The following is a 72,089-nucleotide window of genomic DNA, read 5'->3' as shown; positions in this document are numbered from 1 at the left end:
CAGAAAGAAGGGAAAAAAGGATTATAGGTAGTTTTTTTTGCACTTTTTGAGACCAGATAAATAAAAAACACGCATATGTTTTAATCATTTTATACATTTTAATGGAAATATTTACTGACAACTATTAAATAAGTCTTCTTGCCACTCCTACAGAGGTGAGAAGGATCACTGTACAGTAAGCTTTTCACAGTATTTCTTACAGTATTTACATCCTCCATCTTGGCTGGCCTTACACATTGACACAGCGTCTCCTTCATCAGTGGATGAGTACATTTACAAAGTCACATCTGCAGGTCGAAGCATTTACAAAAAAGTAAATATCGGCATACAAAGGAGAAAAAAAAATTATCAGTTATATCTGTACAGTGTCTTTTAAAATTAAGTCGTTAGTACATTCACACACAAAAATAGTTAATCTCAAGTGAACTGCAATGCACACTCTCTGAAGCTAACCATTTTGGTACGATTAGAAGACGAAGAAAGAAAAAGGTGTGAAATGCGAAGTTAGATTCACTCAATAAATAAACCCTGTTTTAAAGACTGCCTTTAAACCTAACAGAAAAACAAAGAAAACAAAAAAGACTGAAATCTTTGACGGCCAGCATGGAAGAGGAAATTCAGACAGATAAAATGTATGTATTGGTCTTTAAATAGGGGACGTTTTGAGTCACTTCATTGAATGTCCACACCTATCAATTGTTTGGTTTCTTTACCACCTTACCCAGTGTGTGCTTTGAATTCAATTGTCAACAAAGTCATCTTTGTGTCTAATAAAGTGAACAATAAGAAATATCAATTATTCAAAGTGTAAAACTACTTTAAACCTATTTTTATTCAATGGACTGCAGATCAAAAAATATAAAACTTCTTTATCAGCGCAGTCAACAGTGCAAAAACTGTAATTGTGGTGATTAGTTAGTGTCCGAAATCTCTATTTGCTGCTCATTATTGAGTGTTTATTATATAGGAGTAGTGAAAGAGTGAATAAGGGAGTGATTTTGGACACAGCCAATAAGTTAAAAAAAGTTTGCCTGTTGATACTTCAAGTGCCCAAGGTATATCCACATACTGGAGGTTTCATTACTGATGTACAAGAAAAAAGACCTATTAAAAACCACAAGACATAATTTGTAGCTTTAGCATTGAGTTCATTCTTGCCTTGGAAACAGCAGTTAACAAAACAAGCGTAACTCAAGGTCCACTTACTACCTTTTTTCTAGACAATAGCTGTCTCCATCAAAACAAACGCCATCTAGTGACAGAGACTGTGTAATGCATCTGAAAGCTCCTAAAAAAGCTAGCAGCCAGACCTTGAGTTGCAATCGTTTTGTTAAATGAGTGCCACATTTATTCATGTATTTAAAGAGCAACTGCAAACCTTATCTTTGCTGCCCCCTGCTAGTTTAACTTCATATCTTGCTGTAGTAAATGTAAATGTACTCCAGGGTGTGTTAGTACACTGTGATATCACTGCTGGCTCATGTTACAGCTGTGAGTTGGTACAAAAGACTTCAGACTTTCAACTAGTGACAAGCAGCTTCTCAGCCTGGTGTTAAGTTACTCTTTAAAAGGCTTGGTAATCATTTTGGAAGCGACGGTAGGTTCCAGGCTTATGTTTTGGTGTTTGATGATGAGGGCCCACATTTAATAGCAGGCCTTTAATGCACTGTAGGATTATATGTGTCAGTGTTTCTTTCAGAGTAGGGTAACTTTCCCTAACATAGTGCAATAAGTAGAGTACTTCAGTGGTTTGTAGAAGTAGAGTGTGAAGCTTGGTGAAACCTTTAGAACACACACTACTTTGGTAACACATAGATGACTTTGGTGCTAAACAACAACTTTTTGGTGCCAAACAACACAGTGGGCAAGGTGACTTCTGGGCCAAATGGCTGCTACAATATTAATGCTCTCCTGAATGAGTGCAATTTTTTTTTTTTTTTTTTAAAGGACAATCTCAGTTTTGTGTGGAATGTGTTTTCAAGCTTATCGACCCTACATTTAACTCTGGCCTTTACCGTCAGTGTCTGCCAGGCTGTTGTAACTTTTTCTCTTGGAAACTGTGTCAACAGATGAGGTCCACTCGGGCTCAGTGTCCTCTGTTTAAGTGAATGGAGAAATTCATTCAGTGCTCATGGAGTGCAAATGCCCGTTTTCTGTTTTTTGTTTTTTTTTATCCAGGCTGAATTCCTACCACGGTATTAGGATTGTGCGTTCAAGCAGCAAGCTCACTAATTTGGCCTTTGTCCGCAAAATCTACTATAAGCAGATTATTCCACTATTAGGTCCCTAAAATAAGGTCCCTCTTGATTATTCTCAAATTAAAAAATGCGCTACTGTTGCAGATGATTTGAGCTTTTTCCCCCAAGACAATTTCACTGATAGGTTTTTGCTCCAAATATGTATTTTTGGCCATTATATAATTACATCGTTCAGTAAGTAACTCTTAAACCCGTTTAGCCTCACACAGCCCTAAAAATGAGTTTGGAGTCACATTTAGAAGGCTCTGATCATCACTTTTAAGGATAAGCATCACTGACACATTTCAAATATGCTATACACGCATAACATGTGTCATCTCTCACTAACGACCATTAATATCTATTAACATGTGTCTGTTCTCAAGAACTGCTGCTCATCTGGTAAATTATTAAGACTATCAGTTATATGACACCCATAGTGCAGGACAAAGGTCAGAGCTCAGTGTCTCCCCCTGCTGGGTCAATGAGGGGCTTTCCTTTCCTTTCCTTTCCTTTCTTTTCTTTCCTTCCTTCCTTCCTTCCTTTCCTGGACCTTGGTATGAATGAACAGCTTCTGATATGATCTGGAGCTCAGATTCATTCATGAATGTGTTGCATTTGTCAAACCAGTCTAACCAGATCAGTGATTGCGTCAGTGATGGGGAAGGAGTGAATTCGGTGCAGAAGCCAGTGTTTGTGTATTGGTTGATTTTTTCTTTGCATGTTCAGTATCAGTATATCTGCAGGTACCCTTTTATAAACTGTAATTTAAGGCCAGTTGAATAAAAGAAGGGCCGATATCTGATTTAATTTAAGACGATTATAAAGGTTCTTAAATTATTAATGTCCAGAATGAGAAAAAGAACAGCTGGAATGAGTAAAGTCCAACTACGCTCATTAAGACAGACAAGATGTGTAATTTACTATTAAACCTGTAGAATATTAACTGAGTGCAAATAATCCTGGTAATGCTTTATAAGGCATGTAGCATTTTTGCTTTCAGATCTCAAGGATCTCGTGTGTGTCTTCTGGGTGTTTCTTAAGTTTTTTTTTTCTACTGAAGTGATCTCATGACAGCAGCACAGCCCCCAGATGACCCAATCCTGTCTTTTTTTAATGAAATCTAGACTTGTGATTGCGTAACGAAATTGGGCTCTGAATCTAGGATGGGGATGGATTAGGGGCGCAGGTCTGAAAGCAGCGGTCTCTGATGGATGCTGCGTGGCAACAGGTGTTACTGCTTCAATCTCAACAGATGTGAAACAAAAGTGGGGCGAGATCAAAGATAGTAACATGAGGACACAGGAGGGCATAAAGTGGGTGGAGGAAGGGGGGCAGGGGGGGCTGAGGTTGTGATTTTCCGAGAGGTCCGGAAAGTTCAAGTGGAAAGTTTAATGGAGCGATTCGCCGTCACCATAAAAGTCGAGAAGGTGGAAAGAACGTACACAGAGTTTAGAGTGACATTTACGTAAATCCCCCTCTTACTTTTTTTTTTCCTCCTCCCCCTCCTCCTTCAGCATCGCTTCCCAATTCAACGCAGAGCAGCACTCACTAACGCAACCCAAACTTGACGAGTCGTTTCACCTGAGATGTTAAATAATCCGCAATGTCATCACATAAATAAATAAATGCACATTTAGCTACTCTCTATCACTGATTGCTATAACACAATAGTGATTCAACCTATAGCCGGTCCATGAAAAGCTTTCCCCATTCGCTGTTCCACACACACTCTGTGTCTGACAGGTCCTTCATAGGGGGGGGCAAAAACTCCACTCGCACACAGATAAGTTATATTTCACATTTCTAGCAGCAGCGGCAGCAGCCAGTTGCTTGGAACAACTAGAAGAGGAAGTGACAGTCGGCTCGAACGGCACCAGTGTTTGACGAGCTCTCGGAGAAACGCTGCAGCTACGAGCACTTAGCACCGAAGATGGAGAAAAATATTTAAAATTGAAGTGTTAAAAACGAAGAGGACACACCACGTGCAGAACCTGAGGAATCCCAGGTGAAACGGGTCTGGAGTCTACAGTAACTATAGCTGCTGCGGAGGCAATAAGTCATAAAAAGGAGGCTGCAGCACTGAGCCACAGACACAGTGCACATAGAACAAGATCAAACTCATCAGTCAATGGCAGCACCAAACCCTCCCTGACCTTCGTTACCAGCGTTATGGAATATTTTGGCGCCAGTGTAACAGACAGTGAAGCAGGTTTTTTCTTTAGTCACTGAGCTCTACCCTCAACTCAGACTGCTGTGCCCACTACGCCCCTTACAGGGAAAGCAAGATGTCAAGTGTATCGAGATTAATGAAGAACACACACACACACACACACACACACACACACACACACACACACACACACACACACACACACACACACACACACACACACACACACACACACACACAGAACTCTGGAAGATTTGTAATTTTTGAGCTGGAGCTGTGAGAGATAGATAGAGATGTGGAGCTTGGAGGAATGAAAAGAGTAATTGCGCTTGTTGCAGAAAAAGAATGCCAGGTAGAGGAAGCAGGTGGCCCATCAGCACCTGGCTTTGCAGAGAAGAGTTCCCACCCTATAGGAAGTCCTGGGATAAAACCCGGACTGCCCCCATTTCAATCCTCTCTCCTCTTCTCAGTCTGTCTTCCCCCCCTTCCATCTCCTCTCATTCTGGGATCTGCAGGGCCATCACTGCAGGTTTGGTCTTGAAGTACTGGTTGAAACGTAGCACGGCGTACCTGCAAGAAGAAAAAAGAAGAGCGAGGAGGTGTTACATTTAACCACATAGGAGGACTCATCGTGACCAAAGTTTGAAAGTGGAAGTTTAGTAAGCAAGTTAGGATAGATAACTCATGTCAGCACTGCTATTTCAACACCTGATGAGTCATGGGCAGTTCCTGTTGTCTAGATAAGATTAGTCGTCTCTCTTTCATTGGTTCAGTTGCAGTGACAGCTAGTGACCAGCAGTCCTGTAATGTTACCTGGTTATTTAAATCACGATGCATGGTAACTAACATATAGAATGCTGAAATCACACATGACCAGTACCAGCACTGTCAATCATAAGGATGGGTTCAATAACATTATCTTGAATGTAAATCCAGTATCTAATCCAGTTATGAACACTGAATAATTTTGAATCTTGATGTGTTTACCTTCCAACATTTTCAAGTCACTAAAGGTTAAAATAACTACAACTGCAACATGTCTCATCATATGTTTCCCATTGATCTGTGCTAATATAAGCATAAGGACAGATAAAATGTTCCATAAATATTTGTTTGCATTGGAGCTTAATGGTTTTCATGTGTTTTGCTGACCAGGGACTAGATCCGATATGACCCTACCATCAGAAACCATCTTAGTCAGTCGAATCCGAACATTCACTGAAGAACATTGACATTTCTTTCATCCCAAAAACAGTCCACAACCCAAAGACATTCAGTTCACTGTCACAGAAACCTCAAAAGAGTCACATATAAGAAGCTGGAACTAGCTTCGTTTTTCTTAAAAAATGACTCAAAACCGTTGGCAACCGATCAGTTAATCATCTACTAATTTCAGCTCTAATTTGTACCAAATTGTTCCACACTTTCTATAAAATGTCCTAAAAAATTACTTAAAAACCTGCAAATGACTCAGAGAATTTAGTATAAAATGAAAGGACCTTCTCTCAGCAAGGTGGGAGTGATTGGGTTGCGGTTCATGAACCTCCTTAGGTCTCCCTCCTCTGTGTGAACCCACTAGGGGAGGCAAACCCGTTGTGTGTGTGTTCCAGGTGTGTGGTCAGGGAGTGTTAAGTGCTATGGACGCTCACAAAAGAAATGAGAGACACGTTTGGCTTTTGAGGTTTTTGGTTTCACTCTTTCATAATGTACCGTTTAACCCACACTGACAGATTCTTTTTGAGACGCGTGGTCCCACCTATCACTGTAATATCCCACACGGGTGGTCACCACACACAGATGCTTACCCGAGGAAGTCAAAGTCGATAGTTGAGTATTTGGCCTGGATGAGCGCCCAGAAGCCCCAAAAGAAGTGAGAAGCCTTAAAAGAGACAAATCGGGTATTAGATGCGGTCGAGTAATGTGAGACACTGTAGGTGTGTGTGTGTAAGAGATAGTGTGATAGTGTGTGTGTGTGTGTGTTTTCCTCCTCACCAGTGCAAACTTGTTGACCTGTACATAGAGCGTCTCCAGCTCTCTCTGGCTGACTTCTTCGGTTTTCTTGGTGAAGAGTTTGTACGCCTGTAGATACACCTTGAGCCACTCCATCTGCATCTCCCGACTGGGGTACAGCCCGAAGTCTGGCTCAGACATGCCTAAGCACACACACATGCACACAGAATAAGCCATACTGGATGAATTTAACATAAACTCTAATGGTCAAAACTGACTGTGGTTCCACAAACCTGCAAATTCATTGAAGTGGTTGCCGATGTCGAAGGCCTGGTAGTTGTAACTGGAGTACTCATAGTCTATGAAGCGGACATGACCTGAAAGACAACAAGAGATTTTCAAGAGATGTCATGATAACTACTTTTATTGGACGATATATTGTCTCAGAAATAATTGCGATATACAATATTATCATCATTTGATCATTTTATACCTGATATAATGTTAATATAATAGAATAATAATACAAGGGGGCAGGGAGTGGGATTAATTATCAGCATCAACATGATGATGTTGAGAATTACATTATTGTAAGATAAGTCAATAATGTAATTATTGTGACAGGTCTAGCTAGGTCAGAGTAGGGCTAAGCAATATAAGAAATGTATTTGATCAATTTGAAGTTTTGTTTTTGCACAATATGAAACGTGTCTCAAGTTATTACAACATAACTTGGACAAAAAGGTTATTTTCAGCCAAAAAGTAACATAGCAGGCAGCTGTCTTGAATCACGACAGTCCTGTAAACTGTGACATTATTAGTTAGACTTCACGCTCCAGGTGGCTCGCTATTTCTGAGTATCTCACAGTGAAAGTAAGGGTCACAACTATTAGAGGAACAGACTGAAAATGACTCTGCACACTGATCTGCACTCTCACTTTCTGTTTGTTGACAAAGTATCATCTCTGGTTATGATCAGGTGACCCTGCAAACTAGGCTCATATAACTTATAGCTACTGTTAGGAGGGAATTGGAGCCGGTGTCAACCTCTGAATGGCAAATGACCCTCACTTCATCATTGTAGCTGCCCTTTAACAGTGTAAGTGATGGTGTATGGGATCTACTTTTTTTTTCATTGCTGAGGAAGGAGGGGTTGATGTCTGGTTTTGATGGGCAGCTTGACAGATGTCGAGTAAGGTGTACATTTCCCATTTTTTCGATTCTGTGCTTTTTTAAGACTTTTCAACACCTGATATCCTGTTTCAACTGACACAAATTTATCTTCTGGATCTAATCATAGCCTAACTTTAAAAAGTAGCCAAAATTATATTTACAGCTATGTCAACATGTGCTTTTCCTTCTCTGGATAAAGGCTACCTACCCTCTTTGCTGTTGTGAATGATGTTCTTGCAGAGCAGGTCATTGTGGCAGAGCACCACGGGGGAGCCCAGTGTGGAGAGATGCTCCTTCATCCACACCATCTCCTGCTCCAGCACCGCCTTGCTGGGCACCTCCTGCTGGATTCTGGACCGGGACCACCAAGGAGATGCAGGGAGAGGAGCGTGAGACAGAGAAAGAGATGGAGAACGGTCAACTTTTTGCACACTCTGACCTGATTTCAGCTTCTTTTAATACTATTATAAACACTTGCTGAATATCTGCAGTAAAACAGTTGCAGTAAATAGTGTAGACTTAGTTGTTACTGACGAAACAAAACAGCCTGTTCTTGTTCTGGTTATGTCTCAAAGAGGGAATATATGTAACGTGAAAACAGCTGAGACCAACATGTACGGGCAGCACACGGGCTCAGTGGGGCTGAGCTGCTCCTGGGATCCCAGTTACAGAGAAACAAGCAATCAGTGGACAAATCATAATGCTGCAGCGTGCTCCCTAATCACTATGGCTGCTCCACTATGTCTCCTGTGAAGAAGCCGTGTTCAACTGAGGTTTATATGGCTCCAACTTACCTCTTCAGACCATTGGCAGAAGCTGAAAGTGATATTATTGGCTAGTGGAGAAAGGGTTAAGTCGCTGAGTTGGTGTCCTAGCCAACCAGACTGGTGTGTGTGTGCTGAGCAGAGACCCCTGTGCTAACTGTAATGGGCTTAAGGGGCTTAACCCACAGTCAGCTTGATAGCAGGAGAGGGAGGTTGGGTAAAACACTCTGAGGGAATTCACACACACACACCCTCTCCTTGGAGATTTCTACCTGGCTCTCTAGCTCGCTGCCTCTGCTGCTGCTTTACCTGCTGCCTCTTTTAACTCCCTCACTGACTGCTGACTACTTACGTTGAATATTTGCATCTCAGTGAATATCTGCCTGCTCTTTTTTGCTCGACGCTGCTGTGCAACAAGTGTCTGCCGTCCAGGAGCGGGACACTTTAGCTGTCTGCGTTACCAAGGAAGAGGGTAAAGTGATCTGATACACCGAGCTGAGCAAACATCTGCTGGCCCCGCCGCATGCCTCAGACTCCCTAATCCAGTCGGCTATTATTGTTACAGTTATATAAACCACATGCTGGAGTTAATCTAATAGCCATCAGAACAAAAAAGATATCAGCTGTGACTGGGCAGCTGGCCAGATTATGAAACTGCCCACCTTTGTCAGGTCTAAAGGTCTAAGAGCTGAGATGCAAAGCTGACCGTCTTCAACCTAAAACTCTTGGGAATGTTTTTCTTTCCTCGTTCCCAGAAATAAAAATACTAGTTCGTATAATGCCTCTGTCAGTATCAAATGCCACACCGTCAGAATATGTGTGTGTGTGTGTGTGTGTGTGTGTGTGTGTGTGTGTGTGTGTGTGTGTGTGTGTGTGTGTGTGTGTGTGTGTGTGTGTGTGTCAGCTCAGGAGTCAAAAGTTTAGTGAGTTTGTTCAGAGCCTGAGTCTGAGTTATATATCACAACATCTGTTATAATCTTAGGCATTAGACATTAGTTTGCCTGCAACATCTGGAAGTAGTGTCATATTTTATATATGTTTTTGGTTATAACTGCATAAACACTACAGGCTGTATAGATTTCCTGCATGTTAGAGTGGCCTCCACACTGCCCCACTCTTTTATTATTAATTTTATTCATTGGCTTTTAACTCAGTATGAGAGTTGTCTTTTGTCTGTTACACTAGTCTTTGTATTTGTATTTGTGCTGTGTTGCGTTTATGTTTTTGATTGTTCGGCACTCTGGTCACCTGCTGTTGCTTTTAGATGCTTCATAAATAAATTTGACTTGACTTGTTTTAAATAATAATACATATCACCTCTGAACATGTTAATGCTGAAATAACATGTCTACAGCCATGCTAGCGGCTCTGTGAGGCTGCACTTGTGCAATTGATGCTTATTAGGTTTATCATGGTGGTCACCATTTGAATTTAGCATGTTAACATTTGCTTATCAGCACAACTGAGAATGATGGCAATTTCATTACTTTTGTTCAGATTGTTATGTATTTGATCACAAAACAAAGTATTAGACAATTTAATTTAACCTCTGCATAAGACTATAGGACTACAGACTACATCTATTCTGTATGTAACCTACATTATGTTCTAAATCAAGAAGCTCTGGTAGAAAATTAGACAAGACAACTTGTTTTTTCCCGATGCTAAAATATTTAACTCTTAGAATATATTAGGGCCAGGGGTTAGATTGCCTCTGCCCTCATAACTAGCCTAATGTAATAGGCAAATCCAGCTGTGTCTCATGAGCTATTAGCATTAAGATCACAGCGTGTGCGGTGTCACAAGAGGAGGGTCGATTTCTTAGAAGCAGCTGAGATCTCACCTGACGTTGGAAGCTTGCTCGGTGAACTCTGTAGCAACCAGGGAGAAGTATTTTCTCATCTTGATCCAGAGGTTGGGTTTGGGGATGCAACCGTTGTGTGCGTGGATGGCGTGGATTCGAGCCATCTCCCTGGCTATCAGTCTGAGAGGATACACACACACACCCATGAAATAAATAAGGTTATCATAAAGGCTAGATTTCAACATGCACACACTACTTAGCATTGACTTTGCTGTATTAGTGTAGCTTTAAAGAAATGACACAGTCCAATGCCACACTGCCCTGCAACAGGATTATGATAGTTTTATCTGCCAGGTTAGATGAGGATGAGTATCTCTTGCAGTGTTCCTGGTAAGAGTCTTAATGAAAACTGACTGACGTAGATAATGGGCGAGTGAAACAATGCCAAGGACTGTTATGAGTGCTTTACAGTAATTTCTGTACAATGATATCTTCTGCTCAAAAGCAGTAGTCGGCTTTTTGGCAGTATGGTTCCACCAACTACAATTTGCATGTAACTCGAATGCGTTTCCTTCATTTGCCTCTTCCCTGTGTCGTGTCTGCATTGTGTAAGTCGAGGTTTTTTCATGGACTGTAGAAAGCTAGGATTGTGAGTGTAATATGACACTGCTACCTAGCACTGTGGTAGAATTGTACCACCTCTGAGCTAGGTCAGTAAGTCCTGAACAGTCTCATGATGCTCTCATGTCCTGACCTGAGTAGGGTAGGATCTCTGACATCCTGTGTCCCGAGAGCGTCCCCCTGCATGAACTCATAGCAGATACCGTTCTGAAAGGTGCAGTAGAGGCGGGGGGCGCAACCATTAGCGTGCAGCACCTAGAGGAGAGATGCAAACACATATAACACATATGAAATAGGTGGAGAAACAATTCGGAAGCAGCTATTGATTTACTGAGGCAAACTCAGAGGAGAGCATGAACTCATTTGACTCTACCTGAAAGCTTTTGAGCTCATTGTCTCTGTCCACAATCAGCTCTGTCTTGTTCCCGTATACTCGGACCAGGACTACATCGTCTGGACTATCGTCCACGTAGCAGCCCACCAGCTTGTTGGTGGTCCCGTCAGTGAAGAGCTGGAAGAGGGAGGTAGAAAAGAAAACTCATAAATTCATACATTATGTCTGCCGATGTCTGAACATTGCCTACAAGATGATGCCCTCAACCTCAGAGTCAGGATCACCATGCAGCTCTGACATACATGAGATAAATGTAGTAAGTAATGGAACTCCAGATGTTTCAAACATTCAATCGTATCAAAAGTTATACCATATGTGATTGACATTGATAATAAAATTCCAATAACATTAATAAACTGTATTGCTTATTTCAAACCGAGAAAGACACATTGCATCAGGCTGCAACTTGAGAACTATTCAAATATGTATCTCCAATGATATTTTTCATTATCTGAGGCTGTATTCAGACCAGTTTTTTTCACTTCTTCAGTCTGCGGTTATAATTACATGGTTTAGTAACCATACAACAGCCTGAAATGAAATGGTCTACTCTTCCACTGCTTAATCTTTCCTCTATTGAATGCCTTGCTCTAAAATGTAAACCTCCATGCACCATGAAAATGGTTTTCATCTTCTGGCTCCCCAAACCAAACTCATCTGTCCTCCCTGAGATACACAACCTCCCCGTGTCAGCCTGCTCCATGTCAATCAACACTGCCATTGTTGGTGACGTGAATGTACATGTCGACAAAGCCTCCTGTCATTTTGCAGTGGAGTTCCTGAGTCTGACCATATGTTGTGGCTAGAAGCACCATGCTGATGTCCCTACTCACACCAGGAGGTCCACACTTCACTTGGTCATCTGACTCCAACTCCATAAATAACCTACAGGTCTATGATCTGGGTGTGTCCAACCACAAGGTGGTCACAATGGCTTTGACAGTCCTGTCGCCCCCCTACTAAACATCAGATGTTTTCCTAGACCTAGAAAAGCATTGACCCAGCCATAATGACTGTGGACCTCCAGCATATATCACCTGCCAAGCTTCTGTATCAGTGGAGCTCTACAATACATCTCTGAGCAGTGTCTTTGATCTTCAAGCCCCTGTCACAAAGCGTGAGGTCAATGTTTCATGCTCTTATCTCTGGTTCACTGACGAACTGTAGAAAATAAAAATAGCTGGGCATGCCCTGGAATGATGCTTCAGACGCTCTGGGCTCACCACCTATAAACTGGCCTTCCATGAACATCAAAAGGACTTCATTGCAGTCACTCCTGACAACCCTAAGCATCTTTTCCCCACCATAAATCATCTCCTGAAGCCGCAATCATCAGCTACAGAGGAGCAATGTAACAACTTCACTGACTTTTTCAGAACCAAGGTCAACAACATCCGGTCTCCGGTGTCCAGCTCTTTCCTCTTTGCCTCTATCTGTCATCGACACTGTGGGATCTCACCATTTGTACTCTAATTTATTGGCAGAGCCACCGTGAGGAAATCCTCAGGAAGAGTACTTGTGCCCTGGACCCTATTCCCACAACCCTGCTCAAATCATACATCCCCATTCTCAGACCCCCATCAAAACTGTCAACCTCTCCCTTCAAATGTTACCGTTCCACAGTCATCCACCCCCTCCTCAAGACGCCCTTGCCAGTTAAAGACCTATCTCCAACCTCCCTTTTCTGTGCAAGGCATTGGAGAAGATGATTGCTACCACCTTAAGCACAACAGCCTATTTGAAAATTTCAGTCAGATTTTCATTCAACACTAAAACATCTTTGCTCAGGGTTGTGAATAACCTGCTGATGGCAGCTGATGCAGGGTCCCCCTCTCTCCTCATTCTCCTTGATCTGAACGCTACGGATTATACTATACTCTTAGAGTGCCTCCACACCACCATTCAACTTTTAGACTCTGCACATTATTGGTTTCATCCCTACATTTCCAGTAGGACTGAGTATGTCTCACTGGGACGATGCAGGTCTAGATTGCTGCCTGTTACCTGTTGTGTTCAGCAAAGGTTAGTTGTCAGTCACCTCTGGTTTACCGTCGACATACTACCCCTTGCAACCGTCATCAGCAGACATGGGATGTCTTTTCATTGCCATGCTAATGATGAACATCGACGCATTTCACTTTTGACAGCCAAGACATAGGGCATCCCCATTTCCTCCTCAGTCACTAATCTAGGTGTTAGGTTTTATAAGTCAGCTCTATGCTGAATTATTGCACTTCTAGTCTTCTGAGTGCTTGTATCTATCCCTTTGGATCTTTTTTGTTTGTTTGTTTTTTCTAATGTTCCCAGATCTCTTAATAATTACTGTATAAGCTGCAGTAAACCTGTTTTCCTTTAATGTCTGATCAAATCTTAGACAATTTTATTTTGGCAAAGTTCGTACATGACTACTTTTAACAGTTGAAATGGTGACATCCTTTATTAAAGATTCCATCTATTTTTTATCCCATCCGGACATTCTTTTATAGCATATGTTGTTATTATCATTATTATGTACTTAAGGTGAGCACAGAAAAGCAGATGAACGTGAAAACATTGTTCCAATGTCAAAAGTCTGCATCATTCTTTACAGCGGAGCTCAAACATTCAAGTGAAGAAACAAGAAGGAAAACACTTCAGTTGAGAGGGACCTGAGAAAAATAATCATTTATATTCCTCAAATTAAGGTATTTTAAAAAAGTCATTTATCAATACTGAAACCCACAGCAGATGGTGTTTGTGTAACACCTTTGTGACAGTAAGCAGTTGAATCAATTAACACCTCTTCTAATATGAAATGTAAGCAAAAAGCACTCTATGCCTGAAGCAAGGTGTTATGCTGAGATCAGATTTAACAATATTTTTGTCTTTCATGTCAGATTAGGTAATCATAGTCTCATAAATTCTTGCCATGTCTTGGCCAGCAGACTGGTAAAGATTACAAGTATGACCTGACCAATCATAATTCAAGACTTTTTGCAAGTTCATAGGTCGATGGGGAGGAGGGTCAACTATTGGCAATCACGTCAACAGAAGTACTTTGTACAATATTGGTAGTCTTGTTTTCTGAAAAGTCAGAGAAGAAAGAAGAAGTGATTGTAGACCTGTTTCTGAGTTTCACAAGGAGGACAGTATGTGCTGTCTCTCCTTCAAAAAAAAGGTACCTAGGTACCAGGTTCTCTGGATGTAAACAGAAGGTCTTGTGGAGAAAAAATGAGACCAACTGGTCAACATCAAGGAACATGTTGGACTTGTCAAACCTAAAAAATCCTGACATGTTAGACTTTTCATTGGGGAGTCGTGGAGCATCCCAGACGCCACATCGCTGTTCTTCGATTAAGTCACACTACAAGGGGTGAAAACGCTTATTCGTCATTCCTGATGCTCATATCATATCAAAATCTGTCTGAATTCACATAGTCAGATCCCAGCATAAAAGCATCATCCCTCCAGTGGGAATCCGTGACCGGTCCGTCCCACCGCAGTGAACACAATAACAACATACACACGGCCTGCATCTCCCCCGGCCCAGACGCTCACTCACACATATCTGGCATTCCACGCGTGACTGACCACAAAGATGGGCGCGCAGGCATCCCTGTTATGACCGTACATACACAAGCATACATGCCTTTGCTATCACATGACTGATCCTGTCTACCCGCCACACAATACGCCGCTAAGACCGGCAATCAATACATCGACAGACAGCGATAAGCTTGGACCCAGACAGAGCCATACACTGCCTGTACGGGACAATGATGGTGGCGCTGTTTTATTTCCTATTTTTCAATCAAAGGGTCTATGATCAGTGGTGTGACTGCGCCGCCTGAGGCGGCCTTTCTTTGGCAGAGATGAATCACTCTGTCTTCAGTACAAGGAGGCCGTTGCTCTGTTGCTATTGGCACTCTCTTCTGTTCAGGACCTCTCTGTGTGTGTGTACAGTGTTTGCAAATTGACAATGTGTATTTACAGTAAAAGTCTTCCTGTCCAGGTGGCTTGGCTAATCAGGTGTTTCTGTCAACAGCACTGCCCTGCTGTTCTTCACCACATTTAGGGCTTCCTGCTCCCACCAAAACAACAGTCCCACTGCTCAAGAACATCCTCTCCGATTCGTCCCAATAACACTTTTTTTCTCCCCCCCTTTAAACCTCTCACTTTCCCTCACTGGGAGTACCAGCTGTGACCTGGTTCAGTCGTGCAGCTGTACATACGAGGTCTGTCAGACAAAAGCATCCACAGCTTGTTTGGGTGGTGGTCATTGAGAAAAGCTCTGCCGCTCTGGCCGTGTAGAGATGGAGAGGTAAACACTGTCGCGACCTCGGCTGCAGGTGTGTCGGCGGTGGGTGGGGGTTTGGGATCCAGAGAGATTAGCGGGCAGGATGTAAACACATGGTTGCCGTAGCTGCGTTCTGACCGGGCCTGACGAGAGTAACGGCAGTAAACGGTGTTATCGTGTCCGCACTGTTGGAGCCAATTCCAAAGACTTTGACCCGGCCATGACACATCAGTCACACAAATCTTTTTTTATAAATGATTGCTCGTCGACACATTTGTGTGCTAACTTCTGGTGGTGTAGTGAAGGAATAATAACCATAGACTCCAAAACGTACACCAGGAAAGGAACACTTGTCTTCCTACACAATATAAGTAGCAGCTAGATGGTGTTTTATTCTGCCAAGTAGTTTTAATTTAGCTTTTATTTTCATGTGCCTGCATGTCATTGCATGTATGTCACTTTCTTGTGAATCACGTGAGTTGTTAAGATTAATAGATTTCCTTGTATCCTATCTGACACACTGTTATCACGTTAGCGTCTATCATGAAGTTTATAGTGATGAGAAACACTTCACGTACGTCATTATGCAGGCGTGCATTTTGAGTCATCCAGAGAAGACGTAAGCCTAGACAGTGATTTACAACACTTTTTCCCTGTTTGACGTCACCCTTGTCATTCAGTTAAAAATACACTAATGTATACTGTACATAACACTTGGGATTTCCATAGGAGAGAATAAACATAAACACAGACCTAAGGCAGGGTAATATGACAGAATTCAATATCATGATAATGCTTTATATTATTAGAATCTCATGTCTGTAAAAATAATCTTCTTGCCCATCTGACAGTCCAATATATTGCAGAGAGAGTTGAAGACCATATAAATCACTATCACTAGAGGGCCACATATGATCATACACATATGATATAATTATTGCACAGTCATGCACAAACCCCACACATCTGTACTGGATGTGGGTCTATTCTTGAATAGTTTTAACACATGCTCTGAGGTCAGGTCCTGCACAGTCACATACACAAATTTAACCCTCTTATACGTTACTAAATAGTTATTTATTGATATAATGTTACACATTACTCAAAACTGTTTTTAAAAAACTGACGTACATGGAGTAATACACCCATTTTCATTATGTAAGTGCAAAGAAAAAGGCTTGATTATGCAAATAAGGCTGCTACACTGTATCTGTAATGTACTGATATTTTATTTACTGATACCTTATGCTACACACTCCATAAACATACACTGATTTGTTTTACTACTATTTAACATTACACTAGTAAAGTCAAGTAGAGCCAGACTGAAATATCGGTTAACCGATATTATGAGCCGATATTGGCCTATTACAGATATATCGTATTGGCATATATGTATGTCTTATATGCATCGATATTTTTTCAAAGTTATATAGGCAGCATATGGTTTACTGCATACATATATTTTTTGTTGTAAGTGATTTATTATGTATAGTAATTTAAAATTATTGTGTTGTGATATATATAGTTAAATTGTAAAATGATTCCATTACTTATCTTTATCACAAGTGTATGATGCCTACTACATTGCAAAAAATGTGCTTTTTATGTACATATTCTGTATATGTAAGATTATCGGCTGATATATCGGTATCAGATTTTTTTTAACTCCCTAATATCGATATCAGCTCCAAAAATCCAGTACTGGTCAGTCCCTATACACCATTAACCACATTTACTCTGGGGATTGGAGTCTGGGTACGACTGGTGTTTGGAGAAAGTTCAGGAAGCAAAATTTAAACATTTGTTCTTTATCTGAATGATGAGTTTCATGTAGGCATATTTTAAATACATGAATTGAATGTCATATTAATAGATAGGTAGCTAGATGGATAAATAAGGACCTGCATATTAAGCCAGCTATTGTTTGTTTTGTTTTCATTAATTAAAGTAGCCTACTTAAGTGTTAACCAATAACATTAAAATAGCTTTTGGTCCATTTTAGTTTAAAATACTGCAAGTGCATTGAATTAACTTCATAGACTACTGCCTCCTTACTAAGTATTACATGTGAACTACATTACATTACATTAGGAATCTTTACATTTTCTTCCTCAAACCCCTCAGGGACCTCTAGTGCCCAGAACCCCACATTAACTGCTAATGCCTGCATTAACATCAACACACTGGAGTCACACTGGATAACAAACCAGAGTGTAAAGACATAATAAAGCTAAGAGTGTATATCAGTGAGCAGTGTGAGGTCACCCAGCTGTAACAGTTTTCATAAGGCGTGTCTGCGTCCTTCACAGAGCTATTAACTATAATGTTTCTCCACCAAACTGACACCACGTCACCAACAGCTGATACTAAGAAACCAGCGTCACTTGGCTTTAGTGCTATATTTAGTGCTACATGTTTTAAACTATGGACATATGAAGCTGTCAGTAATTATAGCTAATTATTTTCCTACCGGCTTTTTGAGGGCAACTTACTTACGAGCGTTACTTTGCTAGCTTAAGAGTTCAAGACTGTAAGCGTCTTGCTAGCTTGGCTACCAGATTATTTTCGCTATAAAGACTGAGACATAGTATCAAAAACGACATGTCTTCGTTGAGGAATGAGGCAGTGGCTTTAGCTAGCGTTTAAGTGACATTAAAGTGTCCTCAGAGTCGTGTTTCTACGGGCCTCCTCCCGGCTGCTGCCCGGTGATGCTGTGGAGCTGTCAGTCTTAGCCTAGCCTAGCATCCTCCGTGCGGCTAAGTTATCTTAGCGGCTAACGTTACCTTGGTCTTGACGAGGCTGGGGTCCCACGCCGGTCTCAGCTCCTTGATGAGCTTCATGGCCCCCTCCGTCACGTTGTGTTCGTCCACGAAAATGGGGATTTTTCTAATGACCGGCGAGCCGACAGGCACATGTATCTGCGTCTCCATCCTGCAGCCGTTTATCTGTACCGTTAATCTCCCGAGCCCTTCACAGATATTTCTAGATACAAGTGTCGCCTGGTTCACAAGCAGCTGGATGATGGTGTGTTTTAATGAGTGAATGGAGGGTTGGTTTGAGAGGTATATGTTGCGTGACGGCTGCTGAATAGTGAGGGCTTAAAGCAGTGAAGATGTGCGGTCAAACTGCCTGGTGTGTGGATGCTTGTCGCCGGTTTTCTTAGGAGCAGTCAGCCAACTGCACCATTTCCTCCTACTTGGCTCCGCCCGCCTGGGATCATCCGATTGTACCGCCGGTTGAGACGCACCACAGCTGAGCACGCCCATTGTTTCCGAGTGCTTCCGAGGGAGCCCGGATTCAGCCGAATGAACGTTCATGCTGGCTTCAGGGGAAAATTAAGTTTTTTAAAAATTCTATCGATAATATCTAGCCTATTGCTTATTTTATTAAAACAACCAGTAATTTGTCATTTCGACTAGTAAAACCCATACTTAAGTAAAAGTACATAAATATTATGAGTGATATAGTATGCAATATTACAGTAAAAGTAGTGCTTTGGTCCCTCTGACTGATATATTGTTATATATTAAGACATCATTAGATTGTTAATAGTGAAGCATCAGTGTTAGAGCAGCATGTTACTGTTGTAGCTGCTGGAGGTGGAGCTAGTTTACACTACTTTATACAGTTAGCTAGTTTACACTACTTTATATAGGCCTACAGTTAGCTAGTTTACACTACTTTATAAGTTAACTAGTTTACACTACATTATATACAGTTAGCTAGTTTACACTACTTTATACGAGTTTACACTACATTATATACAGTTAGCTAGTTTACACTACTTTATACTAGTTTACACTACTTTATATACAGTTAGCTAGTTTATACTACTTTATATACAGTTAGCTAGTTTAGTCCAGCGGTTCCCAACCTAGGGGTGGGGCCCCTCCAAAGTGTCAGCAGATAAATGTGAGGGGGTTTTTTTGGACTTTTTCTCTTATCTTTGAAAAAAAATCACTATTTGGTGGAGCTGTTAACAACTCATAGACATCTGAAATGTGAGCCTGACTACACACTGCTTTTTGTAAGATGTCAAATGACAAAAAGGTTGGAGACCACTGGTTTCATCTTTAACAATGTGATGTATTTTAAAAGCTTGTTATATTATCAATTGTGTCAAATCTTCATCTGAAAAGTAACTAAAGCTGTCAAATAAATGTAGTGGAGTGGAAGTATAAAGTAGCATCACATGGAAATACTCAAAACTGTACTTAAATACATACTTGAGTAAATGTACTTTCTACCACTGGTGGTGTGATGGTTTGGCCTGTCAGAGAGGCTGTAAATGTATATGTGTTTGTGTTTGGGTGGTTATGTAAGGATTGCCAGGATACTGAGAGCTCTAGCAAAGAGGTGTGAATAGAAAGGAATGCACGACTTGCTCATTTAACGAACAGCTTTATGCAAGAACACATCAGGTAAGTGACAGTGGTTTGGTTATTGGTTATGAATGGCCAATTTACCATCAGTTAGTTTTTTATTTTCATGAGACAACTATCAATACATTTAATTATTATACTTTTTTAGGGCTGCAAATATTGATTATTTTTATCATTTGTTAATCTGATAATTGTTTCTTTGATTAATCAATAGATTGTTCAGTCTATAGAATGTCAGAAAATAGTGGAACAATGTTCATCACAGTTGTTTCATCCAACCAAACACCAATAAACCCAAAGAAATCCAATTTACAATTGTAGAAGACCAAGAAAACCAGTTATATTCACATTTTGAAGATAATTTATTTTGTAAAACACGACTCAAAACAACTGATTATCAGAAAAGTTGCTTATCAATTCTCTGCCTATTAACTTATTGACATATCTATACTATTCTTGCTAAGAGCGCTTACAAAATGACCAAAAATAGTCATTCATGTCCTGTGAACAGAACTACATAGTTTTTAAAAAATCACTTACTTTTTTTTGCTGCTATAAGTAATAGCAGCAAAATGTAAGTAACATTTGTTATTGTGAAGAATACCATGGAGTTAAATTATTATTTTAATGTAGCAGCTGGCACAGGAAATGCTTAGTGTAAATACAGTTAGGTCATTTGTAAGAATCATCAAAAAGCAAGTGCAGTAAAACCTACAGTATTTCCATCTACACTGTCTCAAAATTGCACTTGAGTACAGTGCTTGAGTGAATGTAGTATGTTATTCCTACAACTCCCATCATAAGTTTACATGAACTATTACTTTACACTAGATACAGACACAGTGGACTACACAAATACTCAGCCTCTACTGTGGCAATAGCAACTCTCAGCCAAACGGTGGCAGTATAGTAATGAAAATGTGTGTGGTGACAATGTGGTGCATACAGGGGGGACAGGTTACAGGGATTCCTCCAAGATACAGTGAAGTATTGATATCAATACATTCATATCATTCAGTTATTTCACAGATAGATCAAACACTCCAAATAGTTATATACTGTTGGCACTCAGGTAAGCATGTGGTGCAGATATTTGATCTTATGACGAAGATTTTGGGTTAACCATTTAAAAAGATAGAAGGAGCACAGCTATTTCTATACTATATACATATAGTATATCCATCTTAAACACTCAATATTTCAAAATTCTACCACTGAGCTTCTACCTCTAGGCTCAGGACTCTTCTACCAGTGCTCACCATGACTCTGCTGTCTGTTAATGTGATCTTAAAGTGTGAATCAAGCCATACAGTGGTGGACAGGACAGGAAAAACATGCTGGGATATCCGGTCACATTAACGCTGCACCATCTTATATTGCTGGAGGCAAACAGCAGGATAACTGGTGTGTGTGTGTGTGTGTGTGTGTGTGTGTGTGTGTGTGTGTGTGTGTGTGTGTGTGTGTGCGTGTGCGTGTGCGTGTGCATGCTCAGACTGAATGCATAAACAAGTCCACAGGAAGTTTGTCAGATTTTTGTCGATGTGTTTACTGTTTGGGAGCAAAGAGACATTATTGAGCCTTGATAAAAAATGTGTTTAATCTTCTCATAACATTCTTGTAACAGGAGCCAGCACTGCAGAATATGAACCACAGTGCTGAAATCACTCCAATCGCTTACAGTAATCATCTTCAGTTTGTACTAATAGTCTATAAAACACTTGATGGTTTGGCTTCTCTGTACATTCATGATCTGTTTACTGCACACAGTCCAGTCACACCTCTCTGCTCTCTCTCAGCTGACGGTGGTTTTTAACTGGATGTAGAATAAGATGACCTGACATCTGTCACAGCTGACTCCATATTCAAAAGTAAACTCAACTTTTCTACTTTTTAATTCATATGATTCACTACAGAGGTTGTGCTTTTCATATGTGTATCCTTCTGTGCGTGTCATTTCCAGGTTGTAATCAAATGTGCTGTTTAAATTAGATAAAATAACCTTGTGTCAGTCGTCTCAGTGTCAGCGTATCTATTTATGACTTACTGTATTTATGACATTTGTATAGTTTTATCCATATCTCTGATGTCATGTTTCAATAAGGATATTATTATGATGAAGATGAGAGAGAGAGCTGATCTTATAATATCTCTATCAATATATTAACATCATTACTGTGTACAGTATATTGTGCTGTGATTTATAGCATAAGTCTGAAATGTTATTTATTTTATTTTTTTTTTCATGATGACAGGTATTACTTTACGGTCAAGTATTAATAGGAGAGAGGTGGCTGTTGCAGTAATAAGCCAACACCTTATAATGGCTTTAAACTCAGCTGATCTACTGTAGATTACTTCAACTGAAAGTGCTGTTAGTCTGATGAGCTAAACCAGGGGTGTCAAACATACGGCTCATGGGCCAGAACTGGCCAGCTAAGGAGTCCAATCCAGCCCACTGGATGAATTTGCAATGTATAAAAATTGCAATTCCAATTTTTCTGCTGCTTCAGAGGATGTTTTTTTTCACCCTGACCAGAATACAATTCAATGAATACATATTGTGATCACATTTAAACTATTTATACATTGAATATATATTGAATAATCTGTAAAAGACTTCAGAAACATCATATTTTTGAAATTGTACTCATTTTTCTGAAGACATCTCAGGCTGTTTTGTAAATAGATTTAGGTTAGGTTAGGTTAGGTTTATTATAGTCCATTTTTAATATACATATTATATATTACTTGTAGGTTATTATGCACTGGTTTACTGATCTGGACCACTTGAGATCACATTGGGCTGTATGTGGATTTTGAACTAAAATGAGTTTGACACTCGTGAGCTAAACATACTTTACTGTCTATTTTTAGCATTTTCTTTATGTTTTTTCATGCATACTGTACATTAGTTCATCCTTTTCTGCTGTACGTCTTTACTACTTTAATATTAAATATGTATAGGTGATAGTCAGACTTGAAATATTTGCAGTAAAGGTGTGCTGTTCATGTGTCAGTATGTACGTGTGATGATGGTTACTGATGGATGGTTATTGGAGGGAGCGGTGCATTGTGGGTGTCAGAAATCTCAGTGAAGACGTTTAAAGGAATGCGCAATTTGGTAACATCCGCATTCTTGAGCAACCCAATAGTTTATAATAATGATGAATGGCTACTTCTTAATATGATGAATGATAAGATCCAGTGAGGTGTTATGCATATGTAAGGACAGATGTGTGAGCTGTGTGGGTGTGTGCAGTCACACTCACACACTGTCATTGCAATGCATATGTAGCAGCTCAGAGTACTGTAGAGCTCTACCTGTCGCCACATGTCTCATCTGCTCTCCTTAAACTTCATCTCAGCTCGTCTCTGGCTCTCAGGAATGCACTTCCCAAATCTTGTGAGCGTGTATGTGTGTGTGTGTGTGTGTGTGTGTGTGTGTGTGTGCGTGCGCGTGTGCTGGTGTGTAGATAGGCGTCTGAAGGCACATGCACATGACCTTGTACAATAGGTGGGGCAGCTCAAAGGTAGACCGGTGATCCCCTTTGATATCTCAGGTATGAGGAAATGTTTACATTGTTACACAGTGGAGAGCTGTTTGCATTGTGACGCACACGCGCGCGCACACACACACACACACACACACACACTTAGATCATAAATCACATCCTCATTGAAAGAGTGAACTCCCAGTCTAACCTAATTTCTCATGTCAAGGCTCATGTTGACAGACTCATCTATCATAGATTGCATGATTACAATGAAGTGTTTGGGAACAGGGAACCTAACACGTGAGGAGTATTTACTTTCACACACAACTTCATGACATTTACACACAACCACAGAAAGGATGTGATTTGGTTTCATAGTTGACAGATGGCTGAATGTGCAGAGTTTATGATCTACAAGGAAATAAGTGAATGGAGGGTCATTAAAGGACATGTGGCCATCTGGGTGAAGGACTTTGACTGCTCTAATGTCATTGTTTCCTTATTGTCTCATGTTAGTTACCACTGTCCACAGGGACATCTGTCAAATTAAGACCACCTGTGATACTGTAGTGATCTCTTTATCATTAAAACATTATCAATAAGCACATCTATGACTTTCAGATCAATCAATTCACTCATTTGAAATGTTACTAATGTATTCAACAGCTGCTGTTTAAACAACTTTTAATTACATTTTACACATGAATTCACTCTTTTCTGTATAAAACACCTTCCTAAAGGTAGAAAGCCCCAAGAAAATATGATTATTCATCTTATAAATGTTTTACAGTTAATGTGTAAGCAAACAGTTTCACACAGCAAATTAAAGCTCATTGGAGTTATGTTTCTGGCTATTGGAAAAGTCAAGTCAATTTATTCATAGAACTCATTTAACAACAACAAAAGCTGACCAAAAGTGCTTTACAGAGACCGAGGAATGCAATCAAATAAGATACATAGTTATTAGGATAAAGGGTAAAACTAATCAAAATGTAGAATAAAATGTATCAAAATGGGATTAACCCTTTCACACAGATCCAAAAGCTGTTTTCTTATACATGATGATGGATTTAGATGGCGTTGTGGCACTTCAGCCACCACAGTGGACACTACTGTGTCATCCCATACACTACCACTTCATCTGCAGTCACTGTATGATTACACATGAAGTAGTTGATTTATGTTATAATGTATTTATAATGTAATGTAATGTCATTTGATGAAAATAATGAAGTTCAAATATTTCTTTTCATGCCTTAAGAGAAATAAAAAAAGGAAAAAAAATCCTGACTGAAGTTATCATAATTCATGCATGAAAGCGTTAAATCTTGAAAACACAACAACATTGCACAGAGCCGAAATAAACAGTAGAGAGAAGGGGGAAAAGATCAATGAATAAAAAACACAAGTCTAGTCTAGTCTAGTCAAGTCTAGTGTAGTTTAGTTTAGTCAAATGTATACTGTAAATAAAGGAATGATCATGTCCTTGTTTTCTCCATCTCCCTTAGAAACAGTGACAAACTGAAAGGGAAAAGAAAGACAGAAAAATAAATAATTAAATAAGTAAATAAAAGAAGCTGTTCCTGACTTAAAATGTGTAGGCTGAAGCATTTGCTTATAACACATACATTTATACATTAGTTATTCAATAGATACCAACAAACACCATTCATGACCTCATTATAACTACTGTATGAAAAGGCCGGAGGAAAGAGTTGAGTCTGTATATCAGTTGAGGAAAAGGACCCTAATAATGAGAGTCAAGCTGGTCCAGTTTAAGGTCAACAATGAAAAATGTCCAATCAGCTCTGGGTTCTAACCGGAGTAAGGAGCAGTGATTGGTCGACAGATCTGGGGGAGTCTGGTGGTAGAAAGGAGTCAGAAAGATAAGCTGCATGGTGCCAGTCCATGCAGTGCAAATGACAGAAGACAAAATACATAATCATGGTGTTGAACTGCTTATAATTCACCCATGCCTCAAATGTATCATATAAAATACAGTTTACTTCATAGTTGTTGGCAGTATTTGTGTTGTCACCACAGCCTTTCACTTTTCCCTTTTAACAACATCTCCTCCCTGGCAACAGTCGTCCTGGTGTTGGTTGCCTTGGTTAGAATCTGCTTGACATTTCAGAGTGAGAGATCTAGGCCAGTGATTGTCCCACTCTAGATACTTCAGATAGCCACACCTGAGCACACAAAGTATTGAGATCACAAAAGAACTCTAAGTTAATGCACCGCTGACAAAAGCTTGTTTGTTCTATCACAAAATAAAACCACATTACACGCTGAGTCACATACAGTGCCTCTGAAACATGGCTGACTCTATGACATCATCATTGGTCATATATACTCAAGACTTAAAGCTTAAAACCTTGACAAATGCAAGGCTATACCTCTCAGAGAAATAGAACTAGATGAATTATTGAGCTTTGTAAGCATCTTTCAGCAAATTCTCATCATTTTCTGAAAACAAAACTTCCTGTACATCTAGTAACTGGTGATCATAGTGGAGCATTTAGCAGCTGGAGAGCAAAATAGAGCTAAAAGGAGAGTAAATATTGAACTTTCATCCATCAGATAGCCAGAAACATGACTCCTAATGACAGCTGCTGGTACAAGTGTAAATGGACAACTGTTTGTTATATGAATGTACGTAATAGGTGATAATATGTCAATGATATGTTAATAGTGTTTTTCCCAGAAATTCATTGTAGATTTAACCTTCCCGTTGTTTTCCTGGATCAATTTGGACTGTTAATGAAGCCTAAGGTGTTAATCATCACCCAATTCTGTGGTAGACCTTTTTTTAACCAACTTCATTCCAACTTTACACTTATTTTGGGAAATTTTGGTCAATATAGGCCTCATTTAAATGAGATTAAGCAGAAATTATAAATTATTTTAACTAAATTATTGATGGATTATCACAAACTGGTACAAACCAAGTTTGGAAACCATATGAAATACCGGAACACATAATCATCATATTCAGATTGACCGTTTATAGAACATAAAGTACAAATTATCTGCCAACTCAATGAAAGTAGTGATGATTATACTTGCAAAGAATGTAGTATGGAAGCATCCACGTGATTTCCAGGCAATTAGATTAAATAAATCCATATAAATGTGACCCAAGGACAAAAGGAAGGTTAAGCACTTTTAATTTGACCATATTATATTTTCAATTCACAGTGCAATTACTAATTTAATACCGCTGCTATGGATATGCTCTTTTCTTTCCCACATCAGCTGATCTAAAGTATGCAAATCCCAAAACTGTAAATAGGAAGTACATCCAGCCAGCTCTTCTTTGCAACTTCAACCTTTTGACTATTTTACTGCATACTCATAGAGAGATAAAAACTAATGTAGGACCTTAAATTTGACTCTTTTACCACTGCCACATTTACACTATTGCTTTTTCAGATTTAATTTGGTCCCAACTTCTCACTATATTTAATTAAATTATACGGTAGTGAGTAATTACAGCCACATGAGACAGGAAACTTGTTATTTCAGTTGCTGTGGAATTAAAAAAAACACACATTTTAACTCAGGATGAATTTTGCAGCAGAACACAATGCACAAGACAGTAACATCTGTACCTGATAACCACTATAGCCTTTATACAGCCACATATCACATCAGTTACTAGGAGGCCGCATGCATCTCTTACTCTATCCTATGGCTGCAGAAGGAAACAGTCACAGATCAATAACAACGAGAGCAGATAACAAAAATCTGCCAAATACAGTAGGTTAACATGTGACCTCCCAGTTAGAGTCCTTTGCCTCCCTGCAGGGTTAAGAGGGGATGAGCCTCTAGTGATCTGAACACAGCATATCGGTCAGTGTCACCACTTCAAAGCTGTGGTATGTATGTGTGTGTGTGTATGTGTGTGTGTTGGGAGTGTATGGCTCTATTTGTCTTTTTGTTGACCCTCAGAGGAGCATATGGCAGCCTACACAAAGCCCGAACCTAACTCCTATCAATACTGATACTGCCTCACTCCTCCTCCTCCGAAAGGTGAACGACAGGACATTCGGGCATGGCTGCATGGGTGCACACACACTCACACACACTGACACACACTGACACACACACACACACAAGACACCATACCACCTCCCCCTTTTTTTTTACAACATGTTCCTCTTGCTTACCATCCTTTCATTTTCAGATCAGGTCCTTTCACCCAGAGCAGGCAGCAGCTGGAGGACTGGCTCTCAGAAAAGGGAGGGGGGTGGGGGGGGGGGGGGGGGGGGCACGACAGCAGGGTTGAGGAGACCTGAATTGAGCAGCACATGAACTAATAATTACCCCACACAAACACATACACACAAATATACGTCAAGAACAGATAAAAAAGAGCATTTTTCCTCACCAAAACACCCATTATGTGATTTATGTAAGCCTGAGCCTTTTTTTTTGGACGCGTCTTGATAGAAAAAGATGAGCTTTAATTCCCAAGTCAGGACAGAGGGAAGGTCTAAATGTTCTTTCTGAAAAGACTGCAGTGACGACTGATGTGCTCCGCAACCCAACTGCTGCTAGGAATGGATGTGTGGCTGCAGGTTCGAGTGAATCTCTGACGGAATAGTTAACTGTAATAACAGCACCTAAGGGCATTCACTAATTCCTTATATGGGCAACTGTATGTGTGTGTGCACATTTGGTTAAGCCTTACATCCTGTTTAGGGTCAAATATGACCAGTTTTTACACTTGAGAAATTTAAAAACACCATATACACATTTTCTTTTAGCTGGACTTTTCCTAATGTGAACCTTTTTAAACACAAATTGGTGCAATTGATACACATTTTTTTATGCAAATGTACAAAATTTAAACCATTGAAACGTGTTTTATTGATTATATTCTAAAAAATGTTCTCCTGGACCATAACATAGTGTCTTTTTTCCATAAATAAATAGAATATGCTCTGCTTGCTCTCTGACATCATCATTAAGGATTCATTAAACATGATGGAAAATGTATGAATGTGAATTAGGGACTAATAGGGACTAATTATGAGTCAGAACATTAACAGTATGTAAGGGTTAACACTCTACTATTTATGTCCCATATTTAGCATTAGGAGTATACAGAAGGTATAAGCAGAAATAAGTGTTTTAAATGTATGATTATGTCTACTAATAGTAGTCATTACTTTCTGATTGATAAGCACATACAGTAGTTTTTATTTACCAGTGCATCGGTGCATTACATACAAATACAGCTTGTGTTTCTGTGGCTGAAGTGCACACCTTGACCTTGATTGTCTTATCACGGATTCTTCCACAGCAGACTCGAAAGGAAAACATCGTTTCCAAGACACAACCAGAGGAACTGAAGCGATTACCGCCACTAAGCTCTGCCTGTCTCCACACGTCTGTGAAATATGCCTCAGGTGATAAGTGTCTTTCTGTATCTTCAGGATAATTTGTGTGTTTTTGGGGAGTGTGTGTTATTTCTATGTGTGTGTATGTGTGTGTGCGTGCGTGCGTGTGTGTGTTTGTGTGTATTTCACATTTTTATCCTCAGGTAACAATGAAACTGTACACTCACCTGTCCAAAGGTAAAAGTCCCAGATGAATCACGGCGAGCACTGCAGGTCAAACACATTCAGATTAGACGTTAGGAACCAAAACAAAGACTAAATAATATCTGAGGTCTCCTTCTGTGAGCTTATGTGTTCATATGACTCATATATTAGCCATTAAATCATTGTATGGTATGTAAAGGTGAAAATGAAAGGTCTTCAGCTCTTTTTGTTTTGTTTTCAGTAGTATATGTGATGCATTTTGAATGATATATACCTCTATTCTCTCCTTTTAAGAGAGGTGAAGCAGTTGTGTGTGTGCTTTTGTCTTTTTTTGCTGGTTTGCATGAAGCACAGTTCCATTATCCAAGATTGGTTAGTGTGGGAGTCTAGTGCAATGCTTCCAAGGCCAAAGCCAGGACTTTATAAATAAGTATGTTTTCCTATGTTAGCCACTTTAGCCAATTTTAATATTGTTTTTAAAAATGGTTTATATATACCCCAAGAAATAGTGTAACTTTTGGAAAATATGATCATATTTTATTGCTAAGTTGAAAATATGGATACCATATGGAACCTAAGCCGGTATAGGTCCAGGTCTAAAAAGTGAAGCCAATGAGGAAGTGCTTTAAACATGCATTCTTTCTAAATGGCAGCATGGGGCGACTGCACTGGCTCCAAAAAGATGACGACAAGATCAACAAGACCTCAATCGCAATATGGCTTCAATTGCTAGTTTGAAGTCTTCTTTAATACACCATTATGTTTATGTTGTAATTATGGTCTCATTTAGACTGACATAGATTATAAAGTGAGGTATGCTTTAGGGCATAGCTACCTTGTGATTTACAAGTCGTTACCACGCCAACCCTGTTGGTTACGTATGTTACGCAATGTAGAATAAGTGATTAGATATACAATATTATATCTGTGTCTGTCATATCTATATATAGGTGTAGCTGTCACTCTTTTAGTGTGTTTTAAGTTCATCAAAGTTCATTGTATTACTTCAATTACTGTTTCAACTACTAAATGTCAGCAAGTACTAAAATAGTTTGTACAACCAGATCTATCAGAATTTTCTTTTATGGTTTATAAGCATTTTTGTGCAGACTTTGAGTATAGAATTTTGTCTGCTTGTCTTTGATATTGTAATATGTATCTACAAATGTCTTTAAATAATAAAAAATGTCCATTTCAATTTCACTGAGCTAAAGTAATGTCTTCAAATTGTTCACTTTCAAACAAAAATCCAAAACTCTTCTTATTAATTGACAATTTTTAAGATTTTTTAATGAATCGTTTGAGCACTAGTTCAGGCCTCATTAACTTATTTTCAGTGTGTAATGTGATAGTTAAATGCACCAGTGGGGAGTAATTCATGCGGTGTAATTACTGTCTAGTCATGCCTAGGTGAGTGTAACCAAGATGCTCTCTTTGTTTAGGCTGTCAGGTTTGTGACAAGTGGTGAGGTCAGAGCGGGGAAAGGTATTTCCGCTGGGAGTTGCTCGGTTTCCTCAAGGATAAAAAACAGAAATGAATGTTTGACTTGCAATTGAAGGAATGTGTGTGGTTGGCAACTGGCGACAGATTAAATATCAAGACTCATTTTACTCTTTTTTTGTTGTTGCTGCCACACAGGTAGTGACTCAGGTCCACTTAAGCATCATTCTGGTTAAAGTGCAAACTGAAACCCACCATGACGCATTCCGAATTGTTATGGTTTTGTTTTTATCACATTTCGACAAAGCCCTAAAAACTCACTTATATGAGCAATATGTGATCTCACATTACATTTTATCTGATAATCAACAGAGATATGGTTTGCAGATACTGCTTATTGTAAGGATTTACCACAGATCCTAAAACTCAAGTGTCTCTGAGTACTTTCAGAGAGTTCATTAAGGACATGATTAGTTGGATATGCTTTAGCAGTGTTTATGTGTATCTGTGTGTGTGTGGGTGGGTGTGTGTGTGATCCACTTTTCGAAATCTCAGACTATTACTGCATCAACATTGGCTTCACTTCACAGAAATCTGTGAAAAGCACTTAGTTGGCACTGTACAATCACACACATAGACACACACATGCAGGGTGTGTGTGTGTGTGTGTGTGTGTGTGTGTGTGTGTGTGTGTGTGTGTGTGTGTGTGTGTGTGTCCACAAAAAGGGTGGAGTCGGAGGACTGGGAGTTTTAGCACCCGAGGGGATCAGATCTTGACTGGATGTGCCGGAAAGGAATCTTAGGTGAGGTTTCCAGAGAATTACGCTGCACCAAAGCGCACGAGAAAGCCTTTCAGTTTAATCCAGGGTTGAAATTATATCCAGTGCTTATTGCCGTGATCAGATTTTTATTTGATAACACCTGGAGGAGAAAGTAAGTTTATGTGCAGTCATGGAGCGTGCTGCATTGGCTCTGCAGTGCGTCCAGCCCTCGCCCCGAGCAGCGCGTAAAAGCGAGTGGCTACGGAGCGCACTGGCCCATCACCACTGCCCTGATCCCTGTGTAGAGAACGAAATCGTAGTGTTGGCCACTGGAATAGATCAATACCTGCAGGAGGTCTTCCACCACCTTGCTTACACCAACCGGGACGATACGGTGTCTGCGGAGGATTTCACCTCACTCTGCGCAGTGCTGGGGCTCACTGGAGCTGAGAAAGGAAAGACGAAAGGACAGAAAGGAGTAACTGGAGATGCAGAAAAAGAGGAAGAAGACGAAGAGTTTAAAGATGTTTGTTCTGGGCTGCCCAGCCAGCTGTCCTTTAAAGACTTTCACTCGCGCCTCTGTGGGTATTTCCGTGTGCGCAGTGTGCGCAGAGGCACCGGGGAGTGTGCCTGGCGTCTGCCCGTGACTGAGGACACAGAGCTGGTGGAGAGACAGATCCGGCTCCGGTGGCCGCGCGTCAGGCGGAGAAAATGTGTCAGTTTTGATCTGACGAGAGATCAGAGTGGACCAGCACACAGACCTAGTAAAGGTCGAACCACAGAAGACCGTGAATCAGGTACCGATGTTTACCTCATACTGCAAGTCAAACTGCATTTAAATGCCTCATAGAATATTGAGTGTTAATGTAGTCTGTTGCCATACCTTCTAACTGTAACTGTGCACATCTCGATGAGGTTTATTAAAAACTTGGGGGGGGTATTTTGCTCCACTTACAATTTTGACTGTGGCTCTAGTTTAAGCCCTTGTTTGTGAAACGAATAGTTGTGTTCCTCTTATTTCTAAACTCATCTGGCTGCCTACTTGTGATGTAGCCCTACTCATTATTCACTGGTTAGAAATACACACAGCATTAATAGTTGTCTTGAGACAGTGTGTAGAGAAAAGGAAGATAATATTAATACCAAATACCAAAAAATATTTATTTTTTGTCTTTAGCAACTGTAACTTTCCCTACCTCCACTTCTGATTTATTATCCTCCTCCTGCACCACCTTTTTAAACTGCTCTACAGTCTCACGTTTTCTAAAAAGTATAGTGGTGGAGAGTGTGTTCAGATCATTTACTGAAGTTGAAAAAAAAGTAAAGGAAGCACATTTTTTTTTAAAAAGTCTCCATTAGCTACTAATTCAAAGGTCAAAAGGTTAATTATGTAAAATTACTCTATATTGTTTTCACCATATGTTTTGTATGTAAATCAGTTACTAGTTACTACAGCTGCCTGACAACTTAAGTGCAGTTTGAAATACAACATTTCCCTCTAAAGTGAGTGGAAGTACATAAAGTAGCATAAAGTACAAATGTACAGTTGCACAGTAATAACAGACGGGTAAAAAATTAAAGAAAAACAACAGTACAGGGAAGGGTTGCTCTGAAGGGTTGTTCTGAGTGATCATGTTTATCCTGTGATGAAACCTCACCATTTCTATCCTGATGGGAGTGGTCTCTTCCAGGTTGACAATACTCCCATCCACAGTGCACGAGGGGTCACTGAATGGTTCGATGAGTATGAAAATGATGTGAATCACATGCTATGGTCTTTACAGTCACCACATCTCAACCGAACTGAACACCTAAAGAAGATTTGGTGCGATGTGTTGGGCAGTGCTCTCCAATGAGGGAAAATCTTTTGGAAGAATGGAGTTCATCCCTCCAGTAGAGTTCAGAGACTGTAGAATCAATGCCAAGGAGCACTTAAGCTGTTCCGGTGGCCCAACACCTTACTATGAACATTTATGTTGGATTTTCCTTTAATTTATCACCTGTGTGTATGTGTAGTACCTGAGCAAATGTACTTAGTGTCACTGAAAAAAGCTGTGTGACACTAATACAAAACACTCTTTCAAAGTGAGATCCTGTTCTTTGTTCTTGTATTTAAATTAATATTTATCTAAGAAAAAATGACCCATACACAAGATGAACACATTTGATTTCACTTTCACCACAAATTTAACAGTCTCTTTCTTCTCCAGAGGAGGTAGCAGCTCTGAGGGAGTTGGTGGAGGACCTCCGCTCAGCACTGCAGGGGAGCGATGCTCGCTGCCTGGCGCTGGAGGTGGCCCTCCGACGCGAGAGGAGCCGCACCCTCCCCTCTGCCTCCAGCTTTAAGTCTACCGTTTCGTCTCCTTCAACTTCCATCACCCTCATACAGGGAAAACTGGTGCCAACACTCAGAATTAAAGGACAGTCTAGTGCTGGAGGTGACAGGGAGAGGAGGTCATTGAGGAGACGGGACATGAGAGACCCCCTCTTAAGGGAGTTGAAGCTGATCCGCTCCTCACGCGATGGGCAGCTGGAGGAGGCCATCAAATTTAATGAGCGTCTGGAGGAGGAGGTGCGATGGGCGTACCAGGAAGTGCGCAAGCTGCATGGGGTGGAGGGTGCACTGAGGAAGGAGAACGCTCAAATCAGGTTGGTGCATTTATTACAGGGAGTTTCATAAAGTTTGATTATGTTTAATAGCAGAGCGTAGACATTTTAGAGAAATGGCTTGATGATCTCGGATGATCTCCATCAGGAGGCGAGCGGAGGAGGCCAGGGAGGCTCTGAGCTTGGGGCTTGAGAGGGTTCGGATGATCCAGGAACAGGCCCAGTCTGTGCCGCAGCTCCAGTCCAGGATCACACAGCTGGAGACTGAGCTGCAGCAGTACAGGTACGAACAATGTGTGTGGTCTCATGTGGGGGTGTGTCTGTGCATCTATTTACACTATTTATCACTTGTCTCTCTGGTGTGCTGATTTGAAATTCAATGCACTAAAAACCAACAGGTAAAGTTACACTCGATCAAAACCAGAGTGTTGGGTTAAAAGCAGATAGAGCAACAAAACCACTGCGTTAATGTTTAACAAAGACTCTCTGTCTAGGCCTGCACAGTGAACAGATTGTACCCAATTCAACTCATTTGCATCTACAATACATCAGAGACAGTTGAAACCTGCTCTGAAGGTTGTCAAAGACACATTTGACATAAAAAGGGGTCACTCATAGTGACAAACCCCCAGAAAATAATCCAAAACTTTTCTTCAAAACAGGGTTTTTTTCATCTTTCAGCTCATTGTTTTGATTTAAAGCCTTTACTGTTTTGGTTGACTCTCGCTGCTCTCATCCACCTAACATTAAGCAAATGTTTGAGCACCCAACAACAAACAAAAAAGAGCCAGATATTCAGAATCTGGAAGAAATGAATCTGACTTTGAATTCACAAGTGACAGGCTAAATGTCAAGCTACACTCTTACTAACAACAGATTAGTGAACAGATAACACCCAGTGTGTGTTTCCAGGACTACATGATCTTTCCAATACAAGGTTGCCTCAGACTAGGATCAGACTACATTCACTAACAAAGACCACACCAATTTACATATGAGTTTAAGGATGTATTCCAACAAAAGTAGAAGTGTTAGACCTGAAGGGATGAGGGATGAAGGGATGAGGGTTGAATGATTAGGGATGAAGGGTTAGGGTTGGAGAGTTAAGGGAGGAAGGGTTAGGGTTGGAGGGTGGAGTGATGAGGGGATGGAGGGTAAGGGGTGTGGGATGAAGGGATAAAGGGACGGGGTTTAGGGTAAGGGATGAAGGGATGGCGTGAGAATCAGGGTGGTGGTTAGATGACACAGGATGTTGTACCTAGCCTGTGGTGGGAATAGGGAGGGAACCATTAGGGGGTTAGGGTTCAGCCTGTCCTGGATGGAGGCCCAGTGGTTCCTGAAATCAAACAAAAGAGAGAGAGAGTGTGTTTGAAAGGGTTTGGGAGGGAGGGATGTGAAAGTTAAGACAAAAGGGAGAAGAGCGGATAAGGTGTGACTTAAGTACTACTTGTGTGGAAATAAGGGAGGCATGAGGCGTCATCTTTGTTCCCGAACTTAATTATAAAACTTCATTTATAATCAGCCTGAAAATGGAATTTGTAGAATTTAATCCCATGTAGAACTTCATGTAGATCACAACTGATTCTAGCCTCAGATGGAAAGATTGGCACGTTTGAACCTTCAGACAACATGGTTTTTGTCATACGGTATCAGTCTAAAGTTTGAAAACATCTTTGCATTCCCTCGATAAAGAAAGTATGTCAGTACTGACACTTTTGGCTGGTACTGTATCTGATTTAAGAAGTTCGTCTGTGGCCTCTCACGCCACATCATCTTTGCACATCATGCCAGCTACAATTGATTTGAAGTCTAACATGTCACATATAGTGACGGGCCCTGATAGTCGTTTCCATTTTGGATCCTGTTCACAGACAGCAAAATGCCTGTATTTGTTAAACTCCGATGATAACGAAGCTCCTGCCAAACCTTTTCATCTTTTTTCAAGCACACAGGTAGAAGGCTTCTCATTTTCTGTGGATTGTCAATGTCAACATTTGAATCCGATAAGTTTCATAACACTGAACCACAGCAGGCTACAGCTGTTAATTAAGTGTCTCAGATACATTTTTATTAACACGATGTATTACGCTGCACAGCACATTTTCAGGTTGTAGCTACAGGTTGGAACATTATTTAAGCTGCCAGTAAAAACTGTTGTGTTTCTGCCAACAATCAAAGAAACTTGAAAATGTTTAAAGGTAACCTGTTACGATCCGATCAGAGATTTAAAAGGATTTGATAAATGGATTTCATATCTGATCTGGAACGTCACTAGTACTCTCCTGTAGGACAGGCGGTTTGTACGCATGTTATTATTAGACAGTAGCCAAAATGAAGAACAAGGCTGGGATGTTACATAAAAACCTTAATTGGTGCTAGCAGCGATTCATCATACAGGCCCAATCCTGCAAATGCTACGTTGAGTCATCATGCATCATGCACCAATGAAGGAGAATATTGGTCCACACTAACTAGCAAGATATTTAAGGTTTATTTTCTACCCTCAGATCCTGCTGCACCTGCATTCCCAACCCTGCCCATGAACATATTTACTCAGTTGAAGAAGAGACCTGCAGCAAGACAGGTGAGTGACTGGAGAGCTGATGAATCAGTGTGTGAACTATAGGTTTTCACCAGCAGTGGCATTGCACATTTTGCAACCGTCTTTGTTTCCATTCAGCATGTTTGTCAGGGGGTGACTGATCAATTTCAAGCTTTGCAACAGGGTAAACAGAACATTTAAACCACCACCATTAGTTTTTTTCATGAAATACCAATGTAGACCAGTGCACATGTGAAAAGTCTTGCACAATACATTGTCAGCAAAAGCAAAAAGATTGGTCTGTTTGCAGATGCAGAGGGTCTGCAGAGAGCAGTGGAGGGGAGAGCTGCTTCCGATGAAGAGGAGGAGGACAGGGGGGGCAGCGACGAAGGACAGTGCTGCCTGATGGAGGTGAAGAAGCAGATCAGCCGACTGCATAGCTGCGGGAAAGGGTTAGCTGATTTCTGACGCACATCAACACCTTAAAGGACTATTCTTACTTTTTGTTGTTTTGTAATCTGATAACATCTTCAGAATATGTGGAATTAGTGCTTAATCTTCCCCGGATATCCAGTAGATACCTGCAGCTCTCTGTGCTAACATGCGTAATGGATTTCATACTCTTATGTTTGATTAGGTGAACTCTTTGACACTTTTCATTGTTTAATCCTTGTGTGAGAAGCTTCTTAACTGCCGGTTCCCAGCAAGTGTGGAAGTATCAAAACTGTAGCTGTGATTCAGCCTTCAACTTTTCTCAGCAGAGACATAGATAGAGCCATCAATAAACCAAACAGCAACTGTGTATTAATTGAAAGACAAGTAAGTCTTTGAGGGTGATTGAGCTATGTGACATAGATGGAAACAAACTTACAAAAATCCAACAAGTGCCCACTCACAGAAACCTGTAACTGTGCCCTCTCTCTCCTCATCCAGCTGTCAGAAACATGTGGTCCACCAGCTGCTATCTCAGAGCCACCTGCATGACAAAAACCACACTTCTAAAGACAGCAGGGGGCGCTGCACCTGGAAGGAACCAAACCAACAGCATCCAGAAGGCTGCAGAAACTGTGAAGAGGAGAAGGTGGGTGAAAGAGAAGGAGAAATGTGATTAATGGTTTTGTTGAATGTGGAACTGCTCTGGAGGGATAATGTCAGATTAAGTAAAAAAAAATCTCGTCTTATCGGAGTGGCAGTCTGATCAAAGAAAATTGTAACAAAGTTTAAAGTCCCCACAACACTTCACTTTAATGGTTTATCAGATGATTTATTATTAGTCATTAGCTTACATGTGTTTGCAAGCACTAGTCTACTGCATGTATTATATAAAACCTTTTTGTGAGTCTTGTCAAATTTGTTCAGTTGCCCCAAGTAATGTCACTCGGGGTCGGTGTCAGTTGGGGATGGGGACAACAAGTTTAAAAAGTTAAACAAATCTGGTCTAATATGCCAATAACTTGAGTTCCTTTCTTAAATCTCAATTATTTTAAAACATAGTTTCTTGCTGTCATCAATAAATGTCTGATACTCCTTTCAAATTATCTTCTTTCTGGATAAACTCAGACTAAATTCTGGACACATTTTCATTCCATCACTTTCTTCTGTCTCATTAACATGCTAATCAGTGTGGCTAATATAGCCACACTGATTCAGTGAATCAGCAGTTTATTGTGTTGACATGGCCATAAAATGTTTGATTTTTGAATGTTGAGGGTTGAATTTGAGGTTTCTGGAGTACACCATAGAAGAAAGTTTTAACTTGGCTCAATTAGACATAGTTAAGATTGTAATGTATTTGTTTATTCCTCTTCCTGTTACCAGAGAACAGAGGAAGAGGAGGACAAAACGAGGCTGGAGGAGACAGAAAAAACCCATCTGTCTTTGCTGGAGGAAAAACTCAAAGATACTCTGACTCTGCTGCTGCAGCTACGTAACAAGGTGAAATTATTTACCACTCAAAGCTCTGAACTGAACTCACCTCACTTACACATACACCTCTATAGTGCCATCTAGTGTTTATTCCAGCTATTGATTTTCTGCTTATCCAGGTCACTATTATGTATTGCAGGATATACCCAGGACAGTTAGTCAGAAACACAAAAAAATATCACATTTACAATATGATTTTAGTGCATTATTCTTCTTTTTTGCAGCAGAATGAAACATTACACCAAACAAGTTTAAATCCCCTCTTTCTCTCTAGAACGTGTCCCGCAGGGCGCTGGGGAAGATTGTGATGGACACTCTGGATGTGTGCAGTAGGACTGGAGATGGTAGGTGTGTTTTTGATGTTTAAATGAATTGAAATTAACTTTTATGTTTTAGTTGCTCACTGCTTAACTTTCTCTCTGTATGTTTTTTATGTACCGGCTCAGCTTCGTCCCAAGTCCTGCAGGTAGCCGACACCCTGTGCATGCGCTTATCCTCCAGTGATCTCCTAGGAGACGGAGAGGATGACGGAGGAGGAAATCTCCTGGTTCCGCCTTCAGGGTGTCAGTCCAGCGGTGTCAACTCTCTGCTCATCTCCTGTTAACTAAGCTGCTAGTGTGGTACTTACAGTATCCTACAATGGTACAGGACAAGTGCTGAAGTGCTCTTCTCTCTGTTTCTCCATTTATCTCTTTAGCTATGTTTGCACCTATAGAAGTTTCACAGTTGTGTATCCCAGATTTTAAAACTGGCTAAATGTATTTAAACATAAATTTTATATACTTTATTTAATCTACTAGTGTTCTGTATTGTATCTATTTAATTTTATTGATTAAACATTTTATCCAATCCTTTGTTTCATGCTTTATAGTTGACATATATGAAACAATCTAGTGCAGACTCTAGGTTTTCTGCTATGTCATATTTGCTGGTCAGACCAAACAGTATTTCGTGTTTGCAAGGCCACACACAGCAGTGAATATACACATTGTAAGTGGATCAACTGTACAATATATGCATTTGGGGGTTTGACAGGAAAAATCTACACCATGGCAGTAACTTACAATCTTAGAGAACTTGTCTTCAGCTTCATTGCACACAGCCCCATCTCAGTTGAGCCACTCCTGCTGAGACAAAGGAGAGCTTCATTAGTCAACTCAGCCCAGCTGAGCTAATCAACTCACCTGGTGCTGCTCATGCTGAGCCAGCTCTGCCCAGTCTCTCTCCTACAGGTGACTTCCAAAACCACTCCCACCTCCACAATTATATTGCCCAAAACATAAGAAACTAACTTAATAAATTAGCTGAAGACTGAAACCAAGTTTTATTACTACCTGTTCATGTGGTTTAAAATGTATTTCTGTATGTATGTATGACAAAGATGAAATCACTGAATGTAACCACTGCTATGAGAAAAAAGAACATGATACAGGTATAAAGTGAGATGTAATAATTCAGGATTGAAGGAAAGGAAAGAGAGTTTTACCTTTGGTCAGAGTTTCATTGACAACTACAACTGTGATACATTCAATCAAATCAGAATCATGAAAACATCACAGATCAATGATCTGCATCCTCATGTACATCCACACTTTGATATAAAACAGCTTACAGTATGATAAAGCTGTGACTAACCTTGTGTTTATCATTATAACATGGTGAGTGGACTATAGTCACATTATATATGATGAAAGAAAGAGATCACATTTTCTAGCAGCTCTTTTAGTGTCATCCAAATATCTGTCTTCATGCCTGGTTGATGATTCATCTTTATCAGAGAATGAAATGAGTAATGCTGTATCAATACTTTTGGTGCAAGAAGAGCAAAGTCATCAAATCTTGTGAGAGGAACCCTAACTCTAACCCCTTAAGTCTGATTAAGGTAATTGTCAAGTTAAGTCCACTGTGCTTCATCAGGGCAAATGTTTGACTGCAAGTTCCTAAGGTCACAAATACATATCACAGAACTGAAGATAAAGGGTGAAGGATGAAGGGATAAAATGATGGAAATACACGTGAAATAAGTGGAGAACAAGTAGCATACTGCTCATATCAAAGTCCACATTAAACCCACAGGATGTAGAGAGCAGACAGTATATAATGCAGTTTTTTCTGTTGTTTTTTCCCCACTGTCCCACCTTATGGTTTCCTGATTCTGATTTATTCTACTGTATCTGTGGAGCTTTCTATGTCCTTGGACATGAAGCGTGGATATACCTAATGTACAGTAGGGCTCCACATTATGCTAAATGAAAACCTTCTCTTCTTGACAATGTAATAATCAGTGAAGTGTAACCAATTTGCTAGTTGAGGATAACCTGAGCAAAGTCTGAACAAACTCAGGTTCAGAGATCCTGTCAAATCATCTGCACACCTAGAAGAACCGGACAGTACCACAGAGGAATGATATGAAATAATATAATCCTTTATTTCCAGCAATTTACAAAGTCCTGCAGGGAGAAAGCCTTCCTCCAGCCTCACGGAGGGAGGGCTTTTACAAGAAGAACACACAGAGAACGCAAAGACCTCGGCCCCCGGTGAGACTGTACATGTTTTGTTTTTACATCTTTAATCTTTACATGCAGCAGATCTGACAGCGACAGGTGGAAGTAAAAGCTTATAGTGTCTTAATCAAAGGCTCAATCTCGATGTGGATGTTGGCAGCCTGAGGGTCAGCCTGGTTCCCTGTGAGTTGAGCTGCTTGGGGGTCTGAAGCACTGAGGTTAACAAGGCAGTAAGTGGGTGAAGGGGTTAAAAGGCTGGGTAGTTAAATACAGGGGGAAACATCTGGAATCAGAAGAAGTGACACTGCTTTTTTGTCATGCACTTGTGTTTTTTAAGTTTCTGATCCATGTGTGGGTTCTTCCATCTGTCGGTGCTTAACTTGACTCCAGACCTTTCAGATGCCCTGTAAACCCAACCTGAGGTTTTTTTTCAGCCTCCAAGTCCTCATTTTTTCAAAAAATGTGTAAAACAAAAGCTTGCAATTGATACTCCCAGCCCTCCTCTCCCCCCACTGCATCATATAAAGTCATTATTACATTACACATCATAATCAACTCACTGTACATCTTTTATTAATCAAAGCTAATTAAAGAGACGCTACTCTGTGCCGAACCTAGCTCTTGATTGGTTACTCTGAGTTGAGCTTGGCTCTGATAGGTTAAGGCCATTCTATGTCTTATAAGTATGCTTTCCCTGTGTAAGACAGAGTGTGTGTGCATATGTGTGAAGTGTGTATTAGGCACCTTGCTATTCATTCACCTTACCGCCTTTTTTCTATTGCGGCAAACGCCCAAAAAAAGCTCTACTGGCCTTTTTGCAAAGAGAAGAAAAAACATAAAGGAGAGGAGAAAAGGACAATAACATGGTGACAAAGAAACGGTGTCAAAATGAAATGACAAAATAAACAACCTTATATATAGAATAAATATAGTATGTACAATTTGCTTTGTGTGCTCCTAAAAATAAATAGACAAAGCATTGCCTGCCCCCTTATAGAAGTATTCACAACTTTCCATTGACATAGAGGCAGAATGCTGGCACCTGGTCAGTAAGAGTGGAGAATAAAGACTGAGAGTGAACAGATGGAAGGATGCAACTTTCACAACAAGTCAAAAACGCTGTAGAAAAGAAGACAAAACAAATGTCACTCTGAGTGGACGTACATATGTGTTTTTCGAATCCAGAGGACACAGAGATGCACAGAGAAGTAGTACAGTTAAGAGAATCCCTGCGGTGCCCTCTGGTGTCCATTTAGCAGATTACAGTACTTTGTGCATTTGACCAGTGCGGAGTATAGTTGCTTCATCTTTTACAGTGGTTGTTTTCTCGATGATATTCATGACACAAAACAATAATCACAAAAGAGTTAAAATGATTAGGGAAAGGAGGAAAGGAATAGAAGAAGAAAAAATCACAATTTGAACATAATCGACACATTAAAAAAAGAAAAAAGAAAATCAGTCACACCGAAAACAAAATATTTTTTTTAACAGATACATCAATCACGTTTTGCACATTCACACTATGTGCCCTGCACATGCATTCTGCTGGCCCCTTTTAAAACAACACAGAAGTCTGACAAGCGGTGGATAAGTCAAGCATGACATGCATGTTTCTCCCGACACACTAGGCTTTGCCTCTGGGCTGACGTCTGTACTCGGTACAGTCTGTCACAATGACTGTTTGCAGTTTCTTTTTCAGTCATGACTTCCTATTCATTCATCTCCTCACTTGTGAGCCCTCAAAGACAGAGTCAGCTCGGGTCAGCTGATTTTCAACAAGACTAGCTGGTAGATAATCAAATATTTATGTGAAGGTAAAGAAGGCATGTTAGATCAGTGTGTCACTAAGATTTTGCCCTTTGATTAAACATTGTTCTGTAAAGGTCAGAATCTCCCAAAACCTAACATAGTTACTGTGTTGTTATTAGTTGTTTTATCATTTTTATGTGTGACCAGAGAAAAAAAGCAAAGAATTTTACTCAAACTCACTCTACAGCATTTGAAAGAAAACCCTGTAATGAAATCTGCCCCAGTATCTGGCCACACCAGAGACTAGTACAGCAAAATAAATTTAGCATCCACCAGAAATAGGTGTTGGAAGCTTGGTGACTACTGCGCTTATAGTTTATAGCCCTGAAGAGCAAAGATGTATAAAATTAGATAGTGTAACACAGCTAATACTGTCCCTACAGTAGTGACAAAATGCATGTATGCCAAAGTTCATCAAATTTGAACTCAACGTAAAAGTTATGTGGCCTATGCGGATAATGCTAGCAAGCTGGAAAAACATGCTAGGACTATGTCAGTCAAACATTTCAGTCACAATAGATCGTATATAAATCTAAAGTTTCTTTCAATATTCTCTGTACTGGTCCACTTAATTCCCCATGGCATTTTATTAGCAGCATTGTAGATAAGTCTATTAAATAAAGAGTTACGGAAGGAAGATAAAAGCTCTCCAACTGGACAACTCAGTTAACAAGCTAGTTAGCTTGGTCGCTAATGGGACAATAAGTTTACTAAGTTTATTCAAAAGACATATTTCTACCATCAGCTCCTATTTGTTAACTTTCTCCAAAACATTCCTCTTTTGTTGAGTAGTTACTTGAACTGAGGTGAAATAAAAGTGGATGGTGCAACACAGCTAATAGTAGCTTCCTCCATTCCTTCAAAGGTCAGCTCTGTCAAGTCGACTTGACAGACAACGTTGTGTTTTTGTTACCTTAGAAAGAAAAAATTGTTCCCCCACATGTGAATCCACTGATTGTGATGATTTTATTGGAGTGAACTACCACTAAATGTTACCGTTTTAAATGCTGGTCCGACCGGGCCTTTATCTATGCTGTGTGGGCCCTCAAACAGCTTCTAGACCTACACTAACCTTTAAATAAAAAGCAACACTGGATACTTAAAAGGTTTGCAAGAACTTCCTCTGGTCAGATAATGTGACTGTTAACCAATCTCAAATCTATCTTTCAGTGGAAGAATTTAGATTCACAGTTCCACTGTCTGAAATGCTTTGTGAGAATCAAAGTGGTCAAATTATTGATATAAAGATATCAAATATCCAAACAATATATCAGCAATCATAACCTTTCATCCTTTCATCTGTACCAGTTGAACTCTAGTGAGCACATCCTGGCTAAGACCACTTAACACACTTTCACACCATGTGTGAATGCAATGCTGTTCAGCTGGCTGAGCTCTGCAGGTTTGCTCCAGTGCGTGGCAGCATATTGAGCCTCTTGTCACTTACTGTAAGCCTGGCATGGGCAACACAACAACAACAACAACAACAACAACTAGCCTGCTCCAGTAGAGAGTTGGCAGATGGTTTCAGACAGGGGGACTGGTGCTATTCTCACCTGGAACAGCTCATGGCATAAAACATCTCTAACCTCCTAGTGTCCACTAAAAAAAAACCACACAGTGAGCTTTAACAGTGAGGTGTGGGTTTTTGTGTGTAAGGTACAGTGACACATTCCTAACCGACAGTTGTCTGGACATTTTTCGACTTACTATTTTCCACCATTTCTGTTTTTCAGGACATTTCATAATGGTAGCATTTAGTAGATTTGGCCAAAAAAAAAAGAAGTAGCATGACCTTTGTGAACTCTAGAGGAAGTTTAAGGGTTAAAGACAAGTTATTGTGTGAATGAACACACGATCCTCATCCACACAAACTTTTAGGTACGCTTTAATAGGCTATTCTCAATTGCTAACCAAATCAGAGGTAAATCCGTTCTTGTAGTGGCTGACGAAAGTGTTTGTTGGACTGCAATCTAACCTCACGTCTGATCCTCTAAACTGTCAAAGCGCAGGAATTACTACCTTGATGTCCTGTACCTGTTCCAACTCAAATTAAGCCACCCACTGATGTGAGCGGCGCCAACAGGGATTTAGGTTGTTAGGTTTGTGGTCCAGTCCCCTGTAGTAACACCCCTCAACCTCAGTTCCTGTTGTCACAAGGCCAAAGACAGAGAGAACAGCTACAGTAGCTCTATGCACTGCACTAAATCAGAGATGAGACACATTAGATTTGCAATTCTTTGAATACTCATTCATGTATATAAGACATAGCACTTGGTGATTAAGCGTTCTAGGCTTGTTTGGGTATATTTTTTGCTGTCCTTTGTTGTCTTGGTTTCAAGTCTTTAAAAACAAGAGGGCTAGTGTCCCCATTGAAAATAATGAGGATTGGCCCCTCACATAGAACAGATATCGATTCATATCAAATGCATTATTTACCAACAATAATAATCATTGTCAATATAACAAAAGTATTAGGACTCTGTTATTAAGTAAAATAAAGTAGGAGAAGTGGAGTCTGTGGGGCTGCATCCATCATAGGTAAAGTTTTGTTCGGTGGTCAAGGTGGAGATTTATGCATCTCCATTGTTTCTGAAGTGAAACGTAGATACTGATGGGGTTCTGGGTTGCTGCTGTGGTGCATCAGTGTCCTGATATCCTGCAGATGAAACACTACTGCCCTACAAGACGACTATACCGTCAATCAGAGACCTACAGGAGATTAGCCCTTTTATATTGTAGACGCTGTCCAGTTTCAGATCAAATTCAGGCATACGGGTGGTATACCTCACTTTCTGTGCGTGCAAGCGAATGTGATTTATTTTGTGTGTATGTGCGTGCCCATCTGTACACGCATTCAGTTGCCCAGGCTACTGTCTCTGTCCCCAATGAACCAACGCATGTGGAAGCAGAGGGCGAGGAAGCCGGTTCCTAGCAGGTCACCCAGAGCGGTCAGGTAGGGGATGGAGAAGTTATCAGGGTCCATCCCGCGGCCCCACATCCAGTGTACCATCCAGTCTGCCAGGTAGAGAAGAATGATCACCTAGAAGACAGCAACATATGTTAATTATAGGATCCACAGAGGCTTTGATCTGAATGGTTTCTGTCTCTGAATGCGGATTGTCCCTTAACATTTGCTCTTGCCCTTTTGTTTTGTTTCATCCTTGCAAATGGTCTGCATAAAACTGTCAAACTGGAAAAATGCCTGCTATTTGAAGCAATAAACATTACACAGTATTGCTTTTACCAAAAAATAGTTGAATTGTACACTATAATTTAGCCTTGCTCAATTCAGTACACTCAGGGGATTTTCTGCTACAATCCAGCAACTGTTACACAATGTTTTAGCATTTATCATTATCACGTAATTATGACTTGTGGCCACATTGACCACAATTCAGCAAAAATTATACATTTTTGCTTTAAAGCTCAGCTCACTGACTGTCCAACATGGCACTGTAAGAAGCACTAAGGTTACCTCATAGTACCTCATAATTTCATGGCAATATAAATGCAATGCTGATAGAAATGCCCACAGAACTTCATCCTAGTATCTTCGAAATCAATTTTCAACACACTGCAACCTAACTTTACATATTATGAGTATAGCTCTCCAAACAGTCCTAATTTTTCCAGGGGACTAACTACCACGGATAAAACAGTTTTATTTTAGTGCACTTTTTTTGAAGAGCCTATACACGGGTATTAGACGGAGATTAACGAGCAACGCACAAGCTTTGGCTGCTTGGTTGGGGTCTGCACCGAGCCTGGGCATCACTGCGGATCTGTAAGTCTTTCACTATTAGCTTTGTGTTAGCATGAGAGGTCAGGCAGTTGTACCGCAAGCTTACGTGAAAAGCACATTTGATTTTTTTTTTATCCGACCATTTTATACATTATAATTGAAGAACTAAAGTAACGCAAGTAACGCCACATTTCTTTGTTTAGTAACTGTAATGTGATTACTGACTGGAGACACTGTAACACCTTACATTACTGCATTACAGGTACAGTAAATGTAATGTGATACTTGTGATTACAGTAACACGTTACACCCAACACTGGCTAGAGGCCACTAAATCCTCTAAAAGGGTAGTCTAGCAATGTACAATGGAATTGCTTTTTTAAAGATCAAAACTGATGCAGCAGAACCAGAGAAGCCATCTTTTTTATTCTATGCATTCCTTTTTCTTGTCAAAATGTGGCACCTACATTACTCACAATGCAATGATTCACACACTTACCTGCAGTAGTGCAGCACCCAGGTAGAAGGTGATGAAGACGGGTGTCAGGGTGGTGTGACCCCCCCTCAGCGAGTTGATGGTGTAGAGGAAGACAAGGTGACCTGGGGCAACCAGCAGGAACAGCACACGGGCCGAACGAGAGTTCACACCTGGAGGGGGGGGGGGGGGGGTTGCATTATAACTTGTGTCAAATACCTTTACTTCAGTAAAGGATTTGATACGATGTAGCTGAGTTCATTCTGAATTTGAGATAAACTAAGGTTGTACTCTTTTACCTTAAAGCTCCATTCAGTAACCCAATTTACATTGAATCAAATGTTTCCCTTCTAATATCCACTGTGGTTTTTGCTGTACTCAGTCACTCATGTCAGTCATGGAAAAATCTATTTTTGTGAGATTAAACAGGGAGAAAAACGGCGGAACATTCCGCAGCCACCTGGTCACTTACTGGAGCCGAAAAATGAGGTGCAGGGTGTGGGGCACTTCCTGGGCGTGGGGTTCGGATCCCCCAAGGGTAGACCATTCATGTGCAGATAGGTGGAGATACGACTGGCCTGAACTGCGACCAGGTTACCTCCCACACCTGGCACACACACATACAAGCAGGGTGGAAACATGGAAAATATTAATATAAGTTCCAATTGTGGTTTTTATTACTGAATGTGAAATAATCAACACGAACAGCTTTAAATACACATTTTAATCTAATGTTCTTTACTGGTGTGGCCACTTTCCCCTAAAGCATCATTAAAGACTCTAAATCTAAAATCTACTCACCGTTGATGACCGGGGTGAAGACAGCCATGCCGGCAAAGTTCGGGTTGGTGACAGTCTTATCAAGAATGAGACCCCCGACACTGAAAGACAGACAAGAGTAAATAACTGAAATCACTGTTTCCATTGACTTTGAAGATGTATATTAGATTCTACATAAATGTTATAATTATTATTAACAACTTGTTTCTCTAGATGATGAAATTACAGTCTGTAGATTAACAGATTGTTTTTTTTTAATTATAGTATTTTTGAAAAATCTTAGTTTGCATAATTGAAAATCTGATTTATGTGACTTCTAAATTTCATAAAGGTAAATAATGTTATTGGGTCCCTGTGTGATGTACCTGCTGATGGCCATGGCGATGATGACGGGCTCCCATCCGGAGTAGAGGACTTCTCTGGTGGACGGGATCTTCCTGGCAATCAGCACCCATAGGGGGCACAATGCCACAAACACTGCGCACACCAGCGGGTTGGCATAGTCGTTGTACTCTGTGTGGGTAGAACAGAAGGTGGATTATAGACGGAACAATATAGTCTTACTGTATATTTCATCTGTGGTTATGTGATGATTCTATTTTGTGCTATGAGTCATTTTGCTTTAACGTCACCTCTTAATTGCCGTGTATAATCTGTACCCCACAGCAATGGTATTTGTCACTATTATAGTATACCTAAAAAGTAGGACTGCATGTCCCATAATTCTGCTGCTACTTGCAAAGAAAAGTAGCAGATTTCCTGCCAAATTACACTGTGTTGTGCAATATAAAATGTGGCACTGAAGCAGAAAACTGGATCTCATTTGTTTAGTAACTGTCCAGATTCAATGAAAATAAATTGATAATTTGATACATTACATAATAATTTAATATAAAAACAGTGTAGAGCGAGAGCTTCAAAGAGCTTAGACTTCAGTTTAATATAAAAGTGCCAGGTGAAAACTTTGAATCTTGACTATAATAGAAAAACAGACTGAACAGGTCTGTGGTCGGCTTGACAGTAAGTCCCTGATTTGGCCTGTAGGAGGCAGTGTTACAAATAAATTGACACCACAGGAGACCAGAACCACCACAAACACAAAGCTGAGGTAGACAAACCATCTACATACACCCACACAACCACTAGGTTTTTGTGTATTTGAGCCAAAATAACCAAAATTAGCTCAATATGATACCTCACTGTGGCATTAACATTGAGTAAGACCGTAACTGTGAGACAGTGGGAGGAGATATGGGATTACGCCACACTCTGGTCAGCATGCTTCATTGCTTTTGTGTGTGTGTGTGTGTCCATTTGTCTGTCTGCGGTATGGATGATGGAACAGTGGGGAGTTTAGTGAGGCAGGGTGTGGTGGTGGTGAAGATATCATCACATATCTAACAATAGAACCAAATACCTGTGGAGTTTCTCGCCCCAAAAAACACAGCGAGCTTAGGTGTGGGCTTTCATCCTTATTTACCACTCACAGTCAGACGCCGAGTCACATAGCACACACATTTCTACACACACGCCGCTCCCATTTATGATAACACATTCCCAAATAACAGGCTTTTGAAGCTGAAATCTAGTACCAATGATGAATTATTGGTGTCTGACTTTTGAGAAGATTATCCTGTCTCTGATTGCCATTTGAGAGTTTTTACAAATAGTTAAGTCATCAGGAGCTCAGTTTTGACTGCTGTGTTTGCGACATAACATTTTGCTGCCTAATTTGGTGCCTAATATGTGAATAAAGTTGTAAAAGAAACATTAAGTTACGTTAAATACACTGAATTGTACAAACCATCTCTTCCACATACTACTTACTCACACTAAGTAAAATCTGATCAGTCTTAGTAGGGAATAATGAGTGAAAATGCGCTTAACCTGTAATTAATGTGAATGTAGTAAGGACTTAGTACAAACCTCTAGTGAGCCATTCGCACCATTAACTGAGCATTACATTACGTACTAAATATATCACATGAGAACGGTGAGTGTATTATTACCTAACTCCTTGTACAGTCCTGTTGAGATGCCTGCCAGCAGGGATAGGGTGATCAGGTCTCCCAGGCTAGCAGCGATAGGCGTGGCCACATTGTCAGGGTTGATGCCAACCTTCCTGGATGCGATGATCACACCAATCATGACGAGGCCTGTGGGAGTGTCCGGACAGAGACATCACAACGTGAAGACAGCTGAGGACCCTTTAATATGTGATGTGATTTGTGAGGTTCTTGAATGTAACCATCTACCATCAGTGTTCCAGGTTAACTTTGTTTGAGGGGAGGGAAAAAAAATTGAAAAAGTGGAAAATGTTGTCTTTGAGGGAGTTCTTGTTTTCCATTAGGAAAGTTGGGACAGGCAAAAACAAAAAGGTGAAGCCTGGGAACGTACAAAATAAAGTGAGAAAAACAATAACAAGAACAGTGATGTAACCGAACCAGTTCAGCTTTGTACTCCTATAACTAAGTTGGACAGTTTAAAGAGAGTGTCAACATTACCCACAATTCAACTCAAACAATGACAGTGGGGTCAGAGATTCTGCTGTGTTATGCTAGTACCAGCTAATGTAGCCTGGAGTTGCTAGTCTCTAGCAAGTTTGCTAACCTCACTTTCAAATTCTTTTTAAATTTCAAACTTTTAGTCTTTAGCCTCAACTCAAACCGACTCCAGTAACAAGATTTTCACATTCTAAGCTCAGTTAAATATAATATACACACTGTCTGAGCACATTTCTATTACTTTTGTGTTAAATGTTCATCTTTGCTATGTCAAACCTAAGCCGTTTGTTTGTTTGTACTATAATGTGCAAATATTGTTAGTTTATTTAACTAAAATCCTTCAGCTACAATTCTGTGAAAAATGTATATTAAAAAATCCTAAAAGGTTACAATTATTTAGTCAGTGACATCTCCATTTTAGAACAACTGAAAATCAAACATCCAATAAGGCATTTCAGCCAAATCCTGTTCTACACTACAACAAATAGGATTCAAACATACAAAATGGTAGCAATGTGCTGCGTGCACCTAATTTGCGTGCCTTATTTTAAGATGACTTTACATTTGTGTGCTTTTGTCTAACTGTCTCTGACTACTTTTGAACTCTGCCTTTCCATAATTTTTAGCTGTATTTTTATATTTTATAGTGTTTAAACATTCTCCACTTTCAGTCGCAGCTGTTTTATCCCTTGTACAACAGCTGGGATTGTAATTATGGGATTTGAAGAGCTACATTATGCTCCGGATGAGATATTGTCACCACATCAAAACCATATTCTTTATTTAGAAACAGTATGAAGATGCTAAATGTCTTTAAAGAAGCAGCCTTTTCACCACTCAGGTTTTTTGTCTTTTGAGAGCAAATCGGTATGGCGTTATAAACTGAATCCCTCGACAAAAATATTTGAATCCTTGGGTTAATCCTGCCATTCATTTACCTTTACAATAACAAAAGCTCAGTCCTCAATGTTTATGGTCTATACTGTGGTCATTATGGTTTTCAGCTTTCTGTGTGACTCATCAAGCCTGCAGAGAATGTTGTGTTTGGCTGTTTGATGTTTAGTAGGTGCCAACAGAACACACACACACACACACACACACACACACACACACACACACACACACACACACACACACATACACACACATACACACACACACACAAAATAGAGAGTGAATCAGAGTCGTCCTCTGATTTCATTTTGTGGGGACAATAATCTAGTGTGATGTGGTTTGGTGTAATGTTCCATGTTACGTTCTGTCTGAATATAGGTTGCTATAATTCAGCAGGTTATGCAGTAAATTATGTTGCAGATTGTATAATCTTGTTCCATGTGCCCCTTTTTTAACTTTGAGCACCTGCCCGTTTAAAGGTCTGCACGGTTCTGCCTGGGAACACAACTGGGAACACAATTTGATGTGTAAAATCGGTGGAATTCTCCTTTAAGGCTCAATATTTTTCCATTTGCTATTATTTGGTGAGGTCAGCTCAGAATATACATACATGTGCTAATGGGAGAACGTCCAAAAGGCTGGCTTTTGAATCCATAGAAGTCATTAAACAAATTGTGATACTGCAGACTGTCTGAAAGGCAAAGTATTTTAATCAAAATGTTAAGTGGAATTTTTAATTTTGATTTTGGACTTTAATTAACTTTGGCACTGTATAGAGAGTCAAATAAGACCTGGACATGTGTGATGAGTAGCTGTTTACACTGTGAATATCCCTCACTGCTGTGTGTTCATGGACTGTACCTAGTACCAGAGAGGCGATGAAGGCAGTGGCCACACTGGAGGCACACAGCAGCACGGCATGGCCCAGCCTGAAGTGTCCCTCTGGGATCCAGCCGAAGATCACAGCAGCTATGGAGGCCAGGAAACCCACCACTGTGGCCTGGACCTGAACACACACACACATACAGTACACGTGGTTCATGCAGCTATAGATTACAGTCAACATGTAAACTCCCATTACATCTACTCAGCTTTAAAAGTCAACACAGTTGAAGCTTGCATGGCCTTTAGGGATCCAGTTTTATTTACAGTCTCATTTACAGTTACCTTTAACTTTATTGGCTTTATTTCCCCAGGGTAACACGATCTTCTAATCACACAGTGTCACAGTGCGACAACCTATCAAACTACACAGTAACAGATACAAAGCTTCAGAAGCTCCAGTATATAACACTCATAATGAAGCACCAGTGTGACCCAGTGCAAGGGCAAGCTGACCCCAAAGGGGAGGATGTGTCCCTGCAACCTGCCAGCACTGGTTTGAAGTGTTCCAGGAACTATAGTCAGCAAATATTACATAATAACCACATGCCCACTGCAAATGGTAAACCCTAAAGAGAGGTGACTCAGCTGTTGGGGAAATATATATATATACATTTACATATATAGACACACACACATATATATATATATATGAACAAAAAACATTTAATACAAGGTGTTTGATAAAAATATCGGTGATTTACAACTTCCCACCTGCTTTATCTACCAGTTATTTTCAGCCTTTGCTGGACTGACATCTATCCCGATAGTTTTATGCATGCATTAAGGCGATACAGTTTAACTCGATATCGTTCTGACAGTCCAGTCATATCAGATAATAAGTGGAAAAACATGAGCAGGTGTATTGTGGGTGTGTCACTTAAACAGACAAGTTCTCATTTTGGAACAAATCAATGTTTTGAGTGCTTGTCTGAATTCTGAAAATGTGCTCCTCCATTGGTTTGTAAGGAGAGCATGTGTTCAGGAGCTGTCATATAGTATGCCAATGTTTCTGATGTGTGTGTGATCAGTCACTGTGTTTACTGTACACACAGCACACTTGTGAAACCTGGTTGTTTCCAGCTTTTACCTAACCTCCTGAAATGTCTTCCAAATGAGGGAAACTTGAGTAAAACAGGTGTAAACACCATCATTTGTTCATGCAAAGACATAATTATGTTTTCAAAGGGTTCTTGTTGCATGTGCAGTAAGGTCCTGGACAAGGATCATATTGCTGGGACAGAAAGGCAACTAGAAACATCATTAGTAGTAGCTGTGCATCCTCATATCCAAAATAATTCAGTTTAAAGTAACATTTAATATGCAACTGAAACCAAAGAAGACTAATCTCTCTCTCTGTGCCGCCAGTCAATGTTCAACAACAGGGATAAATGAGGTAAGAGCGAAGAACACAATGAAGTGAACGGTTCTTCAACCCCTCAAAAAGTACAACCATAAAAGTCTATTCATAATGTTTTATTTCAATTTTTACTCCAGGAGCAATGTCTTTTAACTGCTTTATTTTTGACTAAAGATCAGTTCTAGTGTCTCTTTAGGAGTACTGTCTATCCTAGATTAGATAGATTAGAGCCTAAATTAAATTACATTTTTGTTTGAAAATGCACAGGAGGTAAATGGACTTCTTACAGCCCTAAGTAGTGTCTGCAGTCTGTGACTATGTTGCCTAAGAGGCGAAACTCAGGGCAACTAAGGCCTTGTCCCTTCAGGACTCTGTGTGCTGGACAGTGAGAGGATACTCTTTAGATGTATTTTAATGAATGAATCAAACTGACTAAAAGTGAGGGGGCTAAAATAAGGGGATTGAAAAGGGGGATGTCCCCCACATCATCTGCAAATATGCCCTTGAAATTGGAAGTAGGAGTGAAATTTGATTATTAACCGACCTTTTTTTTGGAGTATTGAATCGAAGTCCATGTAAGCTTGTTATCTCATTTCTTGGTTTAACACGATTTTTCCCCGTAACATGGTTTGTTAAGTGGGTGTAAGCGTGGTCAGAGGTGCTCCATGACACTGGAGTTGAGAGTATCATCCAGCGCACATGTGATTCATTTACCTGGATGAGGGCCAAGTTCCCCATGATCATCTTCCACATGTCCTTGGTTGTGTCCATCTGACCAATATTAGCCTGAAAGAGAGACCAGAACACATAAGGTCAGCACAGTGTGTGGGTGTGATGGGTGGGTGAGTGTGTGTACACTGTGTGTACATGCTGTTGCCTCTTGGTCCCATCAGAACAATACAATGTCAGTTCTCTGGACAATGATACTTTGATCTCTGATCCCCCACCCTGCGGCCGACTCCACTTATCTCATCTTCCCTCTATCACAAACACACACTGATGGTCTCAAGTGTCAAGTGGCTGTGCCTACAGTGGGCTACTGTGTGTCCAGAGCAATGATCCTAATGGTCATCCACAGTGAGAGGAGACAAACAGAGGATCCCCTTTCCTCTCTGACCCCGAACATTTACATATACAGAGGGAAGGGAAACATCTGGATACATGAAAACACATACAAGTCTGTGTGTACCCATATCCGTTTTAAACTAGGGTTTAATAAACTAAGTGTAAGTATGAGTCTAAGTGTGAGTCTGTAAGTATAAATAAATACATGTAGATACATATTAAGTTATTTCAGTTGTTCTTTAAAAGATCATTTGGGTCTGTTTTTATAGTTTTGTCTATTATGTCTATCATTATAATATCATTGTACTCACCAAAGTAATAAAAATGAATGCTAATTTTGCTTTGTGTCAGCAAAGTGTGAAAGTAAGCAACAGTTTGCTAATATGTTAGCTGCTCATGGCTGGCTGTTAGCTTGCAGCTTTCATTTCATGAATCTTCCTTAAAATGTTGACTTCACTCATTAAAACTTAGGCAATTCTTCAAGGTTGGAACAGGATTTTTTTTTTTTTTTTTTTCAGAAATAACCCCATTGTACATATTATACATACAGGTTGACAACCAAAATGATTTAAAAGTATAGAAAAGCTATTAAGTTGAGGCTATACAAGTACATTCGGAGCTAATAAAGAGCAATAGGGGAATGGTCTCAATGACTGGTTATTAATATTTTTTTTCTGTGTGTGTGTGTGTGTGTGTGTGTGTTTTCTCACAATCTAGCACCATTTCCACTTGATAAAATGACTGACTTTATGATCGTGTGTAGGACTGTAACGTCAATACAACTTGTGTATCTGCCAGATAAACAGTATTACAACCGTGCAAAGCCACCACGGCCAAGTAAACATGTGTGTGGATGACTCCTGCTATGACAGTCATGCTGTTCAAAGAGGGCAGACTGCCACAAATCATGATAAGACGGTTTAAGGCAGATAAATAAGAGAAAACCAAACATCTGTGCAGGGCACTGGGGGCATCGTAGGCTCATAATGAACTCCTCTTTTTAAAGAGGTTCTTTTTGACAGAACCTTTATCAACAAAATGAGTCATGAATATGGACAGGTGACAAATTAAAGAAAAAACCAGGAGAGGTCTGAATGTTTGACCCCTGGTGGCTCTGTTATGTTGTGAGGGGCATTTGGCTGGCAATAGTTTGGGTCCACTTAGAGGGAAAGGTCACTGCATATCTGATCACCTTTGAATGGTTTGATGAGTATGAAAATGATGTGAATCTCATGATGTGGCCTTGATAGTCACCAGATCTCAACCATAGTGAACACCTATGGGAGATTGTGGAGGTACATGGAGGCCGAACTTTTATGTTGGATTTTCCTTTAATTTGTCCAACAGCTTTTGCAACTTGTTGCATTTTTTTCCTTTTAGCACAACATGCTACAAGCTTCACAGAAATAAGCTCATAGATTCATAGAAATATCATGCGGTTTTATGCAATGTGTGATGATGATGCCAAGCCCACTGCTTGCATGTGTGTGTGGGCAACTGGATTAGTGGTGTTTGGATCATAGTTGACAGAAAATGCAGGAGAGGCTGAGAATGAAAAGCAACACTATGTTTTACTACAACTCAAGCAAATGTGTTGTTTACAAGGTTGGATTGTGAACATACCTGAATGGTGTATGTTAAAACCTCTAATACACAGAAAATGAGGATAAAATAGGCTTTGTTGTTTTATTTTTGCAACTCTGAAACATTTTCAATGCAGGTGCCGCCAAGTTCCACTAATCCACAAAATATCATTATCCAAATACGCACAATCAATTAGGCTCAATTAGTTCACACTCGCATGATAAGGGATAAGACAGAATTGAGAAAAATCAACTGCTTATTTCATTGAGACAGATAAACAATGAAAGCACGCTTCATTTCAGTGAAATATTCAAAGACAAAGAAGGTTGAAAAGACCAAAGAAAAAAAATATCAAAAAGGAAACACGGTCATGTGAACTGAAAACTCCCACAGCAAGCCAGTACTAGGGATTACATTATTTTTTTCAGTAATAAGCGCATTAGGAAACTTACAGTGGTCTTAATCTTCTCATAATTAGTGGCGGCGTGGAAAGAAACGTGGTCCTGCTGGGGCCAGCCAACAGAGAGCTAACAGTAATGTCTCAGGACAAGCTCCAGACTATGGCCTACTTTGTGATGATGGATGTGAGAATCATTTTACGCTGAACTGAAAACTATGCGCATTGACAAAAGTTTCTGTGGCCAATTCAAAGAAAAAAATGTATATTCAAAATGGGTTCTTAAAATCATATTTCCTTCAAACACAGTTTGTGTCAATGCGGTTTAACAGTTCAGTGTGAAAACAACTTAATTATTGATTTGTACTCCTTGATAAAATGTAACTGATGTTACTTTAATCAGTTTCTAAAGTTCCAATTTGCTGACCTTAATTCACCATCACTTCCGCACCCTGGATTATTATTTAAACAACACTGAAAGTTAAAGGTGCAATATATGACATACAGTCCCACTAGATGTCACACTTGATCACTCAATAAAGTTGGGAGAAAAAAAAGTGACATCTGAACACATAGCTCACAAAACTAATCAAACTGCCAAAAAAGATTCTGTTACGGAATTGCCTGTTTCCAACCTCAAATATTTTCCGACGCTTATTTTAGTGTACTGTGTAGCTAGAATGAAAGTATGTGACTTACAGTACATGCACGCTCACAGGCAGTAACATGAAGCCAGCTTCCAAAACTCGAAAACAACACCACGATTATTTCACCATATCTTTACATAGCAAATAGTTGTTTGCTAACATTTAGTGGGGTGAATATGGCTTGTTTCACCTTCAAACAGAGCACTAACTGAAAACTGTTAAAAGTTAAGAAAACACCAACAGAGGATGAAGTACTGTCATTGTCAGTTTTTATGTATAGCCAGGATTGGTCTTTTATTGTGAAAAGCAACATTATCTACTATCTGTAAATTGATACTATTTGAAAATCAGTGGAAAATGTGGTTGATTAAGCCGAATGATAATTTTCCAAGAAAAACTGCCATTAGGAACACATGAATGTGTAGTATTTGACCCCTGTGTAATTCCAAATGTCTTGTTCGAATAGATTACTTTTGAAGTATGAATGAGTTGAGCTCTCTATGTCGGGTGGGTCACTGCTAGTAATGCTAATCAGCTTCGTCACCTGTTTCCCACAGGCCAGTGGAAAGAATTTCAGGATTGGTGTGCTTAAGAGCAATACTGGGCTAATTCTCTTATGGCTTCATAAATGTAGTGTGTGCTGCTATCCTCTGGTGAGCAATGCTGCTAGGTCATTGACCTCGTAGGCAACACAATGGACAATGGTACTGTTAGCTCTAAGAGCGGCATTATAGAACTCAGTGGAAATGTAAAAATGGATAGCCAGCAGGATGTCTAGCTATAATTATCTGTGAAACGTACAATAGTAAATTCAAGAGAACTTGTGATATGAAATAGTCAATTAAAGACATGACACATGGTCTTCTTGCTAATAATAGCTTATAAGCCTACTAAGACCTTCAATATTTGCTTTAATCAAACACAGTTAGCCTATTACAGAAAGAGACATCATACATGTAAGAATCTAAGCTAAAAAGTAGCAACTATTATTATTTGTTGCTACTCTGTGTCTTGGAAATTAATAATATCTTCAGACATATTTCAGAGTGGAAAAACATGAGAACCTTGCGTATAGGTCGGCTAATGAACGACTGACCAGCTTGTGTGGTCAGGTGAACAGGCTGGACACGCAAAAAGTTAAAAGACAAAAAACAGGAGAGGAATGTTGCTATCAGTTTTTTTTAAACACAGGTTGCATTTAGCAATATGACCTCTGACCCCAAGAACAATAAGCTTTAATGGACCTGACAGCGTTTAGGTTGTGGGGCAATGAGACCACATAGATTGGGCAACTTTTGAGTGGGGAACACTCTACGCAGTTATGCAATAACAAAAATTCAGGGAAATCTCCAGGCTGGAAAATAAATATAGTAGTGTTGAAAAACCCATCACAGGTCACAAACATTCGAAGGCAATTTACTTTACTGACAGGATTATTTTATATAGAATAATGAAATAGAATACAATCTATGGTAGTTTGAACTTTGGACTTCATAATGACTGATATATCTGTGATAAAGGGTAAGACCACACAAACACACACAAATGTCTTACCGCTGTGGAAAGTCTGGAGGCCAGCGTCATCTCCAGGTTGCCTTTGAGCCCCAGCAGTGCTGGAACCAGGATAAACACCTCTGACACCTCCGTAAACACGACCCAGTGCTGCAATGACCACAATGTAAAATCAGCAACACATTAATGAAGTGAACACACTGCTATATTGAAATGGGACATATCAGATTCACATAGACACAATACACTGTCACCTACACAGATATGATTTGTCCCTATGTAAAGCACATTGAGTTGCCATTGTGTATGAAATGCGCTATATAAATAAAGCTACCTTGCCTTGCCTTAGTTGGGAGCAGGTCTCTGTGACCTTGTGCTCTAATATTGATTCACTGGTGAAACCAGACCTTTATGATGGACCACATTGTCTGTCTCTATAGACCTTACACACTATGTATCATATCAGCTCTCCTTTAACCAGAACAAGGTTACTAGGACATGCTGAAATGATTTATCATCCTGCACATCTGCTCCCATACTCCCCTTTCCCTTGAGGAACCCCCCTTTCACCTATACCTACCAATTGTCATCTACAGCAACTTAAATATGAGGACCCTGGTCTGCCTCATATCTCACTGTAATCTCCATAGTGTGTATATTACACATCACCAGTTACAATAAAACTTTTGTTACTTAAGCAAAAACTAATATTTCTGTCAATACACATGGGTAGCACTAATGTGAACTCTGCATCTTAATTAGCAATATCAAACTTACTGTATTGCATAGAATTTAAAAATTAAATGAGATGGTCTTGTCTGTAGGCGGGTAAGTATTAAGTTAATTTAATTTCATAAGGTTTTAGAGTTGTGTAAAGTTTCTAGCCTGGTCTGGTCTATTCAATTTGTTCAGCTATTCAGATACCTAGCGTACTAGTTTGCTTCCTAGTTACACCCATATCTCTTTGATGGTCGTAAAAAATTGCTCAAAGCAACAGCTACTGCAGCTTTCAAGTGGACTGAAAAGGACACCATCAAGACATTGGTTAACATTGTGTCAGGTTGATTGAATGAAGTGGAATCAGTGAAATGCAGTTTTATTATTTAGCATTAGAGTTTCTATATGGTGGATATAAAAAGGAATAAATCCAGTACAATAAGACATATACTTTATTGGTATTCTCTGCCTCAGAGTGCTTCAGCATCAGGAAATCACCCACATGGTTATACTGCCCAAGAGTTAGGCCAGCTAAATCTGAAGGACAACCTGGCCAGGTCGTGATCATTGCTTCAGGGACATCTAATAAATCACAAATCATCTTTAGCATGTGCAAGAGAACGTGTCTGCTGAGCTATGCGTCCGGTTCCTAGAAGATGGCCTTTAATGAAATGTAGAGTTGGGGGGTATCAGACCTGACCCTCGATAACCTCCTCCTTGGCTGTTGGCCAGCCCTTGAGAGGTGTGCTCCCTGTTAGTCCCTGGGCTTGTCACTGTGCTGAAGTGCCTCTCTATACTGTGCCTCAATTAGAGTTCATGCAGTGATAGCAGGTTTGTGCTCCGCTGTGGCCAGAAACAAAGCTAATGCTGAGGCTGAGGCCATCGATCTCTCTCTAGTAAAAGTGCTTATCTTTGGAGCCGGTCCCATAGGCCCCTAGCACTTACAGTCCAGTCTGCCCAGAGTTGAATCAATATTCACAGAGGCTGGCACAGAAAAGAAAAGGGAAGAGAAGGAGAGGAGAAAATAGACGAGGGGAAGAAAATAGAAGAGTCGCTGACATTGAAGCTATATACAAACACTGTTGGCCTGCATTTCCCACACTCTGTTACTCCCACTGTGCATCCAGATGTACAAGACTGCTAAGGTAACGTTCCATTTTTTGTAGTATCAGTAGGTGTGGCACCAAAACTTCAGTGTGGGTTAAACTAGTCTGTCTATCCCCTTGCTGTCATCAGGCCAAGCAGAACTCCTTTCAAACAGCCAGTCTCTCTGCTTGGCTCTTTGCCTTCTGCCAACCCAGCAGCCTTGTGAGCACCTCTGTGAGCACTCCTCTCTTCTTTCACAGTCGCATGTTTTCAAGCTTACTCTCTCTCTCTCACTCTACTTCTGTCTCACTCTCCTATCTCCCTCTTTGCCTCCCCTGTGGTGATATATGTTGTTGTCTCCATGGAACACTGGCTCTGAGCCAAACAAGCCCTCCCTCCTCATGGCCACCTCCTTGGTTCTAAGAACTCGACTGGACAACCCCAGTACCTCTGTGTACAGACCTATAGGAGTTCTGGTATGCAAGGCCCGCAAGGGTCAGGTTGCCCAGTTGAGTAACATGGCCCCATTTTATTTGTGATCACTGTACTTGCTGTACTGAGTGGGAAGCTGAACCTCATGGCATGCAAGTCAACGTAACTCTGACAGCATCACAGAAACTATATTCAGTAGTGTCTATTTCATTTTCCTTGGGTTGCAGTATGGATTGTGCAGTTTGGGTTCAGTCTAATGTGAAAACACATGCCATGGAGGGTCAAATTAATGTCGCTATGGAGAAAATTATTGGATGAACTGAAGTCAAACCTGAAAGATGATCAGCTATACAAGACCTTAGTGGCCTAAAATGGATGAACAAATGGAAACAGGATCCTCTGATTTCATCTAGGTTCTTTCGGTTCTGGTGCGGGAATCAGAAGAGGTCAAATTTCCTGGTGCCAATAAAATTGTGAAAAAGCTTTCAGACACAAAATTGTCCCTGCAGCTCCAACACATGCACACAAAAAATACAATTCAGCTTTAAGTGAAGTCCTAAAGAAGCCTGAAATATGAAATGTTGGTGTCCCAGGGCTAGATGAAGGTTGAGGCAGGGTAAAGTCAGAACTATATGACCCTCCAAAGATTCTTGAGGATCCTGGAAAGAGTAAAAGATTAGCCAGGGCTTGGGGCAACACAAAAGATTTTTAACCCACTAATCCTTTCAAACTCTATCAATCAGATCCTAAACAAGTAACCGTCTAATATGTAGCTGCGGTCTGATATCTTGTTAATGATTGTCAGGGCACAACATCTTTGGTTGATGGAAATGACAGGCTGAAATAGCATGTCTGAAACAAGTACTCAATCAATACAAAAGGAAATACGAATGGTTGAGTAGCACAAGATTGAAAGTAGAAACAAATTTCAAAAATGCACTTGTCATTGTCCAATTAACGGAACCACGATTGGAGGCCAGTAATTGGAATGATGACTCAGTTTGAGGGATTAAGCCCACGCTCTGGTTTCTCAGTGGTTCCTGTGGGAAAACCAGGAAAGTGGATGTGGTTGGACCAAAATGATGTCTGGTGTCAGGGAGGCTTGGCTGGTGTTAAAATCTTTGTGTCGACTACGATTTCCTGTTTACCGGTGCCAGTATTTTTAGAATGTTTGTTTTTGAGGCTGAAGCTGTGTCCCACTTCTTTGCTTTATTTTGGTGTCTACGATCTCCACAGCGTGGGACAGGCGGCTAGACTCTGAGGCAGACAGATACTCACACAGATGGTGAGTACAATTTATTGTACTGAACTGTTTTGCATTCTTGGTTTGTGGTTTGACTGCACAGAGGAATGAACCATGTGTGACAGAATATGACACAGTATCTAGTGACTGATAGCAAATCGTTCATTTGGCCTTTGAAAGTGGCATTCCCAGCAAAACTAGCACTACATGACCTTTAAAAACCAAATTTGACCTTTAGTTCAAGTGAGCCGGTCAACCTCACAGTATGAAGTTTCTGGCCCTGGTGATGGGAGACAGACAGTTTTAGGTCATTCTGCTGCCAAGTCACTAAGCAGAACTATGCAGGCGTCTCAGTCCTCCATACCAGCCTGGACAGTCCTTTCTGGGCCAACCTCGATTGGGAATGAGGCCAGAAGCTGTGTGTGTGTGTGTGTGTCTGTGTGCTGTAGATAGTCAAAGTGACCAATGTTAAAGAGTTCACATTTCAAAAAAACCTTATGGAGAGTAACGCAAAAGGCCAGGTCATGCACCAGTCCAAGCCACAATTCTAATCTCAGGCCAAGAAGACACTTAACTAAAGGCTTCAGCACATTAGAATTTTTAAGATTACTTCTTCCAAAGGAACTGGCGCAGTCTGATTAAACCATTGAGAGAGAGGGCGAAAGACTGAGAGAGAGAGTTAGACAATTACCTTCCTGCAAGGACAAGGGGGGATTAGCTGAGTTAGCGTTTCGCAGTGTCATGGGGGGGGGGGGGTGGGGGAATTAGGCAGCAAGACAACCTGCTAGACGCTCACCCGCACTTGCTAGAAAAGTCGTTTCAGACTGACCGTCAAACCTCCCTTCGCATCTGACCATGAGCAATTCTTCAAGGTTTGCCCATGGACAATTAGAGGGGAGGGATTAAGGTCCTGTACCTTCCCTGTCTCCTCTTTTCCAGCTTCACCTCTAAAGCAATGGTGTGCCGAGTGTTTTGGAAATTAGAGAACCACAGCAGCATGGTGCCTAATTTGAGGCAGCGTGAAAAATTTTTGACCTCAAACCTCTGCATTCCTGGTTTAGTGGAGATACCTAACCACACGGTAATGGAGGCTTTGACACTGTATTTTATTTTGTTTTCATTCTAGCTCAACTATAGCATGCTGCCATTCCAGGTGCTCAAAGAAAGTACACTTTCTCTTTATTCCCCCAGTTTTTTCCCCTCCTCTCTTGTGCTGAGTTCCTGGGGTCCACCATGTTGGCATCAGTATGCATGTACACAGTGTGCCCGAACTGGTCTCCTGGCAGCCTGACACCTCAACAGTTTTATCTGCATCACAAACTGACTTTAAAGAAATATATGACCTGTCAAGCATGGCTTTGGCCTGCATTTCTACACTGCACATACACAATATAAAGCACACAGTGGCATACTAAGATGTAGTCAGAGCAAGACAACAACTACAATGAGTCAAAAGGAAAAGTGGGCAGGAGAACGATTATATTTTAAGATTACGGTTATACTCTTAGGAAGAGTGAATCAAGCGGCTTTCTGGCAACACACCATACTAGACAAACACCACCTAAACACCTATTCTTCTATCTATTGTTTCTATTGTTTCAAAGTACGTCAGATTTCAAATAGAAGGGTGTGTGACCAGTCATTAGAAGACACAATGTGTGTGTATGTACCAGTATGGACCCAGCCCTGGGGATAGGCAGGCGGACAGGTAGACAGAAAGGTTATGTAAATACCCCCATGGTATCTGACAACTGCCCCATCCACCCATCCTCAAAGGTATGCCATCAGATAGGCTGACTGCACAATGACAGACACATGCCAGGGCGAACAGGGCTTGCTAAACCAGTTCATTCATATGCTTCAGAGGCAAGCCCATCCTTCATTGTGACTCAGTACACATGGTCTGCCTGGAGCAACTGGCTCTGTTCAGAAATGTGACTGTTAAACGTAAGATGGATTTTACTTTTTGTAACTTTAGTAACTTACACTGATAAAACTCTTTAAAGTGATGCTGGTGGATATAAGAGAGAGATACCTAAATATAATATCAATAAAACAGAGCTCCTGCTAAATTAACTTGACTGATGTTTAATGAATGTTTCTACACATTTAAATCCAGATTATCTTGTGAGACTGTTCTCCAAATAATTATGAATGAATATGAATATGTTGACCCAAAATGTTCCCTGCATCCCACCAGTTTCAAAAGCATCCAACACCTTCAAACATTTTTAGATTTATCTGCTGTATGTTCTCACTGTGTAAAGAATATATTGGGACTGCTCACCTGGACAATGTCTAACACCATTCCCGCTGCCACTGTCCCAAACCCGGCCAGCAGGAAGGGGAAGACCACCTGCAGGCCAATGGAGAAGGAGGTCTCCTTGAGGGGTGCTGGTGGTTCTGGGCTCTGGTCAGTGCTGGTGTCATCACTCTCATTGCTCTGGCTTGCATTCTCCAGGAGAGCATCTTCCTCCCGCTGACCTTTGGCGTTGGCCCGGCACTCCATCGTCACCACAATCTCCGACCTGTCCTCATCCTCCCCAGTCTCATTCGGCCTCTCTGCAAAAGGTGCGACCTCTGTGAGCTCGAGCTCGCCCCCGTTCCCTGGGCTCACCTCCTCAGAACCCTTAGTGAGGATCACTGGGTGGACAGAGCAGTTGGAGTTGAGGAGGGCCGGACTCAGAGGGCCTCCCTCCTTCATCTCAATAGCCCCGGAGGACATGTCGATGTCGGGGAGTTTGTCTTGTTCTTTCGACCAAAGTACCATGCGGAAGCCTTTGGAAGACTGTTGGCTTGACAAGAAAATGTCAGGTTGCCTTGGCCTAACAGTTTTGGGGAAGTCAGAATGGTAATGACCACCTGATCTGGTTTTGAACCTGATCAATCCAGCCGATTTATCCCATTAAAGAGGCTTACAAGGTGTGATGGTCACTATCAAAGACCCGGAGAAAACGGCTCTGTGTGAAAAAAGCTGCAGCAAGGCACATGCAGCCGTGCTTCTGCAGAGCCCGTGTTCCTGTCGGTGCTTCGGAAGCAGGACCAGTATGTTCTCCATTCACTGCAAGGTGCTCAGGGTAGGCCGGCAAAAAAAAGAAGAAAGCATACTAGTTCAAAACAGAGGGGAAAAAGAGAACGATAGGCTTGGGGACTCACCACAGAAATCCCCTCCAGTCAGTTGTAAACAGTCCCTTTTCTTCTTCTTCTAAACAGCTTGACTTTCAGCTACAGGAAAGTAAATCAGAGGTCTGAAGTGGCCAGATTGCAGTGCAGGCTGGTCATGCTCTCAGTCCACTGATCATGTCACACTGGTCGGTGTCTCACCTTACAACACGTGGCTGCTGGGAGGTTTTTTCAAGGGAGATATTTAAAGATCTGCAGTATGAGGATTGAATTACCGGCTGCTGAAAAGTACCTCTCCAACCAGAGTGGACAGTCACCTGGGAAAAGAGCAAACCCATTGATTATTAAATGTAAACATTCTCCATCTCCATGCCATTTTCTTTCATTTCCAAATCAGTAGCTGGTAGACCAATGCCCTTTCCTGACAATGCAATTCTGATGAACTTATATATACATATTAAATAGCAAGAACATCTTGAGTAGCATAAGTTTCTATTAATTAACAAAAAATAAAGACATTCATTTTCCTCATTAGAACATCATAATACTTGGTGAATGTAGGCTTAAAAGTACATTTTACAGCAAGCAAAAAGTCTCTGAATTTAACAGAAACATCACAATTGATTTAGAATTAAACATAAATAAACAAGAAGGCACGACAGTAATCTTACAACAAATAACACATACTAGAAACTTGAAAACATTTTTTTTGTACCATAAGGATACAGTGGATGATGAAAAACTCCCTAAGCACAGAAACTTGACTTTGTAATAGACTGTTTAAGAACAATTAAACAGCTTGACTCTGTGCTGATGTTACAGCAGAGGTGAACAGGGACCGACAGTTTCATTCAGCGCCAAATTTCCTCCCGGCAGCTAAAAATATTCTACCATTAGCAGACGTGCTGCTGCGTACATCCTCTGGAAACGGAGTGTCACATTTTTATCAAAACAACCGCAATGCAAAGATAGCACTTCCTGCCACAACTTTCAAAATAAACACCCCCAGCATTTTTTTTTATGAGCGTCGCCTATCACTCTCATTTTAAGAGCAACTGCAGTGAACATAAAAGGACAGCTTCAGACAGCAGTGACACAAAAATATCCTATTCACATTATAAGACCAGAAGAGACCAGTTTCCATACTCTGCCAGTTCATTAGGCCAAGAACAACTACACATACACTTTTAGTTTCTGATCATTCACTAATATTGAATGATCAGAATTATCAGCAGGAAGCTGTCACTTCCTTTTAGATCATCAAAAATACATAAGGTTACATCCCTACCTTCTAAAAATTGATTTCAACTGCAATCAGTGGCATGGACGCAGTCTGAATGAATGTGATTTTGTGACATCTCCATCCAAACACAATTCTTCAATTTCATTTCAATAGGCTTGGCTAGAGAAAGTGGTAGTGAGTCTGGCACTTCAGTCTTTCTCTTCTGTCCTTGATTCCACAGCAATTCACCACAAAAACTTCTGAGGTTTATTCAACATCTAATAGACACTGAGGTGAGTGAAGCACACTAATCAGTAAACAATATTTTAATTATAGTTAAGGAAAGAATGTTCCAAGGGGATTTCTGATAAAGATCAAATGTGGACTGCACCCGATATACCACTATATAAAACGCGTTTACTTTCTCCAAAATAAAACAAAAAACTATATATTTTAAACACATACATTTATTTTGAAGGCCCATCTACTTGCTTCCTATCTTATTGTTGCACTCTTGACGCAGCTTTCCTCCGCCTGCATGTTGCGACATTCACACACAGACTTTGGCTTTCCCCGCTGAAACAATCCTCTGTTTAGTAGTCAGGACCAATACCACCCGAACCCAACATGGCAAAGGCGTAAATTAGTGCTCCCCTGGTCAGGGTTGAATAGACGAGCCCTCCTTTTCTATTCTACTGCTCATTTCATCAAGGGCAGAGGGCTCTCTGTTCCAACACCGGGCTGGAGCTCATGTCACTGCCACTATCACCACGAGTATTTCACTTGTGAAAATTAAAGCCAAACGCACTCATCATTTTTCTATCTATTCTTTGACAACATCATACAAATATACATCCAAAGACACAATCTGTGCTTTAACAGTCTGAGTCTCTAAGTGATACATTCCGTTAGATAAAGCCATTATGTGAGTATCACAGCCGGTCACTCATTGTGCTATATGAAATTACAGTTTTAATGTCCAGCAGGTAGTCAGATAAAACATTTTTTCAAAAGCTCCTCGGCGGTGGTTACCTTTTAGTGTCAGCGGTCCAGAGTGGAGAAGAAGCAGAGTGAGGATCAGTAACAGAGGAAAGACTCCGTGTGTCTGCCTGGCTCACTGTTTTCTCCTCTTGGTAACGCGCTCAGGCTGAGGCGTGGACGCCGGTGCGCACGCCTTATGTACGGTACCGGCTCTGCACAGCTGCCTTAATGGTTAATGGTGGTTAATGGTTAAACCCTCCCTCCCTTCCGCGCGGTTAAGACTGTGTCCCACTCTCTCCACACCCGTCACATTGCACCCCGTCCTCTGGCCCCCGCCGCCCGGCTGCTTGGATGCGCATCTATAATACACCCGTCCGGTGCAGGGGGCCAGGAAGCCACAAGGCGGGCCCTCCCTCCACTCTGTAAGCTGTTACGATACAGCCCCCCCTCACCTCCCCTCCCCTAACTCCCCCCCCCCCCCTCATCTCCCCTCCATCACCAACCCTCCCACCCCCCTTCGTCTCCATTGCGCACAAGCGCCTCTCCTCCCCTCGACCCCCCATGCGTGTGGAAATTTGTGCCCGTGCGGTGCCAGTCTCTTCCTCAGGCCTACTAATTTACTACCCCGGGGGCCGAGATAGAAGTTTTAATTTAACAATAGGTTAGATTCCTGAATGAGTGAGCACACACGCATATCTGTACAGTCTAACTTGAGCCAGGCAGAATTTTAGTCACTGATCCACAAGCACACAGAATAAATAAATGCAAGTGTTATATAAGTGCCATTGTTGAGATTACACCATGTATGACCTGACAACACAACAAAAAGATGAATGTGGTCAAATAGAAACTGTATAAAACTCTAACTACTGTTCATTTACAATAAAGAAATGAACATATATTGATAATAATGTTCATTTAACTACATTATTCCTATATGGACCTGTAATGAGTCCTGATTCAGCAGTGAGTTTATCTAAGAGACCCAACGACCTCACCTGACTTATTACACCATGCACCTTATGCTATTCTAGTTATGATCATTTTTGGGACTTTTTATTGCATGTGGTTATAGGCCTTCTTTTGGAGTTCCCCAAGGCTCTATCCTTGGGCCTCTTTTATGTAACAATGATGCAGTTCTATTGGGCCAAATTATGCAAAACAATGAATCATACAGGCATTGTTATAAAAGCTGGAATTTACCTCAGGACCAGTTCTATTCTCTCTGCATGGTGCATTGGAAATTATAACGAGTGGATGTATGTCCTTGAGCTAAATACACACAAAACTACAATTATTTTCATAATTTCCTTTAAGGCTGAGACTTATCGCTCGTTTGGCCTCAGTCTCTGAATACTAAAAAACAGTTAACAAGGAAAACTGAACAAAACTGAAACTCTGCCTCAATTGTGTGGTAGTGGTGTGCTAACTGAAAAGAAAATTAAGTACAACTTCTGCACATGAGAGCTGGAACAGGTGCTTAGAAAATATAAGACTCTCCCCCGGCTTTAATTACATTCAATTATTAAATGAAAAATGTGACATGTTTTTGGAATTTGCTCATTAACTCTCGTCTTGTTGTCTTTCTTGGGATGATGTTAGCTTAGCTTAGCATAAAGACTGGAAACAGCTCTCTTCAAAGTTCATGCTTCTAAGCACTTCTAAAGTTCACTAATTAACACTTTGCATCACAGTTGTGTAATCCATGCTCCAACACAAATGTAACATCAACACATTTTGCTTTGAGAGGGACTTTACAGAGAGCTACGTGCTGTTACTATTTCTTGGTGAACAGTTGCCAGGCGCAGTGACCTGCTTGGAGTCTCTGTCGGTTGCTTGGCAACCTCACAGTGAAGACAGAACATTTCGACAAATGTGTTTTTTTCTTCCCAAAACCTCAAATTATACATTTAAATGTGGCTTAAAACTTTTGATGGTTTTATTATGTTTATTATGTGTACACAAGTTATGGATCAGGATATGTCTTAAAAATCATTTTAAGAGACGTTAGAAGCTCTGTGTTTAACTGAACCTTAATAAGAACTCATTGTTCTTAACAATTAAGCCTACATGTTGACCTATATTGAATTTGTGTCATGTGATGTCATGTTTTGTGTTTTTTCAAAATGATTTGCATCCTTTAAATTTACACTGTGAATGTTATGCTGTATTATTTTCAGATATTTTTACTCAATTATGCAAAGCACTTTTGCTACTTATTTATTTATTTATCATATTTCTTTTACACAACTGCAATATCTTTCACAAGTGCTAATTTTTATACTTATTTTGGTCCATCTCATTTTTAACTTTCTTTTAACATACAGTAGTAATTATGTGAATGTCTGGAACTTTGTATGTGAGCATGTTTGATGAGTTTTGTGTTTTAGGCAGTGTTCTGAATCTTGGTGAGTATTTTTACACAAAAACAATAAAGTGATCTTGAATCTTGAGTTTCTGTTGTGTATGAAATATGAAAATACATTGTTAAACCTTTTAAATACTTCTTAAACTTTACTATAGGAAAACAGAAGGTCTTTTTCATCAAGGGATTGCAAAGTATGTGTGTGTGTTTTATGTGTGTGTGTGTGTGTGTGTGTGTGTGTGTGTGTGTGTGTGTGTGTGTGTGTGAGTGTGAGTTATCTAACAGACCAAATGACTCTCTGCCTCAGCCTCCTCACGCTGTTCCTAAGAGAGCAGCGGCTCTAACAACGTCCCCGGAGGACCCGCAGCTTTGTTGTGCTGTTCGCCTGTTGCTATACAGCCGCTCGGCTCAGCATCAGCAGCCCCGGCATCGCCCGGAGAGCAGAGGGCTACAATCCATTCACACCCCCCCTCCTCATGCTGGCACAGCGGTGAGCCGAGCCAGTTTGCACACAGCGTAAACATCCAGTAATGACAGGGGAATGAGAGTCAGATACATTGTAGTCAGTGGGTGGAGGATGTGTTTGCTACTTTTTTTTTTTACCCAGACCTGTTGTAGTAGGAATGGAAGTTGTGACTTTCTTGCAGGTGGTCATATTACTCACACTGCAACTACAGGCAGAAGATGTAAAAGTAGAAGTTGGAGTGTCTTTTTTAAAGATCACTTGAAGGACATCATCAACCTCTGCAACTGAACATGTGGATTGAGTTGATACACTGGAATAACTCATTACCTTTCACAAACAAGCAGCTTGTTATACATTTATTTCTCACGTCTCTCTTCAAACATGAGTGAATATTTACTGTTGTTCTCTATTTCCACATGTAAACATCTTCCTGTGAAATTACTGCAGCTTATTTTCTCTATAAGACGTCTAAATATCGTGCTTCCTGTTTGAAGAAGCAAGTGTCAGTTTCACAGTAATTGTCACTCACAAATTAAGAGTCTAAGGCTGCTTGTTCATAGGTTGCAGGTACTACTTTGGATTACTGGAAAGTGTCAAAATGAACAGGAGAGGAATGTGTGTTTGCAAGTGGCAGTTTGCATGTTGCACATTCAGTGAAACAGGTGTCTAGATAGCTCCAGATTTGAGGGGGTTGTGGGTTTTTGTTTTTTTTTTGTCATCAAGATTTCCAGATAACTTGGTAAAACTGCTTCCTGGAACAGATCTGAGTTCACTGAGTTCATGTCACAGGAAAATAACACTGCAACAGAGTAAGATTACAACCTTTCAGTTCAATAACAGTATATCTAGGACAGTACTTGTGACATTTTTCCAATATTTTATAACCATTTAATGTCTGTTGTGGCTGTCCAGTATCTCAGGTTCATTTATTTCCATTCAATTAAAAAAAAGAGAGAATCAAGCACTGTGTGGGAGAATTTAACCATTGTATTTTGTAAAGACAGGAACCTCTGCATACCTGAGTAGTGGCAGGTGCGTAGGAGGAAGGTGCAATCAAAAAAATAAAAAAAGCTCCCATGTTTGCTTTAATAACAATGTTTCAGTCTCTCAGACCTTCATCAGGCATATCACGGGCAGCATTAAGCCACAATGTTGCCTCCACTATCCAATGAGAGAACTTGAAAGATGGCTGACTAATTGATGAGCACCTGGGTTAATAAAGATAGTATGAGTCACCTGTCAGACAATAGAGTAATGCTTGGTAATGCTGCCTGTTAATATGCCTGATGAATGTCTGAGGGACCAAAATGTTCTTAAAAATGTTCTTATTTCTTTACATCTGTGATCTCCTTCATGTGTTTATCAGATTAAAAATATAATGATAAAACATCCAGGTACTAATCAGAAGAGTTACACTATAATACCACAATTTTTTTTTTAGTTCAGGGATGCTCAATTATCACTCTGTTGCCGGATGGATTGCTTTTAAATTTACAACATCATGTAATCATCATCTTCAACTTTATGGAACTAACAGCTCTGATTTATATGTGTGCCACACTTGAGTCTATGAACGTAACTCTAAATCTAAAGCCAGACCATTAAGAGTAGCACACTCATCTTTCAATGTTCCTTCCATCTGACAGTTTTGTCGATGGTGGTCAATAAGGCCAGACTGATCCTCCAGGAACTGAATCTGCTTTTTGCTGTCAAAATATTAACTCTCCCACACACAATCATTCATCACATCTAACAGTAGAGTCACAGCCACATTCTTTGTCATTCATTGATCGGTCAGGATTTCGTTTTGGCAGCAAAACCTTATTGTTTTTCCAAAAAAGCCATTACAACATACATTCACTGGCAGTCATTCAAGGTCTAACCTGCAGTCTAACCTTTTTTATTTCCTCTCCAACAGCAGCAGCAGCACAGAGCTCAATGAATATATAACTAAGTAAAGGAAAATGGATGAACTACATGGAAGTCATTACATCAAGTGACTATCTTACTGTACATTCTTACATAATGTGTACAAGAAAGTTGGAGAAAATTCACTTCCCTTGTGCCCTTCAGGGTCAGCATGTTCCAGCATTATCACGTTATAACCAAAATATGATGAAATATGCAGCGTGCCTTTACCACTAACATGGTTATCTGTTGACGTGCATCATATCTATAATTAATGTTGGAATGATAC

The 72,089-nt window shown here is 40.4% G+C and overlaps 3 protein-coding genes across 4 annotated transcripts; 1 reads left to right on the top strand and 2 right to left on the bottom strand.

Annotated features, from left to right (window-relative positions):
- Positions 1–4,891: 4,891 nt before the first annotated feature.
- Positions 4,892–18,511, bottom strand: etnk2 (ethanolamine kinase 2). The gene is made up of 9 exons (XM_053315362.1): positions 18,179–18,511; positions 11,096–11,233; positions 10,856–10,977; positions 10,141–10,281; positions 7,742–7,884; positions 6,654–6,737; positions 6,403–6,563; positions 6,216–6,289; positions 4,892–4,980 (listed from the first exon to the last, which is right to left on the bottom strand). Exons 1-9 carry the CDS (start codon positions 18,323–18,325, stop codon positions 4,908–4,910), a joined length of 1,083 nt encoding a protein of 360 aa, XP_053171337.1. The 5' UTR covers positions 18,326–18,511; the 3' UTR covers positions 4,892–4,907.
- Positions 18,512–31,211: 12,700 nt separating this feature from the next.
- Positions 31,212–38,843, top strand: si:ch211-112f3.4 (EF-hand and coiled-coil domain-containing protein 1). Its single transcript, XM_053316328.1, has 9 exons — positions 31,212–31,809; positions 32,343–32,350; positions 33,216–33,670; positions 33,777–33,929; positions 36,431–36,622; positions 37,104–37,251; positions 37,989–38,105; positions 38,371–38,440; positions 38,543–38,843. The coding sequence occupies exons 1-9, from the start codon at positions 31,212–31,214 to the stop codon at positions 38,698–38,700; spliced, it is 1,899 nt and encodes a 632-aa protein (XP_053172303.1). The 3' UTR covers positions 38,701–38,843.
- A 1,655-nt stretch (positions 38,844–40,498) lies between these two features.
- slc41a1 (solute carrier family 41 member 1) lies at positions 40,499–67,297 on the bottom strand. Of its 2 annotated transcripts, XM_053315152.1 has the most exons (12): positions 67,113–67,297; positions 65,060–65,175; positions 64,023–64,960; positions 58,300–58,407; positions 53,767–53,838; positions 51,672–51,816; positions 49,422–49,568; positions 47,778–47,925; positions 47,434–47,513; positions 47,105–47,239; positions 46,657–46,805; positions 40,499–45,455 (listed from the first exon to the last, which is right to left on the bottom strand). In XM_053315152.1, exons 3-12 carry the CDS (start codon positions 64,503–64,505, stop codon positions 45,270–45,272), a joined length of 1,653 nt encoding a protein of 550 aa, XP_053171127.1. In that variant the 5' UTR covers positions 64,506–64,960; positions 65,060–65,175; positions 67,113–67,297; the 3' UTR covers positions 40,499–45,269. The 2 variants fall into 2 exon arrangements, with proteins under 2 accessions (XP_053171127.1, XP_053171126.1); XM_053315151.1 differs by having other exon boundaries at positions 64,023–65,175.
- Positions 67,298–72,089: the final 4,792 nt, after the last annotated feature.

This window comes from Scomber japonicus, chromosome 3, assembly GCF_027409825.1.
Source record: "Scomber japonicus isolate fScoJap1 chromosome 3, fScoJap1.pri, whole genome shotgun sequence".
NCBI classification, from domain to species: domain Eukaryota; kingdom Metazoa; phylum Chordata; class Actinopteri; order Scombriformes; family Scombridae; genus Scomber; species Scomber japonicus.
This window is presented reverse-complemented; position numbering and strand designations above follow the sequence as displayed.

Bases quoted from the DNA above. Each gene is read 5' to 3' on its own strand.
- etnk2 (XM_053315362.1), bottom strand. From the start codon at position 18,325: ATGGAGACGCAGATACATGTGCCTGTCGGCTCGCCGGTCATTAGAAAA. The intron at 6,738-7,741 runs GTAGGTAGCCTT...GTTGTCTTTCAG, and splicing joins CATTCACAACAGCAAAGAGG to GTCATGTCCGCTTCATAGAC. The intron at 6,564-6,653 runs GTTTGTGGAACC...GTGTGTGCTTAG, and splicing joins CCACTTCAATGAATTTGCAG to GCATGTCTGAGCCAGACTTC.
- si:ch211-112f3.4 (XM_053316328.1), top strand. From the start codon at position 31,212: ATGGAGCGTGCTGCATTGGCTCTGCAGTGCGTCCAGCCCTCGCCCCGA. The intron at 36,623-37,103 runs GTTAGCTGATTT...CTCCTCATCCAG, and splicing joins CTGCATAGCTGCGGGAAAGG to CTGTCAGAAACATGTGGTCC. The intron at 38,106-38,370 runs GTGAAATTATTT...CTTTCTCTCTAG, and splicing joins TGCTGCAGCTACGTAACAAG to AACGTGTCCCGCAGGGCGCT.
- slc41a1 (XM_053315151.1), bottom strand. From the start codon at position 64,505: ATGGTACTTTGGTCGAAAGAACAAGACAAACTCCCCGACATCGACATG. The intron at 58,408-64,022 runs GTGAGCAGTCCC...TGGTCATTGCAG, and splicing joins TGGTGTTAGACATTGTCCAG to CACTGGGTCGTGTTTACGGA. The intron at 47,514-47,777 runs GTACATCACACA...TCTGTCTTTCAG, and splicing joins ATCGCCATGGCCATCAGCAG to TGTCGGGGGTCTCATTCTTG.